Source organism: Mus caroli, unplaced genomic scaffold, assembly GCF_978045245.1.
Source record: "Mus caroli unplaced genomic scaffold, Mus_caroli_1 scaffold_13, whole genome shotgun sequence".
Taxonomy (NCBI): Eukaryota; Metazoa; Chordata; class Mammalia; order Rodentia; family Muridae; genus Mus; species Mus caroli.
Genome location: NW_028227268.1, coordinates 113,540,671 through 113,612,759, shown reverse-complemented (window position 1 = coordinate 113,612,759; position 72,089 = coordinate 113,540,671). Strand labels below are relative to the sequence as shown.

The following is a 72,089-nucleotide window of genomic DNA, read 5'->3' as shown; positions in this document are numbered from 1 at the left end:
AGCCCTGTTCCCTTTTCTACCCCTTCCCCACCCTGTTTCCTCCCTCCATCTACTCAGGTATCTATTTTATTTCTCCTTCTGATTGAGATTCAATTATATTCCCTTGGGCCCTCCTTGTTACTCAGCATCTTTGAGTATTATAGCTTGGTTATCCTATTTATCCTATACTTTATGGTTAATATCCATTTATAATTAAGTACTTATCAGTACTTGTATTTCTGAGTCTAGTTATCTCACTCAGAATGATATTTTCTAGTTCCATCCATTTGTCTGCAAATTTCATGATGTCCTTCTTTTTAATAGCTGAGTAATATATCATTTATACATGGACCACATCTTCCTTATCAATTCTTTGGTTGAGGGGCGTCTAGAATGTTTCCAATTTCTGTCTCAGTTGCAAGACAGGAGCAATGGATCAAAATTCTGCCAGAAGAGTATATACAATATATTCATTCTTAATAGAAAATATTATTTCTTTAACCAATAGGCTATCTCTTGTGTGATTGGAGATGGGTGAAGTCAAAGATCACCCAAAAATCAAAGATCAAAGGCTTTGCAGTAGACAAAGAATAAAATAGAGTTTCATATCTTCTACTTAATTTTCAAACTCATAACATGGGAGGAGTTACAGAGAAAAAGTTTGGAGCTGAGATGAAAGGATGGACCATCTAGAGACTGCTGCACCCGGGGATCCATCTCATAATCAGCCTCCAAACTCAGACACCATTGCATATGCCAGCAAGATTTTGCTGAAAGGACCCAGATATATCTGTCTCTTGTGAGGCTATGTCAGTGCCTGGCAAACACAGAAGTGGATGCTCACAGTCAGCTATTGGATGGAACACAGGGCCCCCAATGGAGGAGCTAGAGAAAGTACCCAAGGAGCTGAAGAGGTCTGCAACCCTATAGGTGGAACAACAATATGAACTAACTACTACCTCCAGAGCTCGTGTCTCTAGCTGCATATGTATCAGAAGATGGCCTAGTTGACCATCATTGGGAAGAGAGGCCCCTTGGTCTTGCAAGCTTTAGATGCTTCAGTACAGGGGAACACCAGGGCCAAGAAATGGGCAGGGGTAGGTATGGGGGACTTTTGGGATAGCATTTGAAATGTAAATGAAGAAAATACCTAATTAAAAAATGCAAAAAAGAAGAGATAGCATTGAACAACTAAATATATATTTCAAGGAATGTGAGGTTGACAGTCAAGGTTTTTCTCTGACTTTCAGAAAAACACCCTGATACGTAAGTACTAACAGATATAAGTGGACACACACACACACACACACACACACACACACACACACTAAAGGCTTTTAATTATTCAGATTTGGGGAAAGTGAATTTCTCATGATTCCTTAAAATAATATGTATAAAATGCTTTTCCCAAGGGCCCAGTGTTGGTTCATACTATGAGACAACATGATGCCTTTGGCAACCAACACAGGTACCATGAGCACAGCCCAGCTCACACCAGCCTCATCTCCAATTATTGTTCCATCTTATTCTTCAAACCTTCAGTTAGCCATCACTTCTTCCTTCTATGCTATCCTGATCCATCTGTTTGCCATTCCATTTCTTCACCCACTTAACATCCTGCCATTTTCCAATGTTACCACCCTTCTATTTTTCTGTCTGCCTTAAGATCTAAAAAAAGTTTTTGAAGCAGGTTTACTGCTTACTGCCTGTGTTTTAAAATACTTTTGAGCCAGCAGTAGTTAATATTCATTATCAGCTTGACTGGGTTAAGAAATACCTAGACCTTTAGATTAGTAAAAGATCCTTGGTATGTCTGTGACTAAACAAAGAGATTGGTATCATAAGTTCACAATTTGAGGATCTTATTGGGAAGTGATGAAATGTAAGGAGATAGCCCTAGTTGGAGAAAGAGCATGTCCTTAGGGTTATATCTTTCACTGGCCCTTTCCTGTTTCCCCACTCAAATCTAAAGAAGCTCCTCCAAGAAATATTCTTGCCACCAGTGATTTTTCTGCTGAATCACATGAGGCTACATGACTGTGGATTGACCCAATGATGTCATGAGTCAACATAAATCTATCCTCTCTTTAGTGTTTCATAGTGACACGAAAGTAAAGGTACCAGCTAGCAGATGGCTTCTTCTCCATCAATTAGAAAATAAAAATACTGGAAAATGGTTTACCACAAAGTGAAAGTTTGTTGCCAAGTATTACAGACTTCTTGGTAATAGAAAGGCCCACCCCACTGAGATGGTGAGACTCTAATAGGGTTTAGACTTTGATCTGGATTTGCTACCCAGTAATCCCCTCCCCTCTCTTTACCCATTGGTCTCAGGATATCTATGCCTATCTTTTATACCAAATCATTGTCTCTGTTCACAAGCATGGATGTGACTACATTATTGATTGTCTAGGATAAGAATGAGTAACCCGGCTTCTGCTGCTCTCTGTGATGATACAAAGGGATCCACCATATGTGAGAGAAAATGAGCTACATTTTGAGAGAGACTTACCACAGAAAAAATGGAAAGTTGCTACATTAATATGCCCCAGTACAGGGGAATACCAAGACCAGGAAGCAGGAGTGGGTGGGTTGGGGAGCAGGTCTGGGGGAGGGTATAGGGGACTTTCGGAATAGCATTTGACATGTAAATGAAGAAAATATCTAATAATAAAAAAGAACATCTAAATAAATTAAAAAATCAACCTTGGATTATTGCATTTCCCCTTGCCCATACTGTCTGTCCACAGCCTCAGGAACAATGTAGAAGTAGAACAAGAAATCAACAATAACAGACAAAACAATCATCTTTATCCACAGGCTCATTTATCTTAGGCATATAAGAGGCCTAATTTAAAGCACAGGTTTATCCTACATGTTATTTCCAATTAATATTTTTATTTAATACAGATTTTAATCGCTTTTTGTTACCCTCCATAATATGATTGTTTCCAATTCTTTCCAAAGTGTGTTCAATAAAAGGATGCACTTGACTCTTCAGAAGACCTTGTAGAGTCCTCCCAGGCAGAAAAAGAAACAGTTGGAGGGACTATTTTCATTCTGTATCCAGCATGGGAAACAGGCTAGACTAGAACTGAGGTGCTTGGAAAGGTTTAGAATTATCTATTATACAGAGGATACAGAGTTGACCAAGAAAAAGATATATTAAGGGCACCCACTTAATGCCAAACTAGAAATATTTTCATAGCATCTGATATCTGCTCCCAGGCTTATGAACTATTCTGTATGTTTCTGAGCAACAACTCACTGTGATAGTTGGGATTATATATTAACTCGATGGGACCTGAGCACTCACAGATATTCTGGGTGTGCTTGTGAAGATGTTTTCAATGAGATTAGCATTGGAGTCTGTAGATAAAGGAAAACTCATTTGCCTTCTTCAATGTGAGTGAATCTCATTCAATTCACTGGACACTGGAATAGAACAGAGGATTGATAAATTGGCTTTCTGTATGCCTCTCTTTCTAGGCTGAAATATCAGTCTCCTGTTACATTTAGACTTGCCCCTGGGCTGGAACATAGATCATGTGCTGTCTTCTTTTAGGTCTTTGGTCATTGACTGGAAGCAGACATCAGTTCTCCCAGTCTGATCTATCATTGGAAGCAGATCTCTTCCCTATCCTTTCCCATCTATCTCCTCCTGTTTTGTTTCCTCTCCTCTTCCTCTATCTTTCTCCTATTTATTGGAGACACAGACTAATATCCCAATCATGTTACTATGCTTTTTACTAGAATCTTCTGTCTTCCAAATCTTCTCTAGCCCCAGAAAATACATCATGACTGTAAACAGTTAAAGTTAGTCATACTTTAATAATTCTATCATGTTTTTGAAGTGCATTTTCACACATAGTCCTTTTGAGAATGTCTTATAATGAAGAATTTCCTAGTGTCTTAATTTACTGATGGAAAAAACATATTCAAATTCTATAATGTAAGGATTCCCAAGACACATCTGGGGATATGTAGAGGCTGAGTGTGGTTGATGGCTGTAGTAGCTATTTCTGGTTGTCCACTTGACTCTATCTGGAATAAACTACAATCCAGAATTGGAAGGCTCACCAGTGACCCTAATCTGGAGGCTGGGAGATAGAAGCTTCTGCCCTGGATCTTGGTATGGAGATCTTGAGGCATAGTGGCTACTGATTCCAGAAGATTAAGACAGGGAGATCTCTGAGTTCAAGGTCATATGGGATTAAAAGGGTGGTGGCACAAACCTTTCATCTGGGCTACACCTTCTGCTGGAGACTATATAAGGACATTGGAAGAAGGAAGGCTCTCTCTCTCTCTCTCTCTCTCTCTCTCTCTCTCTCTCTCTCTCTCCCTCTCCTTTACCTGCTTGCCGTGTGGGACTGAACAACTGTTATATCCTTGGACTTCCACTCACAGCTGCTACTGACCATTTTTGGAAGTTGGACTGAAGACTGTAAGTCATCAATAAATTCCTTTACTATATAGAGACTACCCATAAGTTCTGTGACTCTAGAGAACCCTGACTAATACAATGGCTATGCTCCTAATTCTAGACTGGGCTCTCCAGAACAGAGCTCTCCGCATTAGGTACTGACAAGGAATATTTATTTATTTATTTATTTTTGGATTTTTATACATTTTAAATGAAAATCTAGTAACACAAACCCTTGTCCTCTTTCAAGCACCTCCCAAGTTTCCTCCCTCCAATTCCTTTAACAACACCCCATCATTCTCAAATGGACCAGAAATATTTGAGATATAAAGCTCCAGTCCTTGTGTCTCCTCTCACTTGCCATCTATAACATTTACCATTTCAAAAGACCATTCCAAATTTACTTAATTAGAAATTTGCTATTGAAGGAAGAACCATCTTTTAAGATTCATGGCATTAGAGTACAGTGTGTTTAAAAGTGTGCTTTAAAAAAATCTGATTTCTTCATGTGGCTCACAATTCATTTATGATACATTGGTATAGTGCTAGTTTGACAATTTCTATTTTCAGACATAGGGTGGAAATTGCCTTTAGAAGATTAAACATTTTACTAACCCACACAGGCAGCCACTGTTTGAGGAATGAGGGGAATCAAAGGGTCTACTTGTTATTTCACTTATTCTCCTGTTTCAGACTTTAAAATGATTCTGATATGAAATCACAAAGTACACTTTTGATCATGTATTCTTTTTGCCTTTTTGTTTGTGTGCTCAAATTTTTGGTGTACACACACACACTCACATCCTTAATTTATGTGTACTATGTAAATGTACTATGATGAGATGAAGAACTGGCAGAACTTTCCTTACTTCTACAGCTTTCTGCTTGCTCTTCCGTTCTCCCCCACAGAGAGAAAAACTATCATACATTTTATCTTAATTATTCCTATTTTTTTTTTTGTTCACCTTCCCCTACCAGCAACACATGCATCTTCAAGCAATCTTTTGTTTGCTTTTAGAAAGTTTGGGGCTTTTTGAAAGGAATCATACTGTGCATTATTCTGTAGCTTGGGTTTTTATTCAACTTGTTTTATAGATTCTTTTCTATATGTGTCATATACACAAATTGCCCTAGAAACGAACAATTTAAAAATTGATTAGTAGTGGAATCATCTACTTCTAACTAAATGCACAATCCATATTTCCAGGAAAATTACCTGGAGCAACAAAAGCTGCAATTGTAGTGTGCTGAATAAAAGACTTGGCCAGAGTACTGAAAGCTCAGGAGCTCAGCTTCTGGAAGCTTCATTCCTGTAAGTTGAAGCTCTTTATGGAAAGATTGCCCACATCCCTCATCTATGTTGTATACAGGCATCATAGCTCCTCATATCATCTGAGTGGAAACTAGAAACTTCTGTTGCCTTCATGGTATAGAGGTGCACATCCACATGTCACAGAGGATTCTAGAGAAATGTAATGATTAGGACATGTGTAAATATGTTAAAGGAGTTTTCTTGATTAAATCTACTCTTTGATATTTTTCACACAAGTGTACACTCTGATGACTTTTATTCCCACTATCTCTAGTCTCCTTCCTAGCCTACATTCATGTATTATTATGTTTTGTGATCCACTCGGTTTTAACCAAGACCATCTTTAGGACCCTGGGGTTGGAACTCACCATTGGAGCCTGGTGGGCACACAACAGCACAGCAGCATTGTTGCATACAACCAAAGACAATAATTGTTCCTTAAATTCAACAGTAGTCATTAGTTGAGTGGGGTAGGGGTAGAAACCCTTGAGACTACACACCTCTTAGTTAGCATTTCAATTTGTGTGATGAAATACTAGCAAAAACAAACAAACAACCAAACAAACAAACAGGGCATGTCAGTTACAGTCAATCCTTGAGGGAAATCAGGGAAGCAGTTCAAGCAGGGAAGGGATTTGGAGGCAAGAGCTGATGCAGAGGCCATTGAGGGGTGCAATTTTCCAGGTCAACTTGCTTTTTATCACTTGCTCTGTTCACTTTCTTATGGAACCCAGTACCACTAGCCCAGGGCTTACCACTATTCACACTGGTCTGGACCCTCCAATATGACTCACTAAATGCCCTACAGACTTGCTTATAACCCAATCTTACAGTGATATTTTCTCAGTTGAGGACCCTTTCTCTCTAATTTCTGAAAAGCTGGCACAAAGCTAGCCAGGATATCATTCTATGGTTGACCATTGACAGATCCAGTCTTATGAAAGCCCAGTGAAGGCAAAGAAATTCATTATAAGGAATTGTATCATGTGATTATAGAAGCTGACAAAACCAATTTTTCAGTGAAGGCTTAACAGCGTGGAGACCCAGTAGAGCACATAGTACAGTTAAAGTTCCATAGTTGTCCACTGGGACTGTCTTATTAATCTGGGAGTTTCGTTCTATGTAGACATTCAACAGAGATTAGATCAGGCTGACCCATATTATAGAAGATAATGTATGCTGATGTTTATTGTTAATTGCAAATTTGATGGCATGTAACATCACCTAGGAGATAGGCTTCTGGGGATGTCTCTGTGAAATTATCTTGATTATGTTAATATGTGTAGGAACACCCAATGTGACCAGTGTCTTCAAGCTCATCTTGCCTTAACTTTAAACCTTTAGTTAAAATAAATCCTTTTTGCTTAAATTGCTTGATCACAGCAACAAAACAGTCACCCAGATATCTCAGTGTCTGAGTTATGGCTCTGGGAGAATACTTTAATTTTCATATTATCTCCCCTACAATGAACACTGCAAACTGACACAAAAATCACTAATGTAAGACATTTGTGGAGTTGTCCTCCAGGGAGAGCTCTGACATTGAGACTCAGGTGAAATCACAATCTTGTATCCCTGGTCTCTGAGAGACCAGTCTGTGCAGGAAAGCAGGCTGGCCATAGAAGCATCAGAGCTTCTTGGAAAGGGTTCCTTCAGGCCTTCATCTTCAGCCAGAAGGCAGAGCTGAGATGCAGACCTACCAGAGCAGAGCTTGCTTGCAGAGAGTACTCTGACCACTGGGACTCATGAGAGAGTTTGACTCCCAAGAGTGCTGACAGAGGCTAATAGAATCACAGGAGAATCAAGCTCCAGTCAGACAGCTAGAACATTTAACAACAGAGATTACCAGATGGCAAAAGGCAAATTAAGAATTTTACTAACAGAAACCAAGACGACTTGGCATCATCAGAATCCAGGACTCCCAACACAGCGAGTCCTGAATACCCCAATACACCCAAAAAGCAAGATACAGATTTAAAATCATATCTCATGATGCTGGTAGAAGATGTTAAGAAGGACATTAATAACTCACTTAAAGAAATACAGGAGAATACTGCTAAACAGGCAAAAGTCCTTAAAGATGAAGCACAAAAAAACCCTTAAAGAATTACAGGAAAACACTGCTAAACAGGTAGAAGTCCTTAAAAAGGAAAAACAAAACTCCCTTAAATAATTACAGGACAACACACTAAATAGGTGATGGAATTGAACAAAACCATCCAAGATCTAAAAAGTGGACATAGAAACAATAAAGAAAAAAACAAACGGAAACAAACTCTGGAGATAAAGAAACGAAATTCCTAGAAAATTCCTAGAAAAGAAATTCCTAGAAATTCCTAGAAAATTCCTAGAAAAATCCCTAGAAAAGAAATCAGGAAACATAGATGTGAGCATCAGCAACAGAATAGAAGAGATGGAAGAAAGAATCTCAGGTGCAGAATATTCCATAGAAAACAATGACACAATAATCAAAGAAAATGCAAAATGCAAAAATATCTTAACTCAAAACATCCAGGAAATCCAGGATACAATGAGAAGATAAAACCTAAGGATAATAGGAATAGATGAGAATGAAGATTTTCAATTTAAAGGACAAGTAATATCTTCAACAAAATTATAGAACTTCCCTAACCTAAAGAAAGAGATGTCCATGAAAATAAGCAAAGCCTACAGAACTCCAAATGAACTGGATCAGAAAAGAAATTCCTCCTGACCCATAATAATTAGAACAACAAATGCACTAAATAAAGATATTAAAAGCAGTAAGGGAAGAAGGTCAAGTAACATATGAAAGGAAACGTATTAGAATTACACCAGACTTGTCACCAGAGACTATGAAAACCAGGAGATTCTGGACAGATGTTATACAGACCCTAAGAGAACACAAATGCCAGCCCAGGCTACTATACCCAACAAAACTCTCAATTACCATAGATGGAGAATCCAAAGTATTCCATGACAAAGCCAAATTCACACAATATCTTTCAATGAATCCAGTCTTTCAAAGGATAATGAAAGGAAAACTACAACACAAGGAGGGAAATTATGCCCTAGAAAAATCAAGAAATTAATCCTTCAACAAACCTAAAAGAAGATAGCCACAATAACAGAATCCCAACTCTAACAATAGAAATAACAAGAAGCAACTATTACTTTGCTTTAATATCTCTTAATATCAATCGATTTGTTTTACCAATAAAAAGATATAGACAAACAGACAGGCTACATCAACAAGACCCAACATTTTGCTACATACAGGAAACCCACCTCAGTGACAAAGACAAACACTACTTCAGAGTGAAAGGCTGGAAAAGAAATTTCCAAGAAAATAGTCCAAAGAAACAACCTGGAGTACCCATTCAAATAACGAATAAAATTGACTTCCAACCCAAAGGTACCAAAAAAGACAAGGAGAGGCACTTCATATGCATCAAAGGAAAAATCTTCCAAGATGAACTCTCAATTCTGAATATCTATGATCCAAATGCAAGGGCATCCACATTCATTTCAAAAACTATAGTAAAGTTCAAAGCACACATTGCACCTCACACAATAATAGTGGGAGACTTGAACTCCCCACACTCATCAATGGACAGAACCTGGAAACAGGAACTAAACAGAGACACATTGAAACAGAGACACACAGAAGTTATGGAACAGATGGATTTAACAGATATCTACAAAACATTTTATCCTAGAACAAAAGGATTTACCTTCTTCACAGCACCTTATGGTACCTTCTCCAAAACTGATTATATAATTGGTCACAAAACAGGCCTCAACAGATAAAAATATGGAAATTATCCCATGTATCCTATCAGATCACTATGGACTAAGACTGATCTTCATTAACAACATAAATAATAGAAATCTAACATTCATGGGAACGCTGAACAACACTACTCAATGATAACTTGCTCATGGACTAAATAAAGAAAGAAATTAAAGACTTTTTAGAGTTGAAAATGAAGCCACAACATTCCCAAACTTATGGGACACAATGAAAGCACTCCTAAGAGGAAAATTCATAGCTCTGAGTGCTGCCAAAAAGAAACTAGAGAGAGCATACACTAGCAGCCTGACAGCAAACCTAGAAGCTCTAGAACAAAAGGAATCAAATTCATCCAAGAGGAATAGATGGCAGGAAATAATCAAACTCAGGGCTGAATCAACCACGTGGAAACAAAAAGAAATATACAAAGAATCAACCAAACCAGGAGCTGATTCTTTGAGAAAATCAACAAGATAGATAAACCCTTAGCCAGACTCACTAGAGGGCACAGGGATAGTGTTCTAATTAACAAAATCAGAAATGAAAAGGGAGACATAACAACAGAACCTGAGGAAATCCAAAACATCATCAGATCCTACTACAAAAGGCTATACTAAACAAAACTGGAAAACCTGAACGAAATGGACAATGTTCTACACAGATACCCAGTACCAAAGTTAAATCAGGATTAGATTAACAATCTAAGCAGGCCCATATTCCCTAAAGAAATAGAAGCAGTCATTAATAGTCTGCCAACGAAACCAAAACAAACCAAAACCAAAACCAAAACCAAAACAAAAACAAAAAACCCAGGACCGGATGGCTTTATTTAAGAGTTCTATTAAACCTTCAAAGAAGACTTAATTTTAATTATCTTCAAACTATTTCAGAAAATAGAAACAGAAGTTACTCTACCCAATTTATTCTATGAAGCTACAATTATTCTGATACCTAAGCTACACAAAGATCCAACAAAGAAAGACAACTTCATACCAATTTCCCTTATGAATATCAATGCAAAAATATGCAATAAAATTCTCACAAACTGAATCCAAGAACACCTTAAAAAGATCATCCACCATGATCAAGTAGGCTTCATCCCAGGGATGCAGGGATAGTTTAATTTATGGAAATCCATCAATGTAATCCACTATCTAAACAAACTCAAAGACAAAAAACATATGATCGTCTTGTTAGATACTGAGAAAGCATTTGATAAAATCCAACACCCATTCATGATAAAATTCTTGGAAAGATCATGAATTAAAGGCCCATACCTAAACAAAATAAAAGCAATATACAGCAAACCAGTAGTCAAAATCAAGCTAAATGGAGAGAAACTGCAAGCAATTCCACTAAAACCAGGGGCTAGACAAGGCTGCCAACTTTCTCCCTACCTATTCAATATAGAACTTGAAGTCCTAGACAAAGAAAATAAAAAAACAAAAAAAAAACCAAAAGGATATCAATGGGATACAAATTCGAAAGGAAGAATTAAAAATATCACCATTTGCAGATGATATGATTGTATATATACATGCCCTTAAAAACTCTACCAGAGAACTCTTAAACCTGATAAACCACTTCAGTGCAGTAGCTGGATATAAAATTAACTCAAACAAATCAGTGGCCTTTCTCTACACCAAGGATATACAGGATGAGAAAGAAATTAGGGAAACAACACCCTTCACAATAGTAACAAATAATATAAAATACCTTGGTGTGACTCTATCTAAGCAAGTGATAGGTCTGTATGATAAGAACTTCAAGTCTCTGAAGAAAGAAATTGAAGAAGGTCTCAGAAGAAGGAAAGATCTCCCATGCTCATGGATTGGCAGGATTAATATAGTAAAAATGGCTATCTTGCCTAAAGCAATCTACAGATTCAATGTAATCTCCATCAAAATTCCAACTCAATTCTTCACTAAGTTAGAAAGGGAAATTTGCAAATTCGTCTGAAATAACAAAAAACCTAGGATAGCAAAAACTATTCTCAACAATAAAAGAACCCCTGGTTGAATCACCATGCCTGACCTCAAGATGTACTACAGAGAAATTGTGATAAAAAATGCATGGTTCTGGTACAGCAACAGACAGGTAGATCAGTGGAATAGTTTTGAAGACCCAGAAATGAACCCTCACACCTATGGTCACTTGATCTTGGACATAGGTTGTAAAACCATCCAGTGGAAAAAAGACAACTTTTTCAACAAATGGTGCTGGCTCATTTGGTGGTTATCATGTAGAAGAATACGATTTGACCTATTTTTATGTCCTTGAACAAAGCTCAAGTCTAAGTGGATCAAGGAACTCCATATAAAATCAGAGACACTGAAACTTATAGAAGAGAAAGTGGGGAAAAGCATCAAAGATATGGGCACTGGGGAAAAATTCCTGAACAGAACTGCAATAGCTTCTACTGTAAGATTGAGAATCAACATATGGGACCTCATAAAATTGTGAAGCTTCTGTAAGGCAAATGAAACTTTCAGTAAGACAAAAAGGCCACCAACATATTGGAAAAGTATCTTTACCAATCCTAAAATTAATAGGCGACTAATATTAAATATATACAAAGAACTCAAGAAGCTGTACCCCAGAAAATCAAATAACCCTATTAAAAAATAGATCAGAGCAAAAAAAAAAAAAAAAAAAAAAAAAAAAAAAAAAAAAAGAATTCTCAACTGAGGAATACTGAATGGCTGAGAAGCATCTGAAAAAATATTCAACATCCTTAATCATCAGTGAAATGTAAGTGAAAACAACCCTGAGATTCCACCTCATATCAGTCAGACTGGCTAAGATCAAAAACTCGGGTGACAGCAGATGCTGGTATGAATGTGGAGAATGAGGTTCACTCCTCCATTGCTGGTGGGATTGCAAGCTGGTACAACCACTCTGGAAATCAGTCTGGCGGTTCCTCAGAAAATTAAACATAGTACAACCGGAAGATCCAGCAATACCTCTCCTGCGCATATACCCAGAAGATGTTCCAACTGGTAATAAGGATACATGCTCCACTATGTTCATAGCAGCCTTAATTATAGTAGCCAGAAGCTGGAAAGAACCCAGATGCCCCTCAACCTAAGAATTGATATAGAAATTGTGGTACATTTACACAATGGAGTACTACTCAGCTATTAAAAACAATGAATTTATGAAATTCTTGGGCAAATGGTTGTATCTGGAGGATATCACCCTGATTGAGGTAACCCAATCACAAATGAACACACATGATATCCACTCACTGATAAGTGGATATTAGCCAGGAAACTTAGAATACCCAAGATAGAATTTGCAAAACATATGAAACTCGAGAAGAAGGAAGACCAAATCGTGGATACTTAGTTCCTTCTTAGAATGGAGAACAAAATACTCATGGGAGGAGTTACAGAGACAAAGTTTGGAGCTGAGATGGAAGGAAAGACTGTCCCACCTGCAGATCCATCCCGTAAACAACCACTAAACCCAGACACTATTGCATATGCCAGCAAGATTTTGCTGACAGGACCCTGATATAGCTATCTCTTGTAAGGCTATGCCAGTGCCTGGCAAACACACAAGTGGATGCTCACAGTCATGTATTTGATGGACCACAGGGTCCCCAATGAAGGAGCTAGAGAAAGTACCCAAAGACCTAAAGGGGGCCTCAACCCTACAGGATCTACAATATGAACTAACCAGTATCCTCCGGACCTTTTTGTCTCTAGTTGCACATGTAGCAGAGGATGGCGTAGTTGGCCATCAATGGGAGGAGAGGCCCTTGGTCTTGAGAAGATTGTATGCCCCAGTACAGGGGAATATCAGGTCCAGGAAGTGGGAGTGGGTGGGTTGGGGAGCAGGAGGGGGGAGTATATAAGGGACTTTTGGAGAGGAAACTGGAAAAGGGGATAGTATCTGAGACGTAAATGAAGAAAATATCTAATAAAAAAAAGACATTTGGACTTTTGAAATTATTTGGCCTCCTTGAAATTATCTTTCCTGACAAGGTAAGGCTCTACCAGCAATACCTTTTCTGAATCTTGCTATCTTTGTGTTTTCTGCAGATATGTGGAGATACTCTCAACTCCTGCCTAGTGTGACATATTACTTTGTCTTCATCTTCAGCAAAACTAAACAATTTCCAGTCAACGAGTTTCATTCATTCATACAATCACACCATACTATGAATGGGCATGGAGTATGTGCTTCCAAAATGGAAACCAATGTCACATTCATTTTCACATAGACATTCAGAAGAACAGAATAAAAGTAAGCCTTTTTAACAGAACACAGTAAAAGGCAAGAGTCTTTCTGAGCCTTTTCCTTCTTGCTTTAAGATCTTGACTTTAAGTAAGATTCATTCATACAATCACACCATACTATGAATGGGCATGGAGTATGTGCTTCCAAAATGGAAACCAATATGATGATTCACCCTGTGACTGAATAACAAGGCCAGCCTAGAGGATTCTTCAAAGTGCACCTTTACACAAAGGGCAAAAGGATTTTCACACATGGATGAAGTCAAATCTTAGACAGCAGTCTGTACTCTTTGTCTGCCAGGAAGCTTAGGCATAGCTCCAGGCCCCCTCATGTGCTTCATAATGCTTTTCTCAGCCCAGCCAGCCCAATAATCATTGTGGCAAAAATGTGGGATTTATTCTCATATGACTCTTTGCCAGATTGTGCCCATCCACCCTTAACTAGGAACTAAATCATGACTCTGGGAGCCTACTTCAGTTTAAGGATGCTTGCAGCCCATTGCAGAAAGTCTCCAATATCCCTGCACATAAAAAACACCATAAATGTTCTCTTTTTCCAGAGGTATTAGCCCTCCATTACCCTTCCTGATGGCTTATACAACCCAACCACATTCCTTAAAATTCATGTTAAGAACATTAAGCTTCTTTTCTGGCCTCAGGTATAGAAGACTCTGATTCTTGTGGACCTTTCTTCCTTAGCTATGAGAACAAGAAAAAAGAAGGACTTTTGAGTATGGAAGCATACATTTGTGCCAAGGAATTCTCTCACTGTATGGATTACTCATCTACTTCATTTAAAATTTGAGGTGTACCAACCATAGAGGTGTGGATCCATTTTAGCACACCCTGAGGTTGATAAAGGGCTCTTACAAGTGTAGGGGAGGAGTTAAAGATGAGGAGCTGCATAGTTTTTGTTGGGTCATACCTAGCAAGAGCCCTATCTTTGAGGGCTGTATTGACAGAATTTAGTGGTTGGACTAACAACCAAGGACTAACAACCATGGCTCCAGATACATTTCTAGCAGAAGATGGCCTTGTCTGACATCAATGAGAGGAGGCCCTTGGTCCTGTAGAGGTCTGATGCCCCAATGTAGGGGGATGATGGAACAGTGGGGTGGGAAAGGGTGGGGGGAACACCCTCATAGAAGCAAAGGGAAGAGGATAGAGGGAAGATATGGGATGGGGGCTTGCAGAGGGGTAATCGAGAAGGGGAATATCATTTAAGATGTAAACAAATGTAATGGAATGATTAATAAAAAAGAAAAAGAAAAAGAAAAGGAAGAGTGGCTCACATTTCAGTGTTCTCATAAACTCAAGCTACAACAAAACCAGATCTGCAGACAAAGCAAGCAGACAGGTCAAGGATAAGTAGAGTTAAAACATATTTTGATGACTGTGTGGGCATGCTGAACGAGTATGAGGAAATAAAAGAGACTCTGGGATAAGGTTTTGGAAGGCATTTATGTACTGTGCAACAAAGGAAAGTTATATACATTTTGATTAAGTCACTGGCAATATGCAGAAATTGCAGGACCAGTGAGAGGTTGAAATGAAAATATTGATGAAAATTGTTAATATAAAAGAAAACTTTCCTGAATCGGTATAATTTCTAGCTTCATTCTAAGTATTTACCCTTATCTGTATAGATAAGCTTTTCACTCTCCATGAAAGAAGCTGCATTTTACAATTCACAGAGAACGTTAGAGAAAGCCATGAACTGTCAAACTACAGGGACAACTGACCCTGACTCTTGAGTTTCCATGCCCAATAGATAGATCTACAATAACCCTACACATAAGGCTTCAGAAACATGGTGTAACATGGGATGGGAAAATTGTAAGAGCCAAAGATCCAGGACATCTGCTGTGAAATAGTGTCTACTATATAGGACAGAAAAACTATGCCCATAAAATTTCAATGATGTGGTTACATAATAACAACTTGAAAATATGACAACACTAATTGATGTGTCAGCATGGATTGGTGAAATCTCACAAGGTTTCACCCATAGACAAAGAGCTAAAGGCAATTTATGATTCCTAATTGAGGGAGAATCTGCCTTATCTAGAGCTGAGTATCCTGAACTCAATCCCATGTAGATGGTTTTAAACTCATATGCATACAAGCAATGCAAAAAGCAGTCAAAAGTTGTTATTTATAAATATATATGTATACATGTATGCATATATATACAATAATAATAACTAAAGAATAGGGATTATGAAGTTGGGAAGAAGTGGGGGCAGCAGCACAGGTGAGTGACAAACACACAGGTTTTCATGTGAGCAGGGTGCCTATTTTCCCTCCCTTTTGGACAGATAGTCAAGGGTCCTGGATTCATACTGTGAGGGAAGATGAACTTTCTGTATGTCTACAGGACAGATTCTGTTGATGGGTCCTACAGTTTTCCATTCCCACCAGCACTGGGACTGGGGCTATTTGTGCTACATCAATGTGGGTATCTCTTACTGTAGGAGGCATATTGTATGTTATCTGGTGTGACAGAGATGTGCTTTGGGTCAGCATTTCTCCAGCAGCGATATTATGTTATATGCTTTGTTTCTTTTTTTCTTGCAAAATCATGCTTCAGTCTATATAGTTTATCTCCTCTTTCTTTTCCTTCCTTTCAAACTTTTCCATTTCTCAGTGCCTCATATGCTTTAACACTGAGCTACAACAGGCTCTGCTCACTTGTCTGTAGCTTTGAACTGTTGATCTTTGTGCTTGTACTCTTGAGGCGTTGGGCTTATAGGCCTCTACAAACACACTCAGCATTCTATTTTTTTTAAATCGGGTTCTTTATTTTAGTAATGTGAAAAGTTCTTTTAATATTGTAGATACCAATTTTCTATCTGATATGAACTTGATCAATACTCTCTCCCAAAAAAGGTCTTGGATATTTTACTCTTTGAATAATGTCTTTCAAAGAGCAAAACATTTTCATTTTGATGCGATATCATTTTTATGTATATTACTTTTATCCTGCCTAAAACTACTTCATCAAACCTTGTGGTTTCTGCTAAAATAAATTTCCATTTCATATGCTCATCTGTGTCTCATTTTAAGCTAATTTTTATGTAAGATGCCAATTTTAGGTTAAGGTTTGACATTTTCCTTGCAATTAATTTTCAGGAAATTGATTATGGTATGGGGAGAAGAGCATCTTTATTCTCTTTTATTTTTCATTTTTATTTCCTTTAATTTTTGTCAAGTACAAAGGGATTTAAACCTTACATCTTTCTGTGTTTTGTTTTGTTTTGTTTTTTAGCCACAGTATTCACTCTTCTTTCTTTCCATGAGTGAGGGCACACATAGCAAACAGCCTGTGGTATTATCTTCTAAACCTAGAAGACTCTGTTAGTTTACTTTTTCGCTTACTTTTCTTTTACATTAATATTGCGCAGTGTCTATAGATCACCTTCATTTACTCTCTCCTCTAGTGAGTCAGTTGGAGAGATCTTTGATTTCATTATATTTTGGGTCTAACATTTTTTTCTTGCCTCCTACTTATATCTCCTTCCTCTGACTTTTCATTCTCCTTTGTTCTTTCAACTACCTCTATATCCTGCCCCACCCCACCCCACCACCCCACCCCACTCCACACCCTGCCATACCTACAACACCACACCATGTAATGTCTTTCTTTCTTTCTTTCTTTCTTTCTTTCTTTCTTTCTTTCTTTCTTTCTTTCTTTCTTTCTTTCTTTTTTTCTTTCTTTCTTTCTTCCTTCCTTCCTTCCTTCCTTCCTTCCTTCCTTCCTTCCTTCCTTCCTTCCTTCCTTTCTTTCTTTCTTTCTTTCTTTCTTTCTTTCTTTCTTTCTTTCTTTCTTTCTTGAGACAGGGTTTCTCTGTATAGCCCTGATTGTCCTGGAACTCACTTTGTAGACCAGGATGGCCTCGAACTCAGAAATCCACCTGCCTCTGCCTCCCGAGTGCTGGGATTAAAGGCATGCACCACCACATCTGGCTTGTAGTGTCTTTAAAAACATTATTTGCATGTAGCTGTCTTGTCATGATAAGGCCTTCTTTTTCATGTATAGCCATCCAGTGGCCATGGACAAACTAGGTTTACCTGAAAGGGGGACTGGAAATGAAAAAGACCGGGGTGGGGAGGGGTGAGAAGGATGCAGTCAAGACAAGGTTCTGATGAAGGCTCCAAATTTTAATATTCAGCACGCATTTATATTGGGAAAGCCCATAGACCCATCCTTTGTTTCAGCTGGATTGTGTTGCAAAGCAAGATCAGTCTATTCTAAATTCCTGTAGGAAGTTGCAGGTGCAACTAAAGTGGATGACTCCACCTAGGTCATTAAGGCCCAATGCAGCAAACGTTCAGGGTCTATTCAGCCTGCTTAAGGCTGGAAAAAAAGCCTGCCCAAGGCCGGAAAGGGAACAGGGATGCTCCTGAAGACCTTCCTAATGCTATCATTGGGAGCTGTCACTCTTGTTGGTGAGGACATCATAGAGTTCTTTTTCTTTAATCACAGACTTGTTTATAAGGAGATATTGTGTTATGTTTTCATACATTTAAATGAACTTACTGAGGTCCACAAAAGCTTGTGGTATACTGCGAACTGTGAGTTGTCTTGGGTGGAGGGAGGCAAACATTTTGAATTTTCTTCTTCACAGCTACCGTATCTCTTAAATCTCCCTGAGCTAAGCATCTTTGTTTTGATTCTGTGTTTGTGTCTATAGATCACCTGCACTCCTCCCTCTAGTGAGTCAATTGATAAAACCACCTGGAGTAAGTGGAACCGCACTCCTTCAAGCAGTCTGTCAGTGACAAAGAGACCTCTATGGAGAGCATGACTATGTACACAGGACTAATAAGAATGATAACAAGGAAACAGTAAAAATATAAACCAAAATATCTTCAAGAGAACATGCATGTTATGTTTTACCTTGAAATTTTTATGTTTCTTCCTTTTCTTTTTCTTTTGCGTTCTTCCTTCTAACTACCTTAAATGTTCTCTCCAAGGTGTTTAATATAATAGACACTGTGATTGTTGGGGTTCAGGAATCACCTCACAAACCACACAAACACTGATCTCAGTTAGATATGGATTGTTTATTGAATGCTCACCTCCAAAACTGACTGATTAGGAATACAGCTCAGACTTGGGAACCAGGAGATATGATGGTGAATTGCTCTTTGGGCATTTTTTTTTTTTTAATAGGAAAACCAAGTGCAGACTACAGGGCAAAGCAGTATTACATTTTGGCTAACTAGACAAAGTACTGTCTGCTAACCTTTAAGCTGATTGGTCTAACGTGAGGTAAGTGAGGTTGTAATTAGGGGTTTCCTAGAATATGGGGATAACAGAGCATAAGTAATACAGCCATTGTATTATGACCCTCTAGGAGAATTTTTCAGTGTCCACTATAAATAATTACTTTTTAGAAGTAAAGTCTGAGAGCCTGAAATTAATTTCACCTCATGAGCAAAATGGAGAGCAAATACAAAATGGCTTTATACTAAAAGGAACAGGCCTTAACACTGATAGACATTGTGCTCATTAAAACTTGGAAAAATCTGAAATAGGCACTGTTCAAAAACAGTAATAATCATATCTAAGCTGGGCTTTTTTTATCTGTAACAAATACATTATTGAGATTTACAAATATCTACAGTCAATCTAATTTATATACTTTACCAGGGGGGGTAAATTCATTTCCCTAATCAGACAAATAGATCAGCTGGGGAGTATGTGTCTTTGTTCATCTATAAAATACATGTTTTTCTAAATATATCACATCTTTCTGTTTCTTTATTGTAAGTGAGAGATTGAGGAATTAATCTTTTGATTTTATAATATGAAGGAATAGTTATCCTTCAAAGCTCTACAATTTTTGTTTACATTCCTGAGGTAAAATGCTAGCTCTTCATGCTACTGTCATCCTTCAGCTCCCAGGACTGTTGGGTCTGTAGAGTGTTGGAGAGTAGCTGACCTTCACAATCAACTTATATACTTCTACATTATAGTTCATTCAGCAAACATACTGTCCTATACCACAGCAACATTCCATTTGCCAGATAGTTATAGCAGAGAATTATAAGAGGCCAGGTTTAGAATATATAGAATACTTTTGGTCTCACAGGAAACTGCTAAAGACCTACAATCCGGCAATGGATTTCTTACTTATAATTAAACATATTTCTATTTTGGATCTTAAGACTTCTGTTTCTGTACTAAAAATGTCATGTGGATATTTTATCATTACCTAGAGAAGAGAATACTTGGAAGATCAAGGGCCCAGAGTCAAAATGATATGAATTCAAGTTAGGTTTACTAATTAAATTGTTATATCTATGACATGTTAATTTACTGTACTTTTCTGAGCTCAAGTATATATAATCCATTAAATAAGCATCAAGCATAAAATTACTATGAGAGTTAAATAAAATAAATTTATAAAAACAACAGCATGAGCTATCAAATAACTTTTGATTTGAAATTGGATTGAGCATCTGTAAATCCAGAGAAAGCCCTCAGGTATTTGATTTTCTTAGCATGATATATGAACATTTAGGTCGCAGTAAATATGGCACACTCATCCTTTAATTGTACCATGTGCTTTTTGGATGCAGGCATGGACTTTGTATCCACATATGTTAAAAGTTCCTGATTATATAGTAAGCCTATTATTTATTCCCTTGAGAGTCTTTCCAAATCCACATATCAGGAAGGACACCAACTGCTGACTAAAGTGATCCAAATAAGTATTGAATGAAGTCAAGGGGAAAGTGGTTCCTCGGGTATCTTTTGACTAATTCTATAACTACAGATAAAATACTGCTCTTAATATTTTTTATTCTCATCTATTCAAATCCAGCTTAATTCTAAGAAGTATATAATCTCTATAGAAAAAATAAGTCTCCTTTTCAATGACAGTTAAGTTCAATGACAGTTAAGTGTTGGTACAGCAAATTTCTTTTTTTTTTAATTAGGTAATTTCCTCAATTACATTTCCAATGCTATCCAAAAAGTCCCCAATACACTCCCCCCCCAGTCCCCCACCCACCCACCCCTACCCCTTGGACCTGGCATTCCCCTGTACTGGGGCATATAAAGTTGGCAAGTCCAATGGGCCTCTCTTTCCAGTGATGGCCTACTAGGCCATCTTTTGATACAAATGCAGCTAGAGACAAGAGCTCTGGGGTACTGGTTAGTTCATAATAATGATCCACCTATGGGGTTGCAGTTCCCTTTAGCTCCTTGGGTACTTTCTCTAGCTCCTCCATTGGGGGCCCTGTGATCCATCCAATAGCTGACTGTGAGTATCCACTTCTGTGTTTGCTAGGCCCCAGCATTGTCTCACAAGAGACAGCTATATCTGGGTCCTTTCAGCAAAATCTTGCTAGTGTATGCAATGGTGTCAGCGTTTGGAAGCTGATTATGGGATGAATCCCTGGATATGGCAGTCTTTAGATGGTCCATCCTTTCTTCACAGCTCCAAACTTTATCTCTGTAACTCTTTCCATGGGTGTTTTGTTCCCAATTCCAAGAAGGGGCACAGTGTCCACACTTTGGTCTTCGTTCTTCTTGAGTTTCATGCGTTTAACAAATTGTATCTTATATCTTGGGTATCCTAAGTTTTTGGGCTAATATCCACTTATCAGTGAGTACATATTGTGTGAGTTCCTTTGTGAATATGTTACCTCACTCAGAATGATGCGCTCCAGATCCATCCATTTGCCTAGGAATTTCATAAATTCATTCCTTTTAATAGCTGAGTAGTACTCCATTGTGTAAAAGTACCACATTTTCTGTATCCATTCCTCTGTTGAGGGGCATCTAGGTTCTTTCCAGCTTCTGGCTATTATAAATAAGGCTGCTATGAACATAGTGGAGCATGTGTCCTTCTTACCGGTTGGAACATCTTCAGGATATATGCCCAGGAGAGGTATTGCTGGATCCTCTGGTAGTATTATGTCCAATTTTCTGAGGAACCGCCAAACTGATTTCCAGAGTGGTTGTACCAGCTTGCAATCCCACCAACAATGAAGGAGTGTTCCTCTTTCTCCACATCCTCACCAGCATCTGCTGTCACCTGAATTTTTGATCTTAGCCATTCTGACTGGTGTGAGGTGGAATCTCAGGGTTGTTTTGAGTTGCATTTCCCTGATGATTAAGGATGTTGAACATTTTTTCAGGTGCTTCTCTGCCATTCGGTATTCCTCAGGTGAGAATTCTTTGTTCAGTTCTGAGCCCCATTTTTAACGGGGTTATTTGATTTTCTGGAGTCCACCTTCTTGAGTTCCTTATATATATTGGATATCTGTCCCCTATCTGATTTAGGATAGGTAAAGATCCTTTCCCAATCTGTTGGTGGTCTTTTTGTCTTATTGACGGTGTCTTTTGCCTTGCAGAAGCTTTGCAACTTTATGAGGTCCCATTTATCGATTCTCGATCTTACAGCACAAGCCTTTGCTGTTCTATTCAGGAATTTTTCCCCTGTACCCATATCTTCGAGGCTTTTCCCTACTTTCTCCTCTATAAGTTTCAGTGTCTCTGGTTTTATGTGGAGTTCCTTAATCCACTTAGATTTGACCTTGGTACAAGGAGATAGGAATGGATCAATTCGCATTCTTCTACATGATAACCGACAGTTGTGCCAACACCATTTGTTGAAAATGCTGTCTTTTTTCCACTGGATGGTTTTTGCTCCCTTGTCAAAGATCAAATGACCATAGGTATGTGGGTTGATCTCAGGGTCTTCAATTCTGTTCCATTGGTCTACTTGTCTGTCGTTATACCAGTACCATGCAGTTTTTATCACAATTGCTCTGTAGTACAGCTTTAGGTCAGGCATGGTGATTCCTCCAAAGGTTCTTTTATCCTTGAGAAGAGTTTTTGCTATCCTAGGTTTTTTGTTGTTCCAGATGAATTTGCAGATTGCCCTTTCCAATTCGTTGAAGAATTGAGTTGGAATTTTGATGGGGATTGCATTGAATCTGTAGATTGCTTTTGGCAAGATAGCCATTTTTACAATGTTGATCCTGCCAATCCATGAGCATGGGAGGTTTTTCCATCTTCTGAGATCTTCTTTAATTTCTTTCTTCAGGGACTTGAAGTTCTTGTCATACAGATCTTTCACTTCCTTAGTTAGAGACATGCCAAGGTATTTTATATTGTTTGTGACTATTGAGAAGGGTGTTGTTTCCCTAATTTCCTTCTCTGCTTGTTTATCCTTTGTGTACAGAAAGGCCATTGACTTGCTTGAGTTAATTTTATATCCAGCTACTTCACCGAAGGTATTTGTCAGGCTTAGGAGTTCTCTGGTGGAATATTTAGGGTCACTTATATATACTATCATATCATCTGCAAAAAGCGATATTTTGACTTCTTCTTTTCCGATTTGTATCCCCTTGATCTCCTTTTGTTGTCTAATTGCTCTGGCTAGGACTTCAAGTACAATGTTGAATAGGTAGGGAGAGAGTGGGCAGCCTTATCTAGTCCCTGATTTTAGTGGGATTGCTTCCAGCTTCTCACCATTTACTTTGATGTTGGCTACTGGTTTGCTGTATATTGCTTTTATCCTGGTTAGGTATGGGCCTTGAATTCCTGATCTTTCCAAGACTTTTATCATGAATGGGTGTTGGATTTTGTCAAATGCTTTTTCAGCATCTAACGAGATGATCATGTGGTTTTTGTCTTTGAGTTTGTTTATATAATGGATTACATTGATGGATTTTCGTATATTGAACCATCCTTGCATCCCTGGGATGAATCCTACTTGGTCAGGATGGATGATTGTTTTGATGTGTTCTTGAATTCAGTTAGCGAGAACTTTATTGAGGATTTTTGCATCAATATTCATAAGAGAAATTGGTCTGAAGTTCTCTATTTTTGTTGGGTCTTTATGTGGTTTAGGTATCAGAGTAATTGTGGCTTCATAGAATGAGTTGGGTAGAGTACCTTCTGATTCTATTTTGTGGAATAGTTTGTGAAGAACTGGGATTAGTTCTTCTTTGAAGGTTTGATAGAACTCTGCACTAAACCCATCTGGTCCTGGGCTTTTCTTGGTTGGGAGACTATTAATGACTGCTTCTATTTCTTTAGGGGATATGGGACTGTTTAGATCATTAACCTGATCTTGATTTAACTTTGGTACCTGGTATCTGTCTAGAAACTTGTCCATTTCATCCAGGATCTCCAGTTTTGTTGAGTATAGCCTTTTGTAGAAGGATCTGATGGTGTTTTGGATTTCTTCAGGGTCTGTTGTTATGTCTCCCTTTTCATTTCTGATTTTGTTAATTAGAGTACTTTCCCTATGCCCTCTAGTGAGTCTGGCTAAGGGTTTATCTATCTTGTTGGTTTTCTCAAAGAACCAGCTCCTCGATTGGTTGATTCTTTGAATTGTTCTTCTTGTTTCCACTTGGTTGATTTCACCCCTGAGTTTGATTATTTCTTGCTGTCTACTCCCCTTGGGTGAATTTGCTTCCTTTCGTTCTAGAGCTTTTAGGTGTGTTGTCAAGCTGCTAATGTGTGCTCTCTCTAGTTTCTTTTTGGAGGCACTCAGAGCTATGAGTTTTCCTCTTAGAAATGCTTTCAGTGTGTCCCATAAGTTTGGGTATGTTGTGGCTTCATTTTCATTAAACTCCAGAAAGTCCTTAATTTCTTTCTTTATTTCTTCCTTGACCAAGGTATCATTGAGAAGAGTGTTGTTTAGTTTCCACGTGTGTGTTGGCTTTCTATTATTTATTTTGTTATTGAAGTTCAGTCTTAGTCCATGGTGATGTGATAGGGTGCATGGGACAATTTCAATATTTTTGTATATATTGAGGCTTGTTTTGTGACCAATTATGTGGTCAATTTTGGAGAAGGTACTGTGAGGTGCTGAGAAGAAGGTATATCCTTTCGTTTTAGGATAAAATGTTCTGTAGATATCTGTCAGATCCATTTGTTTCATAACCTCTGTTAGTTTCACTGTGTCCCTGTTTAGTTTCTGTTTCCATGATCTGTCCATTGGTGAAAGTGGTGTGTTGAAGTCTCCCACTATTATTGTGTGAGGTGCAATGTGTGCTTTGAGCTTTACTAAAGTATCTTTAATGAATGAGGCTGCCCTTGTATTTGGCGCATAGATATTCAGAATTGATAGCTCCTCTTGGAGGATTTTACCTTTGTTGAGAATGAAGTGCCCTTCCTTGTCTTTTTTGATGACTTTGGGTTGGAAGTCAATCTTATCAGATATTAGAATGGTTACTCCAGCTTGTTTCTTCCTACCATTTGCTTGGAAAATTGTTTTCCAGCCTTTCATTCTGAGGTAGTGTCTATCTTTTTCTCTGAGATGAGTTTCCTGTAAGCAGCAAAATGTTGGGTCCTGTTTCTGTAGTCAGCCTGTTAGTCTATGTCTTTTTATTGGGGAGTTGAGTCCATTGATATTAAGAGATATTAGGGAGAAGTAATTGTTGCTTCCTTTTATTTTTGTTGTTAGAGTTGGTGTTCTGTTTTTGTGGCTGTCTTCTTTTAGGTTTGTTGAGGGATTACCTTCTTGCTTTTTCTATGACGTGGTTTCCGTCCTTGTATTGTTTTTTTTTTTCTGTTATTATCCTTTGAAGTGCTGGATTTGTGGAAATATAATGTGTGAATTTGGTTTTATCGTGGAATACTTTGGTTTCTCCATCTATGGTAATTGAGAGTTTGGCTGGGTATAGTAGCCTGGGCTGGAAATTGTGTTCTCTTAGTTTCTGTATAACATCTGTCCAGGCCTGGTATAGCAAATTTCATCCCAGGTTTTGGTTCCTGTACCAAAAAAAAAAAAAAAAAAAAAAGAAAATGGGTCTTCAAAATATGTCCATATTCTTTTCTATGGAGTCAGTAAAATTAGTTCCTGAGACAGCAGAGATGGAATTAAGATTTCCTGGGCATTTCAGTGACAAAGAGCGAGAAAGAGAGAGAGAGAGAGAGAGAGAGAGAGAGAGAGAGAGAGAGAGAGAGAGAGAGAGAGAGAGAAATGGATGAGAAGGCATATAGGCCACCGAAGAGGCTTTATGGATGTTTTTAAAGATAGAGCATGTGAAATATGGAGGCAAGGTAGCCTCTGGAACATGATTATGAATCCTCTCTGGATTTTCTTCATACTTCGACATCTGATATCTAGAATTTTAAGGTAACAAATCTGTTTTATTTAAAGCCTTGAGATCTAGTGTAACATGTTACAGTAACAACAAGAACAACAAACAGATTCCTGTGTTGGAAAAGGTTCTTTCTACCATTTTACCACAACATGAAGAACTGTATCAAAGGGTCACAAAGTTAGGATGGTTGAGATCCACTCTCCTAGAGGCTTGTGCCTTGAAGGCATTGGTAGTATAAATAAGCAGAATTTGAAGAAGTTGCCACATTAGTGAAAGAAAAAAAAAGAAAATGAAAAAGAAAAAGATAGGATCATTCACCTCATGCTATTTTCAAAAGTCAAATCTGTAATTGTGTTTGTCATTAGTGTGCCAATATAACAGCCCAATAAATTTGCAAAGCAACATTATGACATTTAATTGAGAAAAGTAGTAGAAATGTTAATTGTATATGCCTTAGATGCTTCTTTCACAGTTATTATAATGTAAGGTGTCACTAGCATAACTTAAATCCCATATTTTCACAGGATTTCTAAGAGCCTGAATTCACAAATGGTACATAGCCATGATAAAAGTAGTAATATTTGTGAATCCTAATTATCTACCCTGGAACATAAGTTCTTTGGAATTAATGAAATACTGGAATGCCCAATTAAGGAGAATATTAAGTTCATCTAAGGAGCATCATTTATGCATCCAATGGTCCCCAGGTGAACACAGGTGATCTCATAGTATAATTACAGATGTCAGACCAACTTGTGAAGCTGCCTCAGAGAAATCTTTGCAAGAGCCTGTTTGAGAAAGTTCAGCTAGCTACAGTTACTGTGTCAGCCTCAACCTGCAGAGTCACATGGCCACACGTATGTGATAAGCAGCAGTTTTCAGACTGTTAATTCTGCATTGCAGCAGAATTTGGATCTCTTTTCCTACAGGCTTTGATACCAGTTTGCTAAAGATGTTAACCAGCTGGCACTGTTCTCCAACTGGCAGGTTTTCCTTAATATTCCTAGCTTATTTAGAAACAAATACTGTAGGCAAGCTATAGATAAGGACACAGATAGCCAATTGCTCAACACTCAGACTGACTTCTATGAGAGAGTTTTGTTACCGAAATGAACAATATCAAATGATGGGACATAGACACCAGAGATGCAGCTAAATTTGTTGTAGAATAAGTAATTTTTCTAATGAAACAGGCTTAGCATAATTGGGTCAGAAATTAGTAGGTATAATAGAAAAACATTGGATTTGAAATGATACATGCTTAAAATTGTCTATTTGAAACTGGATAAAGGTACTCATGAGGATGAACTGATCTAAAATGTATGTTGATTATAGAATCAGACAAATTATATTGAAATTATGAATGTACATTAGTACCTGTGGGTGATTGCATATCTTCATCTGAGAAATGGAGAATGTGCCATGTGTCAATGGGGTCTATGGATTAGTGCGTGGGGATCCATTTGGAAATCATAATGGACCTTTACTCCAAGTATATGTTCAAACTGGAGACAAAATTGACAGCAGTTGCTTTTGGTTAGTTAAGAAGGAAGAAGGTGCCCCACATTAGTCTAGATTTATCAGTGTCTATCTTTACACTGTAGGATATCTGTTCCTTTCACATGTGATTAGTAGAGTAGATTCAAGTGAGATGCTCTCACTTGAATTGGAAGGGTACATGACATATACACACAGAGTGAATTCTTGATGTGTCTCTTACTGTTGATTCTGTGTCATCATCATTCTTATTTATTGTTTGATGCAGTGTTTTTTTTTTTTTTTTTCTGTTCTAACATAGTAATGATCTAAGTATCCTTTGCTCCTAAGCAAAATGAAGGAGCCATAGTAAATGGACAAAGAATAGGTATTAATAAAAGCATATGGTAATTTCTAGGTTTGATAATGAAGACAGGGATGTTAAAGTAGTAGGAACAGCACAGACCAACCAAGCATATAAGTTTGGCGTTTAAAGGGCGAGATTCACATGCGTTCTCATTTTTTCCCATAGGTTCCAAAGAAAACATGGAATCTGCCATCCCTGTGAATATTGGAGGAAGCTCAGCAGGTCATATATCTTACAGTTGGGAGGTATACATTGAGGGATGGGAAATGTTCAGTACCATGAGTTGGAGTTCAAGCATACTCAGCTACAGGTGTCCTGGTGGAGAAGTCAAGAGATGCTTGCACATACAAAGGTATTTTGAAGTTCATTTCCTAGCTATTATATAATTTGTTCCTCCTAATTATGCTAAGAGATACTCTTTTTATCTGTAAAAGAAAAACTGATTGATTGGAAATCTGCATGCCTTGCCCAACATAACACAATTGTCCAAGGCTCAAGCCTTCAAGGAAAAGTCATGCCCTATTAAAAGCACAAAAAAAAAAAAAAACCAACAACAACAACAAAAAAAAAACAAAACTGGGGACAGAGTTTACAATTGTACAATGATAAACTTTAAGCACTAGAAAAATGCTAGAGGGAATTGTGAATACCCAAGATATAATTTGCAAAACACATGAGACTTAAGAAGGAAGAAAGACCAAAGTGTGGATACTTCATTCCTCCTTAGAATAGGGAACAAAATACCCATGGAAGGAGTTACAGAGACAAAGTTTGGAGCTGAGATGAAAGGATGGACCATCCAGAGACTGCTTCACCCAGGGATCCATCCCATAATCAGCCACCAAATGCAGACACTATTGCATATGCCAGCAAGATTTTGCTGACAGGTCCCTGATATAGCTGTCTCTTGTGAGGCTATGCCAGTGCCTGGAAAATACAGAAGTGGATGCTCACAGTTATCTATTGGATGGAACAGAGGGCCCCCAATGGAGGAGCAGAGAAAATACCCAAGTTGCTGAAGGGATATGCAACCCTATAGGTGGAATGTTGCAGGCCGACCAGCAGCTCGCGAGGAACGGTACAACTGAGATGGCAGCCCCGGCTGAAAGAGAGGAACTAGATGAATGGAAGAAAGAACAGAGCCAAGTCAAAATGGACTCTGATCAAAGCTCAATTTTACTATTTCAACACGCAGTTATGAAGGAGGGGAAGGGGGACCAATTCCCGCCAAATAATCCTGGGGTCCAGTAGCAGGGTGACCACGTGTATGGCTCTGAACAGCAAAGCGGCAGGTTCCAGCAGTGGGCATGGCAGAACGATTGAGCAGCAAGCTCCATCCCGGTGTAAACAGTGGAACCATTAATGCTGGGGGTGGGGAGGCTACAGTGGAACAACAAAATGAACTAACCAGTACCCCCAGAGCTTGTGTCTCTAGCTGCATATGTAGCAGAAGATGGCCTGGTCAGCCATCATTGGGAAAAGAGGCCCCTTGGTCATGTAAACGTACAGGAGAACAGCAGGGCCAAGAAAAGAGAGTGGGTGGATTGGGGAGCAGGGTAAGTGGAGGGTATAGGGGTCTTTTGGAATAGGATTTGAAATGTAAATGAAGAAAATATCTAATAAAAAATTTTTTAAAAAGCACTAGAAAGATGCTAGAGGGGATTGTGGAACATTGTTCAATGAGTAAACTTCACAGCATAGAGAGCAAGTGGTTTACTAGAACTCTGATGAGTCACTGACTCAGTAAACAATAAATAATAACAATTATTTTAGGCACTGATAAACACATGGATCAAAATGTAAACACTCATGAACAGAAGATATGAGATGGCACTGAGATGGCACTGAACATGATACCTAGAATTTGAATTCAACACTAGCTGTTGTTTTCCCTTTGAATTTTCACTATTCCTTGATTTTGCTACATAGGGTGGAAAATGTCAGGAAAAGGCAATTGTATCTTAAATTGAAAAGATAACAATGGAAGAATGAAAGACATGATGTTAACCATTGTGTTCTTTCTCTACATGCCACCAGCTAGCCATACCATCATACACTCTTCATAGCTCTCATGTGAGTGGATATTGTTCTGCCGTTTGATTGAATACCTAGTCAAGAACCAGGAGCATTAAGAAACTGACACACATTCGCATTCACTGGAAGTAAATGGAATATAAGTCTTAGGTTCATTTTGCATCGTGATTGGACTGGCTATTCCTATAGAATGGCATTAATTCAGGAAGGAAAAAATCTGAAAGTGGTAGTGGACATCTTAAATAAAATAAGAAATCATTCTAAACAAGAAGTCAAAATTTTAGTAACTCTCCACAAAGAAGTGCATGCTAGTTATGCCTTTGTCAGAAGGAGATCGTGGTGAAGGAAGAAACCGGACCAATTGGAGAAGATGGGGTAGGGGGTTGGGATGGTGAGACCAGGTATTACAAAGCTATTTAGATAGAAAGTTGCCTGGAATATGCTTACTTCAGGGACACTGTTATCTGTCCCTCTGTCTATACAGTTTTCTAAGTGATGTTTTTGTGGCCAGGATTCAGAAATGTCAAGCAATTTGACAAAATGAGAGCCTTAAAGTCTCTGGAATCAGAGTATATTTTCTAAAAGTTTACATTAGAAAGAGTAGTATGTGGTTATAGCAAATACCACAGCAGGCTTGCCAATTTTCACCAAAGTTGCTGACAACTGTAACTTGCCAGCATATAGCTACTTAGGAGAAGATGGGGGGACGAGCGTGCTTCTCTCCATACAATCTTTCCTAATCTAAGACTAGACCTTTCTCCATCTTCAACTTCACACACACAAAGTTGAGACTTTGGGGTTAGCTTTCTGCAGTTACCTTCCTTTCACAAACTGTATTGTAATTTTATTGTACTGATGATCAAGGGACCACAACTCAAAAACAATCAAGTCATTTCTTGGTTGTTATTATAATGAACTCTGACCCCTAGTGTCTAGAGTTCTATAGACTTCCCTGGCTTACTTGTCCTTTCCTACATGGAACTCTTACAGGCATTAAGCTCACATTATTAGATCTGCAAGTAAGGTCTTCTAATCACCATGTTTCAATATCTTATTCACTAGAATATTTGGTTTCCAGGAACTACCTTCTCTTAAATCATCCATCTTCTTTCTTTCTCAGAGAAATGAAGTTTTTCTTTTTCTTTTAAAATACATGAGGCCTCAACCTTCTCCCAAATCATGGATGTGGATGGCCATTATCAGAATTCCCTCCATGAATTCTAACCATAGGTTTTAATCCCTGGACTTGTATGGTGATAGAGATTTTTTGAACGCAGAAACACTGTAAATCGTTCATGTTCTTCACTTAAGTTTACTTAACGAGATCCAATATTCTTTTCACTAAAAAAACCATTTTCCTAATTCATCAGGAATACTACCCATTTATATTTAGCAGACTACTTCTAGAGCACATTACTGTAGCTTTAGGAAAAAAAAAAAAGTTTCTCCTGAAGCAGTTTTCTGGGTTACAGCTAAAGGACTAAGTTTAAATTGTGGGTTTGGAACTTTTCCTCCACTGTCTTTTGTCATAGTTAAATTCTGCTCTAGACTTAACACAAATCTAAAGTAACTTGGGTAGAGGTAACCTCAACTAAGAAATGGTCCCAATCAAATTGGCCATTTTTGTGCATCTCTGTGGAGCATTTTCATGGGTATTGACTGATATGGAAGATCGCAGCCCATTGTGGGTGGTGCCATTCTCCCACATTTTGATCCAACCTTGAGCAAATGGGAAAAGATTCCATAAGAAAGCTCAGTAAGATTTTCCCACTGCCTCTTCCCACACCTACACCAGGCCTGAGCCTCCTGAACCATACAGGTTAGCTCCCCTTCCCCAACCTACCTTTCCTGCTAGCTGAGCCCTCTGGGCCAAGCCAAGCTTCCCTGAGCAGCATGCTATCCCAGAGGACCTCCATTCTCCTACCATCTCTCCTCCACCTCTATCAGACTCTTAAACCACACAAGTAAGCTTGCCTTCTCCCATCCATCTTCCCTGCTCTCTGAGCCATCTGGGCCGAGGACAGCTGCCATGAGCAGCCTGCTAGCCTAGGGAACTTTTGGTTTTCCTGCCTACTCTCTACCCACTTTCTTTGGACCTGATACTCATAAATCATATAGAACTGCAGGTCTAGAAATATACAGCTCAAGGATACCCATCAGAGGCCTGACATACAAGGAGCATCAAGGTTCTCTCCCTTTCCAAATACTTACTACAGCAAGAACATCCAGAGACAAAAAATCATCCAGATAGCCAAAGGCTCTCAAAAGAACACAATCAAAAAAAGCCAGGGCAATATAATATTTCCAAAGCACTACAATAAGCCCTCAATAGCTTAACACATCCAAAACACTGGAAAATGACCATAAATTCAATCTTATAAAGATGATAGAGGCCTTCAAAGAGGAAATGAATAAATCCCTTAAAGAAATACAGGAACATATTGTCAAACAGATAGAGGTCTTTAAAGAGGAAAAAAAATCCCTTAAAGAAACATGGGAAAATATAATTAAATAGGTGAAGAAAATTAATAAAACTGTGCAAAACCTGAAAGTGGAAATAAAAGCAAGAAAGAAAACACAGAGGAAATCCTGGAGACAAAAAATCCAGGGAAGAGAACAGGAACAACAAATCAAACATCACCAACAGAAAACAGAAGAGATATCTCAGAGGCATACAATAAAGAAATTGATATATCAGTCAAAGAAAATGTTTCTGATGCAAAATATCCAGAAAATCTGGGATACCGTGAAAACACCTAACTTAAGAATAATAGGAATATTCTTTAGGTGCTTCTCAGCCATTTGGTATTCCTCAGTTGAGAATTCTTTGTTTAGTTCTGTACCCCATTTTTAATAGGGTTATTTGGTTCTCTGGAATCTGTCTTCTTGAGTTCTTTGTATACTTTTAATATTAGCCTTCTATTGGATGTAGGTTTTCCAAATCCCTTGGTTGCTGTTTTCTCCTATTGACAGGGTCCTTTGCCTTATAGAAGCTTTGCAATTTTATGTTGCCCTATTTCTCAATTCTTGATCTTAGAGCATAAGCTATCCGTGTTCTGTTTAGGAAATTTTCCCCTATGTCCATGTGATCCAGGCTCTTTGCCACTTTCTTTTCTATTAGTTTCAGTGTATCTGGTTTTATGTGGAGGTCCTTGATCCATTTCAATTTGAGCTGTGTAGGAGATAAGAATGGATTGATTTGCATTCTTCTACATGCTAACTGCCAGTTGAACCAGCACCGTTTATTGGAAATGCTGTCTTTTTTCCACTGGATGGTTTTAGTTCCTTTGTTAAAGATCAAGTGACCATAGGTGTATGGGTTCATTTCTGGGTCTTCAATTCTATTCCATTGATCTACCTGTCTGTTGCTTTACCAGTACCATGCAGTTTTTATAACAATTGCTCTGTAGTGCAGCTTGAGGTCAGGCATGGTGATTCCCCCAGAAGTTCTTTTAATGTTGAGAATAGTTTTTGATATCCTGGTTTTATTTTTTCCTTGCTATTCCAAATGAATTTGCAAATTGTTCTTTCTAACTTTATAAAGAATTGAGTTGGAATTTTGATGGGGATTGCATTGAATCTCTAGATTGCATTTGGCAAGATGGCCATTTTTACTATATCAATCCTGCCAATCCATGAGCATGGGAGATCTTTCCATCTTCTGAGACCTTCTATGAATTCTTTCTTCAGAGACTTGAATTTCTTATCATACTGACCTTTCACTTGCTTAGTTTGAGTTACACCATGTTATTTTATATTATTTGTAACTATTGTGAAAGGTGTTATTTCCCTAATTTGTTTCTCAGCGTGTTTATCCTTTGTGTAGAAAAAGGCAACTGATTTGTTTGAGTTAATTTTATATGCTACATCACTGAAGTTTTGTTTGTTTGTTTGTTTGTTTGTTTTTAATCAGGTTTAGGAGTTCTTTGGTGGAATTTTTGTGGCCATTTATGTATACTATCATATCATCTGCAAATAGTGATATTTTGACTTCTTTCTTTCCAATTTGGATTCCTTTGATCTCCTTTTGTTGTCTAATTGCTCTGACTAGGCCTTCAAGTTCTATTTTGAATAGGTAAGGGGAGAGTGGGTAGACATGTCTAGTCCCTGATTTAAGAGGGATTGCTTCAAGTTTCTCTCCATTTAATTTGATGTAGGCTTCTGCTTTGCTTTATATTGCTTTTATTTTCATTAGATATGGGACTTGAATTCCTGATTTTTCCAAAGTTTTTATCATGAAGAGGTGTTAGATTTTGTCAAATGCTTTCTCAGCATCTAATGAGAGGATCATTTTTTTCCCCTTTGAGTTTGTTTATATAGTGGATTATGTTGATGGATTTCTGTATGTTGAACCATCCCTGCATCCCTGGGATGAAGTCTACTTGATCAAGATGGATGATCATTTTGATGTGTTCTTGGATTCGATTTGTGAGAAATTTATTGAGTATTTTTGCATTGATATTCATAAGGGAAATTGGTCTGAAGTTCTCTTTCTTTTTTGGGTCTTTGTGTGGTTTAGGTATCAGAGTAATTTGACTTCATAGACAAAATTGGGTAGAGCACCTTCTGTTTCTATTTTGTGGAAAAGTTTGGGAAGTATTGGTATTAGGTCTTCTTTGAAGGTCTAATAGAACTCTGCACTAAACCCATCTGGTTCTGGACTTTTTTTGGTTGGGAGACTATTAATGACTATTTCTATTTCTTTAGGGGATATGGGACTGTTTAGATCATTAATCTGATCCTGATTTAACTTTGGTATCTGGTATCTGTCTAGAAATTTGTCCATTTCATCCAGGCTTTCCAGTTATGTTGAGTATAGTCTTTTGTAGTAGGATCTGATGGCTTGTGGGAATTTCTCAGATTCTGTAGTTATGTCTACGTTTTCATTTCTGATTTTGTTAATTAGGATACTGTCCCTGTGCCCTCTAATTAGTCTAGCTATGGGTTTATCTATCTTGTTGATTTTCTCAAAGAACTAGCTCCTGGTTTGGTTGATTCTTTGTATAGTTCTTTTTGCTTCCCTTTTGTTGAGTCCAACCAGCAGCTCTCATGTCTGGGATCGAGCCTGGAAAGCATCTTGGAATCTAGAAGAAAAGAGGGAACTAGGCGGTGTAAGAAAGAATGGAACCAAGACATTAGTCTGATCAAGGTTTAATTTTACTATTCCGAGACAGGGGGTTATGAAGAAGTGGGAGGGGCCCATTCCTGCCAAATCATCCTTGGAGTCCAGTTTCAGGTGACCAGGTGTTGGCTCCGGAACAGCTAGGTGGCACGCAGTAGCAGTGGGAGTGGCAGAATGATAGGGTGGCAGGCCCTACCCCTGATGCTCTTTTGGTGCTAACAGTAAAACCTGATCAGCCAGATTTCAGGCTGAGAGGGGGAGGTTACACCCCTTGGTTGATTTCAGACCTGATTTAGATTATTTCCTGCTGTCTACTCCTATTGGGTGTATTTGCTTCCCTTTGTTCTAGAGCTTTCAGGTGTGCTGTCAAGCTGCTAGTGTATGCCCTCTCTAGTTTCTTTTTGTAGGCACTCAGAGCTATGAGTTTTCCTCTTAAGATTGCTTTCATTGTGTCCCATAAGTTTGGGTATGTTGTGACTTCATTTTCATTAAACTCTAAAAAGTCTTCAATTTCTTTCTTTATTTCTTCCTTGACAAAGTTATCATTGAGTAGAGTGTTGTTCGGCTTCCACATGTATGTGGGCTTTCTATTATTTATGTTGTCATTGAAGAATAGCCTTAGTCCCTGGTGATCTGATAGGATTCATGGGATTGTTTCAATCTTCTTATATCCTTATTGAGGCCTATTTTATGACCAATTATGTGGTCAATTTTGGAGAATGAGCCATGAGGTGCTGAGAAGAAGGTATATCTTTTTGTTTTATGATAAAATGTTCTATAGATATTTGTTAAATCCATTTGTTCATAACTTCTGTTAGTTTCACTGTCTCTCTGTTTAATTTCTGTCTCCATGATCTGTCCATTGACAAGAGTGGAGTGCTGAAGTCTCCCACTATTATTCTGTGTGGTAAAATGTGTTCTTTGAGCTTTAGTGAGGTTTCTTTTATGAATGTGGATGCCCTTGCATTTGGATCACTGATGTTCAGAATTGAGAGTTAATCCTGATGGATTCTACCTTTGATGTGTATGAAGTGTCCTTCCGTATCTTTTTTAATAACTTTAAGTTGAAAGTCAATTTTATTTGATATTAGAATGGCTACTCCAGCTTGTTTCTGGGGACCATTTGGTTGGAAAATTGTTTTCCAGCCTTTTACTCTGAGTTAGTGTCTGTCTTTATCACTGAGGTGGGTTTCCTGTATGCAGAAAAATGTTGTGTCCTGTTTAGGTAACCAGTCTGTTAGCCTATGTCTTTTTATTGGGGAATTGAGTCCACTGATATTATGAGATATTAAGGAAATGTCATGTTTGCTTCTTGTCATTTTTGTTTTTAGAGTTGGAATTCTGTTCTTGAGGCTATCATCTTTTATGTTTGTTGTAAGATTACTTTTTTGCTTCTTCTATGGCATAGTTTCCTTCCTTGTGTTAGAGTATTCCATTTATTACCCTTTGAAAGGCAGGATTTGTGGAAAGGTAATGTGTGAATTTGGTTTTGTCATGGAATACCTTGGTTTCTCCATCTATTGTAATTGAGAGTTTTGTTGGGTATAGTAGCCCTGTGCTGGCAGCATTTGTGTTCTCTTAGGTTCTTATGACATCTGCCCAAGATCTTCTGGCTTTCATTTCCTCTGGCAAGAAATCTGGTATAATTTTGATAGTTCTGCCTTTATATGTTAGGTGACCTTTTTCCCTTACTGCTTTTAATATTCTTTCTTTGTTTTGTGCATTTGGTGTTTTGATTATTATGTGACAGGACAAATTTCTTTTCTGGTCCAAACTATTAGATGTTCTGTAGGCGTCTTGTATGTTCATGGGCTCCTCTTTCTTTGGGTTGGTTAAGTTTTCTTCTATAACTTTGTTGAAGATATTTACTAGCTCTTTAATTAGGTAATCTTCACTCTCTTCTATACCTATTATCTTTAGGTTTGATCTTTTCATTATGTCCTGGGTTTCCTGGATATTTTGGTTTGGGATCTTTTTGCCTTTTGCATTTTTTTGATTGTTGTATCAATGTTTTCTATGGTATCTTATGTATTCTCTTGGGGATGCTTGTATCTATGGCTCCTGATTTCTTTCCTAGATTTTCTATCTCCAGCATTTTCTCCCTTTGTGATTTCTTTATTGCTTCTACTTCCATTTTTAGATCCTAGATGGTTTTATTCAATTCTTTCACCTGTTTGGTTGTGTTTTCCTATAATTTTTTAAGGGATTTTTTTATTTCCTCTTTAAAGGTTTCTACCTGTGTACACCTGTGTCCTCCTGTATTTTTTAAAGGGAGTTATTTACGTCCTTCTTTCATCCCTCCATCATCATTATGAGAAGTGACTTTAGTCCCACATCTTGCTTTTCTTGTGTGATGGTGTATTCTTGACATGCTATAGTGAGATGGTTGGGTTCTGATGATGCCAGGTAACCTTGGTTTCTATTGCTTCTGTTCCTATGCTTGCCTCTCATCATCTGATTATCTCAAGTGCTACCTTCCCTCACTATATCTGATTGGAGCCTGTCCTTCCTGTAATCCCAGTTAAGTCAGAACTCCTCCGATTCCAGTTTTCTCTTGGATCCTGTGATTTCAGGATCCTGTGATCCTCAGATTCTGGGTGTGTCAGAGTTCCTGGGAGTCAAGCTTCCTTTGAGACTCTAAGATCTTGGTGAGACCAAGCTCTTGGGATTCTGGTAGCCTGGTATCCTGATATCCTAAGATTCTGGACATGTTAGAATGCCTTGGAGTGGCCCCTCCTTTGGGGGCTGTGGGGCTTTCTGCTGAGTTTATGACCAAAGTAGACCAGTGCCAAATGGAAGGAACCTGAGCCACTGGTTGGGTGGGGTTCCTGTGTCCCTGGATTATGCTGGTCCCAGTCACTCACAGAGTTGTTGTAACAGATGTTGTGTTTTACTCCCTGGTAATCCTAAGATCCTGGCCATGCTAGAGTGCCTGGGGGGTGGAGAGTCCTTTGAGGACCTTGGGACTATATGCTGAGTTTGGGTTCAAATTAGATTAACACTGGCCTAAGTAGATGTTTTCTATGAATTTCTTTCTCTTCTCACTTTTCCCTTTGTCCATGTATATTCTATAATGTCTCAGTGACACCATGGGTAGTGTCTATATCTCTATGAATATAACTCTGAAATACAGAAACATCTACTGTATCCAATTTGCCATTTAATCTTCCCACTACTGGCACACAATGAGTTATTTAAAGAACTTTAAAAGTTCATAGGCAATAAATTGTACATTACCACTTGGTGTGGATAACACTAAGTGTCAATAAATCATTGTAGTTGCTTCACAATCTCATTCATCCTCAATTTGCCCCATCTATCCTCAATTCTTTTGGAATCAGTCAGCAGTTTCTTTCTTGGATTCACCTTTTTCTTAACATCTGTTCCATCTGTTAAATCTTGTTAACCTACCATTTGTAAAACACTGACACAGAAAGTCTAAATCAGCCTACCTACCATCTGCCTTTACATCTCCTTCATAATGTTACTCTCATTATGTTTTGTTATAGCTTTCATCATCTTTTTCTCTATGTGATAACTAGGAAACCCTCCCCAGGCTGTAAAAAGAAATCTATACTCCAACATCCTATTCTTTTGTTTAAATTGAACTTTCAAGATTTTAATTTTAAAATGTTCTCTGTCATCACCCCAGAACTGTGGTCACAAAATGCCAGGCTCCTTGCCCAGAGTACTTCCTGATTTTCCTCCAAGCACATTCCCTAATATAAGGTTTCCCTTAAACACCCTGTCTTCTGCTCCTTACACTTCTCTCCTCAGAATTATACCACCTCTCAATTAAACCTATGTTTTCTAGCAGATTTTGCAGAAAGAAATAAACATGTTTTCTTCTCTACCTTATGAATGGCTGATTTAATCATGTTGTCATGGCTACTTCCTCTGAGTAACAGAGTGTATGAATCTGCTTTTCCTGTCTAAAAGTCTAGGATCACATCTCTTTTGAAATTTCATTCCTGTTTTGTATTATAATTATGTTAAGATTTCATTTAAGGTTTATTTTCTTGAATTGCTATTGAGAAAACTTAAATCCTAAAATGTCACATGAGGATGAGAATATAGAAAAGTCATTAATTTAAGAAATGATAATTGAAACTAATTATATGAGCAGAGATATATGTGGTGGGTAGTCTCTCAATGCTTAGAGAAGTGACTCAAATTTTTGACATGCATAATATTTCCAGGATTTTTCAGCAATTTCAGAATTTCTTATTTAATAAATATGGGATGAACTTCAAGAATTTCCTATTCTACAAGCTGAGCAAGCAGTATAGATGCTGCTGGGTCATGATCCACAAGCTAATTCCTGTAGTTCTAGAACAGTAACCCAGAACTGACTGCATTACTTGGACTTCATGCAGAGTCAATTTCTTTTGAGAATCTCATTCTCACACTATGAATACATTCACCAAGGAACAATATGCTCTACATTGGTGTTTTATATAGAGCTATGAATAGTATACTTTGCTAAATAAGTAAGTTCTGGAAATATTGGTAACTGAGAGCATTTATGTCATTGCTGGTATGAGGGTATGAACAGCAGAAGCATCTTCAAGTCTTGAGTTGCAGGTTGATTCTCTAAGAAACCTGGATTTGTCACAATGGTAAAACAGGATGGTTTGTGATCAAATGTCGGTGTTTTACTAATAAGGTATGATTTTCCAATTAATTTGAATAGAGTTTATTTGCACTTCAAGAACAGTCTAGATGTAGACTCTAAAAGTAACAAATATTTGACAGATTGTGATGTCTGGACCATAATTTTAGTAGCATGAGCTCAGAAAACAGTTCTCAGAAGTATTTCAGGTGAAGCTGGAAATAGATAGATTTAAAAATAATTTATCATCCTGGCTTTGGGGATATTATAATCTGGGCAGGAAGAGGGTATAGTCTTAACTTTGGAATAGTTATTAAATTTTAGAAATTCAGATCTTCTGATAAGTGTTATCCTCAATATTTGAGGTTTTTGTATAAGGTGAGAGCAAAGCAAGAAGGAATCACTGCACAGACCTGACCTCACTCATGACCCATGTGTTTCCAATTCCAATGTTTTTTTCTTTCCTAAAAGATGATGGAACATATCAGGGCATTCCAGCTTTGAAGTTTTATTAAAGACATTATACAAGGGACTGGAGAGATGGTCCAATGGTTAAGAGTACTGGCTGTTTTTCCTCACAGCCTGGATTCAATTCCCAGCACCCACATGGAGGCTCACAATGATCTGTAACTCCACACCTAGAGTATCTGATGACTTCCTCTCACCTTCATGATCATTCCATACATATTAGGCAATACATACATGTAGAGAAACATCTATGCACAGAAAATTAACAAAATCTCAAAACATTTTAAAGGTAAGATTTAAGACAATTAAATGCTGATGTGGTAGCCTTGGTTTCATGATGATCCATGTTTTCCTGTCACACCTAGGAGGTACAAGAACAAGAAAAGTATTATGTTTTATTTTAAATACAAAAGGGGGAAAATAGGAACATTCTAGGTCAGCAGTGATATAGTTGGAATTTCCTTTTTCTAAAATGTTTTATGAATTCAACTTAACCATCAAGTTTTAAGAAAAGAGTTATTTATTCATTTATTTTAGGTATATGAATGCTCTGTCTGGATGTATATCATATCTCATTAAAGATGGTTGTAAACCGCTATGTGGTTGCTGGTAATTGAACCTCAGCTCTCTCAAAGAACAGCTAGTGCCCTAAACTGCTGAGGATCTTCCAGTTAACAATTGTATTTATGATATTCATCCCCAATCAGGAGTGAAGGAAGTTAGAATAGTAACTCAAACCTGGCAAGAACCTATAGCCAAGAAGTCCATGAAGGGTCATTGCTATAAGAGATTGAGTTCAGAGAAAAGTGAACAAGGAGAAGAGAAAAGAACCAAAGAGATTTAAGGGACAGAGGAAAAGTGATTATCTTGACCTGAAATTTTTATATAAACTGTGACCTAAGAAAAATAGAATAGGAAAAACTCAGGCCATGCTTATGGAGAGAATAATGGAATTATTAAGATTGCATTAAAAAAACCGATTTAGTAAAAGGTAGAAATTTTTTACAAACTGAAAAGACACCTAATTATATTTAGCATTTGTATTCACTTCACCTTTTTCATTTCTTTTTTGTTTATTCATCAATTTAATCCATTCAGAAATCCTGCAAAATACAATGAAGACCTGTCTGTCAGATATACTCATGCAGTAGTTGCACAAATGTTATGGTAATAGTAACCAACAACTTTGTGATTGGATTTAAAGCACACTCAACTGAGATGAAATCTATACATGATATTGTTAAAGTGACTAACAGTCTGAGATTAGATAGATCATGAACCTAGAGAAAAACCTTTACTACATAGTCTGTTAAAAGCACATAGCAATAAAATGAGTCCTAGTGAGATATCGCTATACCTATAGATTAGAGCATAGCTCGATCCTCACCAGAGATACTTCTTCCTTTAATACACAGTAATTAACAAAGACATCCAGAAATGGATATTGTGCAGGCAGTGAGGGAAATTGGAACACTCAGTCCAAATATAGGATGTCTTCTTCAAACTCCTTTCCTTAAGGCTTGGGTATTTACGTAGAAAAGGGGGCAGAAAGATTATAGGAGCCACAAGAGGTAGATTCCAAGGGGATATTGTTTTCTGACACAACAGGATCGCTATACATATGAATTTAGAGTGACTTTGACAGATTGTACAAAACCTTCACAGGTTCAATCCAGAAAAAAAAAATCTCAGCACTAATAATAGGAAGTGGACATAAAGTCTAATCCCTAACCAAGAAGCTGTTTGCAATTGATACCTACTTCAAGTGTGAAGATTAATTTAATCCAATGTAGTTTCACTGTGTATATTAACTTCACTCCAGGCAGACCCCCTGCCTAAAAATAATTGGCCAGCATAAAATGGACTCCATATTTTTTTTGGTAGGGTTTTTATATTGCCTTGGACTTTTTATTTGTTTTGTTTGGTTTTTGTTTTTGTTTTTGTTTTGTTTTCTGTTTTCCCTCATTTTTTTGAAAGATCAAGCAAGGGAAGGAATATGAAATTGGATGGGTAGAGGTGGGGAAGATCTGGAAGTATCTGAGGGGAGGAAAAAGAATGTGATCAAAATATATGAAAAAAATTGAAATAAATAAAAGCTTATTTATATACCAAAAACTTTAACATTGAAGAATGGATTCATAATGTAAGCAGAGATAACTTTTTTTGTTGGATATTTTATTTATTTACATTTTAAATGTTATCCCTTTCCCGGTTTCCCTTCCAGAAAACCCCTATCCCATCCCTCCACCCCTGCTTCTGTGAGGGTGTTCCCCCACCCACCCACTCCCACCTCCCCACCTTGGCATTCCCCTACACTGGGGCATCAAGTCTTCATAGGACCAAAGGTCTCTCCTCCCACTGATGCCCCACAAGGTCATCCTCTGTTACATATGCAGCTGGAGCCATGGATTGCTCTATGTGTACTCTTTGTTTGGTGGTTTAGTCCCTGGAAGCTCTAGGGGATCTGGTTGGTTGATATTGTTGTTCTTCCTATGGGGTTGCAAATCCCTTTAGCTCCTTCAATCTTTTCTCTAACTCCTCCATTGGGGATCATGTGCTTAGTCCAGTGGTTGGCTGCGAGCATCCACATCTGTATTGGTCAGGCTCTGGAAAAAAGCCTCTCAGGAGAGAGCTATATCAGGCTCCTGTCAGCAAGTACTTCTTGGCATCCACAATAGTGTCCGGGTTTGGTGTCTGTATATGGGATGAATCCCCAGGTAGGGCAGTCTCTGGGTGGCCTTTCTTTCAGTCTAAGCAGAAAGATTTAAAAAGTCCTAAGAAATAAACAGTATTGCTGGAATTTAATATGATAAGAGCAAAATAAAGAGAGAAACAAAAGGAAGAAAGGAAGAGAGAGAGAGAGGGAGAGAGAGAGAGAGATAGAGATAGAGAGAAAGGAAGGAAGGAAGGAAGGAAGGAAGGAAGGAAGGAAGGAAGGAAGGAAGGAAGGAAGGAAGGAAGGAAGGAAAGAAGGAAGGAAGACTGAAGACTTTCTGAGTCTGAGCTTGAGCATATAACAATCGAAACTTGTAAAATTTGGAAAATTACTTAAAGTAATAAACTTAAAAGATCTGAAGGTTCAAGAACTGTGTAAAAGTTGTAAATGATAAAAGACAAAAGCTGCATAATCATAGCATCTATAGATAATGAGAGAGAGAAGACACACAGCTTCAGCAACAGGGATGATAATTTTCCCCCAAATCAAAGATAGCCACTGAGCTAGGAAGATCACAAACCCATCAGTCTCTGAGAATAGCTAAGATCCATTTGGTGTATTATATTTTATCTTCAGAAAATCAATGTGACTCCAGTTCAGACAATTGGGGGTTTTTGCCCCCGCACCTTCGTTTCATTTTAGTTTTTCTGTAGTGTTTTGTTGGAAAGCAAATGTGCTATGCTGTGCTGGAGAAAAAGAATCCAGAAGTCAGGACTCTCTGTCTAGTGATAAGGGGTTGGGAAAAAGAAGGTAGAGCAGGTTTGACTGCTTTTCTGGCCTTTGCCCTCTGTTTTTGAACGTGCTCAGCTTTCATTGCTTTATTGGAATCCACCCTACATGGGGTAGGATGGACAGAGATCTAGAGTAGGTTATTGCCTTCCTCTGGGTCAGATGGGTGTCTGTGAAACTTCAGGTGCTCACTTCTGACCTGGCTCTCCTGAAACTGACCTCACAAAGAAGAGCAGGACTCCCTGAGTACTTCGCCAAGGCTTCCCAAGCTTTCCTTGCTAGTAGCACACAGTGAGTTTTCTGCAGTATTTAGTGTGAGAAACAGCTAGGTCTTGAGGGGTAAAATTCATAAACATGTAGGGCTTTTTTTTTTTTCAACTGAATGATACATAAGTAATTTCTCAAAATTCTCCACAAAGGATCCAGCAGTCATTTAGCAATTACAGTCTGGGTCTTCTTACATACTAGCCAAAGATAATTTTGCTCACAAATTTCTGCTTAGGAAGTTGTGGTTCTATGCATCTGCCTCACTCTTCCTCTCTCCCACACTGGCCTCCTATTTGGAAAAGATGAAGTGTTTTTGTTTGTTTGTTTGGTTGGTTGGTTTGGTTTGGTTTGTTTTTTTGTAATTTGGCTTCCCTGCTGAATATAAGCGCAGCTATCAACCACTCAGTTTGTTAAAACTTTCAAACCCCTTGAGAGCCCTGGTGCCACCAAAGCTCTTCCATGTTAGGCCCATTAGATGCTCTCTTGTACTGAATGCCATCCCAAAAATTGTATTGTTATGACTTTTAAGCAATGTTTATAAAATAACAACTTTTAGGCTAGAATGATGCTGCATTTTTTTTCCCTTAGGGGGGTTGCTTTTCTTTTTTGAGTACTTGGACAAAAATTGCAAGCTCTTGTCCCTGCAGGCCATTTCAATGAATGAGCTTATTAGAAGTTGCCTTTCTAGAGAGGCTCTGTTCTTGTGGTCCCAAAATTGCAGATGGAAGAATCATAAGACTGACTGGGGATCCTGAATGGTTTCAAGATTTTCTATTTAATATTCAAGGTTGTGATCTTATGATTTAGTTTTTGTTGGTTTTTTTTTTTTTACCCAGAAATCCCTGTGGCTCATGGAACAACAAATCCAGATGCTGGTTTTAGAGTCTTGCAAAAAATTTTCTTGAATCTTTTTAGTACTTTTTACTACTTCAACATATATATTTTTTTAATTCTGAGGAACAGCCCCAAGGTCTCCCACTTGAAAGGCAAGCACTACATCATTGAGTTGGTTTTCTAGCCTCATAAAATTTCTAGGCATTTTTTGTTGTTGTTGTTGTTGCAGGCTATCAGTTGATACAAATCATCTGGTCTACCATCACCTAAAGTGCCAGTTTAAATTATTTGTGTACTTGCCCACCTGACTCCCCAACTTCAAGTTGTGTTAAATAGTCACCAAATTTTATCCATATACATTTGCAGTGTCTACTGAAATTTCTAGAATTTTATGGCATATCACAAATATGTGCAGTGAGTACAAGGGACAAAATAGACAAAAGGAGACAAACATCATCTTTCCTTTTTCCCATGAGGCTCAGAGACATTAGTTTTCATGCTGATCCAAAGTGTGATTCTTTGCTTTGGATAATTCAGGTCATGTTTGTTTATATGTCTCTAAAAAAGTGACTCCTGTTTTATATATGTCTTTCACCCCAGCCTATATATCCATCATAAGGGATCTCTCTGGTCTTCACAACATACTTTCTTGTTAATTGGATGCATGAACATTGATATTTATTTCAGATCTATAATTACTCATTTAAAAGAAAACCAAAAGCCTAAAACTTGAAACCATCTTTCATTTTCACATAATTATACTGTGGGAAGATGTTAATAATATTTTCACAAGACTGCAAGAATAAAATGAAGCATGTCAAAGCTGTTCTCAACACAATCTTACTTTGTGGTATGGGTGTGAAAATTAAGCAGATGTCTCTTAAATAGATTGCTATTCACAGGTGAAAGGAAAAGCTATCCATGATTTTCATTAAGAGTTCATAATTGCCCTGTTATTTTCGTTTAATAGTTGTTACACTTCTATGCTATAATAAAACCTTTTGATTCACCTCTTTGATTTTATGATGTCATTCCCCCATTTCCAAGCCCAGTAATATTTGTCATCCCCAGTGGCAAGGAAAAGTTTTCTGGATAAGTGGCAGAAGTTAAAAGACTGTAGTTTAGGCTGATACAAATAAGGTCTACAGTCATCTTTTAATCAATATGGAGGCTACAGGTTACACGGTTATGTTTGCAACATTTCTGACTTAATAAGGGAGTTAAAATGGCTCTGCTCTTTTAAAACCGTAATTCAAAGAAATACCCCAAGGTCTTTAAAGATTCTAAGATAGAACGCTCATAAACTTTTCATTTTCTGGAATCAAGAGGAGCCTCCAGCATACATTGACTGATAGATTTCCACGTTTCAAGTACCCATTCAGTACCTAACTTACTCCTGGCCATCAGACTCCCCTTCCATAACACTGTCAGGTATATATGAAAAACTACTGCTTTAGGAAAATTGCAAACAGAGAGTGTGCAAAGTTAACTGTTTCCTACCATGCCAAGTATAGTAATAACAACAAAGATATGGGAGCATGTGTATGATCCATCCATCTAACAAGGGCTCATTGAACTTCTATGACATGCTCCTAAAAATGTGCTTACAAATTTGCCCTTGCAGAGTACTTCCAACTCAAGCACTCAGAAATGAAACTGGCAGAAAAGTCAGCACCCAAAGAGAGTATTAAGCATTACAGTTGAGTTTAGGTATAACAGGTTCAACTCCTGATAACCATGGAAAGAAACAAATAGAGGCAGACACACAGATTGGGACCCAGTAGTAGTGGAAGGAAACAGGATAATGAGGCATCTATTTGTGATGTAGTGACAAAGGGATGGAAGATAAGACTTGATGAATCCTTACTGGATGGCTTTGTAGACTTAGGAAGATATATCAGGTTTGACTCTAATACCAATGTCTCCATTTTTAGTATGAAGCTAAGGAAGGTTCTAAATTCCTATCCAGTTGAGGGTTCTATGTTCAGGGAGTTTGACAGAAGAATACAGATGATGATATTCTGAATTAGGGCTAGAATGGGTTGATGCATAAATTGTATGTACATAGTTGGCTGAATACCTACTTATGAATTTAAAAAGTCAGTATAGATATTTTTGCAAAATTATTTTTTTTAATGGGGTTGACCTTTAAACCCTGAGTCAAGCTGATGATCTTTTATAAATGGAGCACCTAGTCCAACGAGTACTCTTGCGCACGCCCGACTCACCAGCAAGAACAACACTGCAACAGGATCCTTCTGCACACATTTATTGGGAGAGCTTGATTGCAGAGGCGAAGAGACCCCAAGCCCAGAACTGGTGCTGCTTATACAGGTCTAGGAGAGGCATGTCTCACACCCGGATTGGTTGTGCTTGGGTTATACTTATGACCTCATTTCCATGCCTACATCTGATTGGTTAACTTCTCTCTCATCTGATTGGTTAACTTGTCTCTCATCTGATTGGTTAACTTCTCTCATCTGATTGGTTAACTTGTCTCTCATCTGATTGGTTAATTTTGGTTAATTCTCAAAACCTCATCTTGGCAAAAGAACTTTACTGCCTATGTATGCATGGTGGCCAACAGTAGCCAACTGCCACTCTGCAACGGCACATGTGGCTTCCCACAGGGTTGACCTTTAAACCCTGAGTCAAGCTGATGATCTTTTATAAATGGAACACCTAGTCCAAGGAGTACAAGGTATTAGCATAAAAAGACTGAAAATCCAGTGGGGAGGGGAGAAATCCTTCTAATAAGCTGTCAAAATGCCTGTCTTGTAGGGTTTATATCCCATAGTTCATAGTGCAAATTTTGTGTATATAAACACTAGAATTCTGTGAGTGAAGTCCTTGGTCAAATGCTCTATCCTCTCCTCCTCCTCCACCCTTTCTTTCTCTCCCTAACATATAACCATGTGTTCTTGGTTATCTTTAGAGAATCCTAAGAAATATAAATAGTTACAGAGAGATGTGTATGCATGCAAAAGACATGTAGATGAAAGATTAAGGGGTTAAACTTTTTGCCATATTGTTTGAGAGTGTGTATGTGAGAGAGGAGGGGGATGAGAGAGAGAGAGAGAGAGAGAGAGAGAGCACTACATCCATGGTGATAACATATTTTTAAAATATTGCAAGCAAATTATGTTTTAGTGTAAAAAACTTTGAAAAGCTATATAAAGTCCAAATGTGTGAGCATATGAATGTTTCATTTGTTGATGAATAGAGCAAAAACAATGTTACTGCAAGTTCTTGTTTCCTCCATTCAGATATGAAACCTGAAACATGGAGTCTTTTATATGCTCAAATTCAAATATATAACAGAAAGAGAAGCCCCCAATTATGGAGGCAATGGGTATTTAATGTCACTTGGATTACTTTCAGGGAAGAAAGTCTTCAAGGGCATTCATTGCTGTTAGGGAAGCTGTTGATAGACGATGGATATGGACTATGACTCTAAGAGCTTTGGGGCCAGGACTCTCAGAGTCCATCATTAGAAGACTGGCCTGAAGGCAACAGAGCCTTCCAGTGTCCCTATAGTTAAGAGCATGGGAGATGCTGGCTGTAACACTGGTAGTTGGAAAACACCTCTAAATTTGTTCTTTATTTCTCCTTTTAATATATATAGATAAACATTTTATAAAAAATGAATACATTTAAGCTATAAGTCACATACTTTTTAAAAAAATCACAAAAATTCAGATTTTATATACAAATATAACTATTTGAAATTATATAGAACACAAATAAAATTACTAAAATACCTAATAAAAAATTATCTTTGTCTTTACATTTGTTTCAGATGCAACCACAGCAAGTGATTCATAGACTCTGGGTCATTTCTATTTTATCACCATTGGTTAGAGAATTCTCAAAACTATTTAAGTGAAAACACTGCAAAAAAGCAGAATTTTGGGTTAACTTGGCCCCTAAGGATTTGTAGTTGATGCCATAGTGGGATGAGGACCTTGTACTTTTGCCAATGGACATGGGTCTTCTCATGTGCTTTAGTGAGAGCAGCACTGCACATGGCTTTGTTTCTTAGCTTTAGCACCGCCTGCTTTATCTCCATGTTCCCTTCTGTGTAAAAGTTCTTTATAAAGAGCCCCACCCTTTTTTATCAAAGTACGTTTGAAGGGCAGGGATTATTTATTCTCACAAAAACATTTCAAAGTGAATGCATTTCCTGCGAATATGGTGTATGTGTGTGTGTGCTTGATTAATCATAGTCATAGTCATAAAAGGTAATATTGCAATTCATGTATCATTGAGGTACATGTTGCTGTTTGTTTATTATAAAAATATTTTTAACAAAGAATAAGTTAAAATAGCTCTATCTAAAATAGCTAAACCTAAATTTGCTATTCTGTTGTACTCAATTTAATTATTGTACATAATATTTTACTTACATCCATTGTAAAAAATATTTCCATTATGACTTTTTCATAAATTTGATCATGTACTTGGCAGAATTTCAAATATTTTTGCTCTACAATGCCTCATTACTGTGTTTTCATGTTTTTCTTAAAAGCATTTGGATAGATGACTACATCATCTTTTATTTAAATTTCTAGACATGTTACCATGGTTTCCACTTCCTACTTTCATTAGAACATATTGCTATGCAGTCATCAACTGTGGGTCAGCTGTGGCTCTCTTACATCCTCTCCAACCGTGGACAATATTATTCAAACAGCATTGATGAGGGAAGAAATAAGGTCTGAGGAGGTAGGTCAAAGATAAAGTGTTTCTCTAGCATGAGTCAGGATTATGTTAGATACCTAGAATTACACAGATGAAATTAAACACAAAAATAAAAGGCTGAAACAACTCAGAGAAGCTTTGCAGTGAAGTGACTGTCATAAGTGCCTCTGTCTGTCACCCTACCAAGCATGGCACCTCATATGACTGAAAAAGAGATCACTGTGGCTGAAGGCAAGACATGCTCTTGCCCACACAGCAAAAGAACTCAGTTTTGTAATGCAGCTGCCACCAGATCCCACTATTGCTTCTGTGAGACAAACCAGGAATAAAAACTGGTACATTTTAATGAAGAACTTAAAGCCTTAGTGTGTGTGTGTGTGTGTGTGTGTGTGTGTGTGTGTGTGTGTGTGCGCGCGCGCGTGCGCGCGCATGCATGTGTTCTATCTTTGTTACTTCTCAAACTCTTTAGCTAAAGGAGTGTTGACAAAGAATACCTTCATTCAATGTTCAATAATAATATTAAATACTCTCAGTGAGTTGTGTAGATGAGGGAATTTATTTAATAATCTATGAACTACACTAGGTCTAGACACAAAGTAAAGAAAAATGGCTTTGTGATAACTGCATTAGAGAGCTATTCATTTTATAGCTAGGTAGATATAAATACACATAAAACTATATCCAAAACATAGTGAAGTTGATATTAAAGAAGCCTGACTACAACTGTTTGTCATTCTTTTATATGGTATGTGAAGGTTTCTATGTGGGCATAGCTTTACTATACTCCAGCAGGAACACCCTCCAGTACTTACAGACTTGCCCTGCAGATCCAGTTATTGCTAAGTTCATCGTTTAGACATGTGGAACAAACAAAGGCCAGGAAACTATGTAATTTGTTGACAATGAACTAGCATTATTTGAAATGCATATGCAATTGTTCAAAACTCTTGTTGGCTGAACACTGGGGCTGAACTTCCCAATAAGTACATTGCTGGAAACTGCCATTTATTTTCTAACTCTTGGTAGAGTGTTTTCTTTTCAAACAACTACTCTCTATGACACCCAAGGCTAGCTCAGTGTTCCTGCCATGCCTTTCTTTTCTCAAGCTATATTACTTGACTTAAATAAGCTGTAGCAGTTATTTTGAGAAAAATATATAGACAAAAGATTTAATAAATCACATAATTTAATGTTTTATTTTTGATATTATAATTGCATAATAAAGTAATAGTATTCTAGACAGTAAAATGAAGACTACAGACTTCCTAATCTTAATATATTGCTACTGTTTATAGATTATATTTCAGATTCACACTCAAATCCTCCCACTATTGCTACTTTTCCACAGCCACATTCATTCCTTTTCCTATATTCATATGAGAGATTTATTTATAGTCATTATGTGGCTAGCTTTTTTATTTTCATTTGGTTATTTGTATTAATATAAGTATTTTCTTCCTGATATTGTTACATGCTCTTACTACCATTCATGGCTACATAAAATTTAACAGGTCAATTAAAACATAACTTGCTGTGAATAAATAGAATATTATCTTACTGTTAAAACTTTGCCTATTTCCATTAACAGAATAGTATACATAATAAATAATAGTTACTCTAGCTCATATGATTTTTTTTTTCATTTCTCATTTCTATTCTTGCTTGCAGAGTACTCTAGAGGTAAATCCCCAAGAGTCAGAGGACAGCATTTGTCACTTTTATAGACTTTTATATCAGTGGCAAGTTGCTTATTTAGGTGATGTGTATCAATTTTTAGCCACAAGCTATGAGTTAGAATGTATATTATTAAGCTATTATCTACCTTAAATTTTAAACATTGATTATATAGTATGCAATGTTAATAGTGCTAGATTTTATAGATGTTTTTAGAATCTAGTGGGTTGGCTCAGTGGATAAGGGCACTTAGCAGCAAACCTAATGACCTGAATTTTCTCTTAGAATCTATATGCTTGAAGGAGACAACTGATTACCACAAGCTGTCTTCTGACTTCTGAAGACACCCTCTGGCCACTACATGCATGAGAGCATTGCATGCTCATACATAAATAACAAACATAATGCAAATAAAATGTTTGTTCTAAGTAATGAGCCTTTTATTATTGTTGTTAATAATGAGAGCAACATGGTCGGTCTACTATCTGCACCCTCAAGCTGAGGCTGTTCCACAACCCACTGTGCACAGTTACCCCCTGGAGAGACCTGTTCTCCCAAGGAGTGCTTTCCCTACCAGGCTCAGAGGTAAGATAGCCACTTTCCTTCCAATAACCATCAGGAGCTGGGCTATGAGGAGTACAATGGACACAAGAAGAGTGGAATAGCTGGGACAGGATCCTTCTGGTCACCATCTGTGTCTAGAGCTTAGGATGTTCCAGAGCACTGTGTATACAAGTTCCTCCAGGAGAGATCTGGTCTCCCAGGAGTGTAAGCACAGCCTTACAGACCCACAGGAGGAACAAGCTCCAGCCAGAGACAGCAAGAACATCTAACACCAGAGATAACCAGGTGGCAAAATGCAAGTTCAAGAAGCTTACCAAGAGAAACCAAGGCTACTATGCATCATCAGAACCAAGTTCTTCCACCACAGCAAGTCCTGGATACCCCAATACACTGGAAAAACAAGATGTGGATTTAAAATCATATCTCATGATGCTAACAGAGGATGTTAAGGACATAAATAACTCCCTAAAAGAAATACAAGAGAGCACAGGAAAACAGGTAGAAACCCTTAAAGAGGAAATAAAAAAATCCCTTAAAGAACTACAGGAAAACACATCCAAGCTGGTGAAGGAATTGAACAAAATGATCCAGGATCTAAAATGGAAGTAGAAACAATAAAGAAATCACAAAGCGAGACAACTCTGGAGATAGCATACCTAGAAAAGAGAGATCATGAAACTTAGATGCAAGCATCACCAACAGAATACAAGAGATAGGAGGGAGAATCTCAGGAGCAGAAGATACCATAGAAAACATAAACACAACAATCAAAGAAAATGCAAAATGCAAAAAGATCCTAACCCAAAACATCTAGGACGTCCACAGCAAAAGGAGGAACCAAACATAAGGATAATAGGTATAGATGAGAAGGAAGATTTCCAACTTAAAGGGCCAGTAAATATCTTCAACAAAATTATAGAAGAAAACTTCATCTATCCAAAGAAAGAGAGGCCCATGAACATACATGAAGCCTACAGAACTCCAAATGGTTTTGGACCAGAAAAGAAATTCCTCCTGTCACATAATAATCAAAACACCAAATGCACAAAACGAAGAAAGAATATTAAAAGCAGGAAGGGAAAAAGGTCACATAATATATAAAGGCAGAACTATCAGAATTACACCAGATTTCTTGCCAGAGACTATGAAAGCCAGAAGATCTTGGGAAGATGTCATAAAGAACCTAAGAGAACAAATGTCAGGGTAGGGCTACTATACACAGCAAAACTCTCAATTACCATAGATGGAGAAACCAAGGTTTTCCATGACAAAACCAAATTTACAAAATATCTTTCCACAAATACACCCCTTAAATGATAATAAAGGAAAAACTCCAAAACAAGGAGGGAAGCTACAAACTAGAAAGAACAAGAATATAATCTTTTAATGATCTTAAAAGAAGATAGCCACAAGAACAGAATTCCAACTCTAACAACAAAAATAACAGGAAACAACAATGACTTTTCCTTAATATCTCTTAATATCAATTGACTCAATTCCCCAATAAAAAGACATAGACTAGCAGACTGGCTACACAAACAGGACCCAACATTCTGCTGCTTACAGGATACCCATCTCAGGGAAAAAGACAGACACTACCTCAGAGTCATAGGCCTGCAAACAATTTTCCAAGCAACTGATTCCAAGAAACAAGGTGGATCAGCCATTCCAATATTGAATAAAATTGACTTTCAACCTAAAGTTATCAAAAAAAGATAAGAAGGGACACTTCATACACATCAAAGGTAAAATTTACCAATATGAACTCTCAATTCTGAACATCTATGCTCCAAATGCAAGGGCGTCTACACTCACTAAAGAAACTCAAAAGCTCAAAGCACACATTGTACCACACATAATAATAGTGGGGGACAGTCAACATTCCACCCTCTTCAATAGACAGATCCTGGGAACAGAAACTAAACAGAGACACAGTGAAACTAAGAGAAGTTACAAAGCAAATATATTTAACAGATATCTATAGAACATTTTTTTCCAAAAACAAAAGGATATACCTTCTTCTCTGCACTTCATGGTACCTTCTCTAAAACTGACCATATTATCAGACACAAAAGAGGCCTGAACAGATACAAGAAGATAGAAATAATCCCATGCATCCTTTCTGATCACCAGGAACTAAGGCATATCTTCACTGACAACATAAATAATAGAAAGCCCACATACATGTGGAAGCTGAACAACACTCTACTCAATGATAACTTGGTCAAGGAAGAAATAAAGAAAGAAATTGAAGACTTTTTTGAGTTCAATGAAAATGAAGCCATAACATACCCAAACTTATGGGATACAATGAAAGCAGTCCTATTAGGAAAACTTATAGCTCTGAGTGCCTCCAAAAAGAAACAGGAGAGAGTATACACTAGTAGCTTGAGAGCTAGTGTACCTAGCACACCTGAAAGCTCTAGAACAAAAAGAAGCAAATTCACCCAAGAGGAGTAGACAGCAGGAAATAATCAAACTCAGGGTTGATATAAACCTATTGAAAACAAAAGAATTACACAAAGAATCAACCAAACCAGGAGGTGGTTCTTTGAGAAAATCAACAAAATAGATAAACCCTTAGCCAGACTAACTACAGAGCACAGGGACAGCATCCTAAGTAACAAAATCAGAAATGAAAAGGGAGACATAACAAGAGAATCTGAGGAATCAAAAAAAAAAAAAAAAAAACCAACCAAACAAACAAACAAACAAACAAACAAACAAAAACAAAAACAAAAAACAACAAAAAAACCCTAAAACATCAGATCCTACTACAAAAGCCTATACTCAACAAAACTGGATAACCTGGATGAAATGGACATTTTTCTAGACAGATACCTGTACCAAGGTTAAATCAGGAGCAGATTAATGACCTAAAGAGTCCCATATTCCCCAAAGAAATAGAAACAGTCATTAGTAGTCTCCCAACCTAAACCAAAACCAAAACCAAAACCAAAACCAAAACTAAACCCAAAACCAAAACCAAAACCAAAACCAAAACCAAAACCAAAACCAAAACCAAAACCAAAACCAAACCAAAACCAAAACCAAAACCAAAACCAAAACCAAAACCAAAACCAAAACCAAACCAAACCAAAACAAAACAAAACCTCAGGACCAGATGGGTTTAGTGCAGAGTTCTATCAGACATTCAAAGAAGACCTAATTCCAGTACTGCCACGCACTCTGGTCAAGTCTGCTTGACAGGCTGTAAAGTCTGTAAGCACTCATGAGGAAAAGAGTTTCATGGAAACTCACCTCCTGGAGATTTGGCATTCTCATTTACCCATATACTCATACCCTATTCCCGCGTTAGTCTGGTGTATGGAACTATGAGCTCTCTTTTAGTATTTTATTATAAATGCCTTTTAAGGTTAAATTCTGAAATAGTTAAGTCTCCCCAGTGTTCCAAGGTCCCAGAAGCTGAGGAGCTTGGAATCCAGCAGGAATGCAGTAAGGAAGTTACCTATTCAGTAACTAATTAAGAATTACAAAAGGCGGAGCCAGTAGCTCAGAGCTGGTCTGCAAAATATTTACTAAGGACAGTAGCAAATCTCACCCAAACTAGGGAATACCATAATAGAGTCAGGGAATCCCACTGAAATACAAATCTTCAGTATAGGCTGCATTGCATATTAGAAGCAAGTTGGTGAATTCTCCTGACAAATGGAGATTCTCCAGATACTTAAAAGTTACACTCATATAAGAATTTAGCAAGGCCTAGGAAATAGAGGGGTTGTGATATTGCATTATTCATGAGGTCTGCTAAGAGCAGAACCCCCTGGTGCTAGCCTTCACAAGGCTCAAAGGTATATCACTAGAGTGTGAAATCCTTACCTGTCATTAAGCTGACCCTAGGCAGGACTGCTTTATCTTTACTGTAAACATCTACCTAGTTCCTGTAAGTCCTTTTGAAGTCATTGCTTTGTTTTGTATCAGGTAACTTCAATGTACTTTGCCTGTTACCCTTTGTATTTTCTGTACTATATAAGTTTGGTGTTCACTTTGTGACAACACATTCAGATTTTACACAATCTCGCGTGTTGGTCTGTCTGTCACCCGCCGGCGCCTTGTCCACCTGCGACTAGAGACCCTGTCCATGCAGACAAAGGGACCCAGAGGGTCTGAGGCACAGTACTCCTCAAACTAGTCCACAAAATAGAAACAAAAGGTATTCTACACAATTCATTCTATGAAGTCACAATTACTCTGGTGCATAAACCACACAAAGACCCAACCAAAGAGAGAGAGAGAGAGAGAGAGAGAGAGAGAGAGAGAGAGAGAGAGAGAGAGAGAGAGAAAACTTCAGACCAATGAATTTCCCTTACAAATATTGATGCAAAAATAGTCAATAAAATTCTCACAAACTGAATCCAAGAGCACATTAAAAGAATCATCCATCATGATCAAGTAGGCTTCATTCCAGGAATGTGGGAATGGTTTAATATATGGAAATCCATCAATGTAATCCATTATATAAAAAAAAAAAAAGAAAAAAAAAACAAACAAACACATGATCATCTCATTAGATGCTGAGAAAACATTTGACAGAATCCAACACTGTTCATGACAAAAATCTTGGAAAGATAAGGAATTCGAGGCTCATACCTAAATATAATAAAAGCAATATACAGCAAACCAGTAGCCAACATCAAACTAAATAGTGAGAAACTTGAAGCAACCCCACTAAAATCAGGGACTAGAAAAGGGTGCTCACTCTCTCCTTACCTATTCAATATACTACTTGAAGTCCTAATCAGAGCACTTAGACAACAAAAGCAGTCATATTTATAGTAGCCAGAAGCTGGAAAAAAACCCAGATGTCCCTCAACAAAAGAATGGATACAGAAAATGTGGCATATATACACAATGTAGTACTACTCAGCTATTAAAAACAATGAATTAATGAAATTCTTAGATAAATGGGTGGATCTGGAGGATATTATCCTAAGTGAGGTAACCAATCACAAAAGAGCACACATGATATATACTCTCTGATAAGTGGATATTAGCCCAGAAGCTCAGAATACCTAAGATACAATTTGCAAAACATGTGAAACTCAAGAAGAAGGAAGACCAAAGTGTGGATACTTTGATTCTTCTTAGAAGGGAGAACAAAATACCCATGGAAGGACTTATAGAGACAAAGTTTGGAGCAGAGACTGAAGGAATGACCATGCAGAGATTGTTCCACCTGGGGATCCATCCCATAAACAAACACCAAACCCAGACACTATTGCAGATGCCAACAAGTGCTTGCTGACAGGAGCCTGACATAGCTGTCTCCTGAGATGCTCTGCCAGTGCCTGGCAAATACAGAAGTGGGTGTTCACAGTCATCTTTTGAATGGTACACAGGGTCCCCAATGAAGGAGCTAGAGAAAGGACCCAAGGAGCTGAAGGGGTTTGCAGTCCCATAGGAGGAACTACAATATGAATTTCCAGTATCCCCAGAGCTCACAGGGACTAAACCACCAACCAAAGAGTACACATGTGTACCAAAGAATACACATGGTGGAACTTATGGCTCCAGTTACATATGTAGCAGAGGATGGCCTAGTCGCTGGGAGGAGAGGCCCTTGGTACTGTGAAGGTTCTATGCCCCAGTGTAGGGGAATTCCAGGGCCACTAAGTGGGTATGGGTCATTTGGTGAGAAGGGGTTTGTGGAAGGTGATAGGGTGGTTTCAGAGGGGAAACTATGAAAGGGGATAACATTTGAAATGTAAATCAAGAAAATATCTAATAAAAAAAACAGAAAAAGAATGAGAGCAACATTTTGAGGTGTTAAGATTGTGTTTCATATGCACCAATTTACCCCTTGTTGGTCTATGATCAAGTCTGCTTTGAATTCTACAGAGGTTTAATTATTGAATATACTTAAGTTCATCACTTCATTGATTATCAATCAGAAGGAAGAAATTCTTTGGAGTCTCATGAATACATAGAATTTAATATTCAGACACATTTGGTATAGATATATTTACTATTAAATGTAAAAAGAATGAAACCCTGAGTTGGCAGGAAGGGAGCAATTACAAAAGCTATTCTCTTTCTTCAAGCTAACCAAAAATACTCAGCAAACAGAGGTGTGTAGCACAGAAAAATCAGCTCTATGGGATGGAAGAGTAGCTGAGCTGGAGCTGCAGCTTCAGAGGCCAGAAGAGACTACCTGGGTTTATTGCCTTGGCCTTTGTGGAACCAATGGTCAAAGGAGTAAAGATGACTCACCACAGTGATTCAATGAAAATGACAAGGAAATAAAAAATCTCCCTACACCCTCTATTCCCCATTAGTTCCCTTTTCCAGAAAGAACATAGCATAACAAGTTGGACTGCAGAAATGTGCCTTTCCATGCAATATCCCTCACATCACCAAATAGGGCATAAATGAATACGGTAGAGAGGCAAACAACCAATTATTATGTAACACACATAGTAATTTTTCCATATGTATGGGCTCCACATCTGAGTATTCACATAATTATGCAAAAGAAAGAAAGAAAGAAAGAAAGAAAGAAAGAAAGAAAGAAAGAAAGAAAGAAAGAAAGGAAGAAAGAAAGAAAGGAAGAAAGACTGTGCCTATAACAAACATGAACCTCTTTGTTGTCAATATTCCATAGTCACACAGCATACCAATTATTTGTATAACATACATAATATATTATAAGTGACCTAGAGATAAAATGTTCAAGGAAAATATTTGTAGGGATTGTACAAATACTGAAATTTTGCAGATAAGATTTGAAGAACATGATCAAGTATCAGGGGAGTGGGAGTATAGACAGGAAAGATGTCTTGAGGGACAGCAGAATGAATGGAAATATGAAACCTCAGTGGGTGGAAGGTGGGGGGACACTCTAGAAAGTACCAGAGACTTGAGAGGTGAGAGACTCTCTGGACTCAAAGAGAGGGACCTTAGATGAAATGGCCAGCAGTAGGGTGAGGGAACTTGAGAGTCTACATCTAGTAGAAAGATAGGGCATCAAGTGGAGTGATGGGGTTGTGATCCTATAATCAAAAATTCTGACCCAGAATTGTTCCTGTCTAAAAGATCTTCCAGGTAAGGAGGTCCAGTGATCTGTTCCACTTAAGATCCATCTCAAGGGGAGGCTTCAAGGCCTGACAGTATTACTGATGCTATGGTGGACTTAGAGACAGGATCCTAGTATGGTGGTTCTCTGAAAGGCTGGCTGAGACAGATGCAGTTACTTATACCCAACCACTGAAGCTGGGGACCCCTGTGGTTGAATTAGGAAAAGGCTGGAAGAAGCTGAGAAGGAGGGCGACCTCATAGAAAGATGAGCAGTCTCAACATACCTGGACCCCTGAGATCTCCCAGACACTGAGCCATCAACCAGGCAGCATGCACGAGGTGGTCCAAGGCTCATGACACATATATAGCAGAGAACTTCCTGGTCTTGTCTCAGTGGGAGAAGATGCTCCTAACCCTTGAGAGAATTGAGGCCCCAGGGAGTGGAGAGGCCTGGTGGAAGAGTGGAGGGGGAACCATCCTCTTGGAGACAGGGGGAGGAGCAATGGGATGAGGATCTGTGGGAGGGCGGACCAGAAGTGGACAACAGCTGGAGTATTTTAAAAAGTAATAATAAATAATAATAATAATAATAATAATAATATATTTGAATATTTGGGGACTTCCATATCTGCAAGAGTCCTGGAGCAATCTACCCAAGAAACTGAGGGATTATTATCCTGGGAAAAGTTGGGGTTATTTCTCAAATTCCATTGAAGAAAAATTATTCTGACACTTGTTAAAATAGCACCAAAATGCCATTTGACATTCATAGTAGAGCAAAGCAAATTATGTACAACTCTAAATACAGCAAGGTGAACTGAGGATTGGGTCTTTATAACCAACAAACCAACTGAGGTGGTAGACAGACTGAATGTCACTAGGAGAAAGCATCAGACAAAGGCATTCTTGCTAAACCAGCACAACATGATCCTTGCATATCAAAACTTTATACCACAGAAAGAGAAAATGATAAATTTGAACATTAGTCAGGCCAAAGATAACCAGGGGCCAAGATTAACATGGTGAGAAGAGGGCTCAAACAACAGAAGCAAAGGTAATTTGGTCATGATGACCACTAAACACCTGAAATGTTACACATCTGCTGTATGTGCCTTCATCCCACAGGAAGAGGGTAGAATCTATGATATTAGTGTGCTTAGGATCACATTACTTTCCTTGCATTATAAAAGATTTGATGTTTCTTTCCAATATTATTGGAAGTTCATATAGCCATCAATTAAGAAATAACTAATATTTCTATAGAATTCTTTTAAACTCAGGCTGGAAAGATGTCTAATATAATAAGCCTGTGTGCCACCAAACCTGACATTCTAAGAGGGAACTTTTAGGCAAACATTAAGCAAGGACAATATAAAAAACACACAGTAGGTAGACATCAGTAAGGACCTCTGTAACCTACAGCTTCCGCAAACAATTGAAACCAACTGGGTTTTATAGGTATATAGGAGTGAAACATGTATCACCTTTCCTAGTAGCCGCTATTGGTATACCTAGTGAGAAAAAAGTGTAAGCTTGGAAAATAACAGAAAAAAAATGTCTGAATAGAAAAAGTTACCACTGTCAGATACAACATGGGATTGTTAAAAATCAAGTAGGCAAGAAATGAAACAAAAAACAAACAACAACAACAAAACAAAACAAAACAAAAACAAAAACAAAAACAAAATGGCCATGGCAAGGACTTGTGGTAAATAAGAGACAACATGGAAAAATGCATGGCTGATGGAAGCTGAGCTATAACAATGCAAAGGAAACATTAAAAAAAATCCCAAAAAGATGTTGGGAAATTAAAGAATGCTGAAATGCTTTTGATGTGTTCTTCAGTGGACTGGAGTGACTTGAAAGTAGGTGAGTTGAAGCTCCCCAAACAGATATGCAAGAAAATGAATAAACTAAAACCAAGCAAAGTATTCAGGTCTTCATGGTGGTTTTAAGAGATGTAAGATTATTACTAAAATCATAGAATAAAAAGGATAAAAGGACTGAAACAAAATTTGAAGAATACATTTTTCAAAACTGATAACTTATGAAAACATTAAGTTAAATTGTTGAATGTATGCTGAGCATGATGCCAGGATATTTAAACCAAAAGCAAGCCTTGCTTGTTTGCTTGCTTTTTTTCCTCCAGCCTTATTATAATAATTGACAACCAAGGTTTTATAAGTTTGTAGTTTTTAACTTTTTTGCATTCTATTGCTGCGATACAAACCAGGACCAAAAACAATATGGGGAGGAACAAGTTTATTTGGCTTATGAGTATAGATCACAGTTGGTCATTAAGAAAAGTTGGGGCAAGAACTCAAGTCCTGTCCCTGGAACAGAAGCAAAGGCGATGGAGGAACAGTGCTTACTAGCTTTCTCTCTGTGGCTTATGCACCGTTTTTTTTTTTTTTTTTAAACAGTACTCACAAATACTTGTTCCAGGATAGGACTACTTAGAGTAGGCTGAACCCTCCCACACTAATAATTGATCAAAAAAATTCTTTACAGGCTAATCTAATGGAGGCATTATCTCAATTGAGAATCCCTTTGCCCAGATGACTCTAGCTTGTGTAAAGCAGACAAAACAAGAAACAACAACAAAATTCCAGCACCTTGGAATACATATGTCCTGTTTCATATGTATATTGTAAACTAAGTCAAGTAAACACATATGCCGCAGCTTTGTACTCAGACAATTTGATATAACTCCTCAATTTCTTTTTTGTTTCCCTCCCCCTCTCTCTGTCTCTGTCTTTCTGTCTCTCTCTCTGTCTGTCTGTCTCTCTCTGTTGTTCTTCCCCCTGGTTTCTTTTATTTCTTCTCTTTATTGAAAGACAGATTCCATGTAGCACATGCTAGCTGGGACCTTATGATCCTCTTGTTTCAACCCCCTGAGAATGTACACATGTGACATCATACTTGACTAGCAATTTTCAAGCACATGTGTAATATCATGAACTGTTGTCATCAGGCTGAACATTGGATTCACAGAAGTTAATCATCTTAACTGTAATTTTAACTTACTGATTTTTGGCCTCCTGAGCTCTGCCTATAGGCACTGTCATTGTACTCCCTGTGAATTTAGCTTTTTAATATTTCAGGTGTAAATGACATCAGCTTATATTTCCAATCCTTTTCTGGGCTTACTTTGCTTGGCAAAGAACACTGCAGCTTTTCCTGTTTTATCCCTTGTGACAGTCTCCATTGGAAGACTCAATACTTTCTAATATATAAATGTACATATGTGTGGTATGTACATACAAATACACAGAGTCACACACATTCGGTTTTTTTTTTAATATTTCCTGCAATAGGTGGTGAACCAATGTGTTGGGCAAGAATCCACAAGAAATTCAAGATTATTAGCCTGAGAGTTAGAGTTTAATTTTATTTCTTTTATTTTTTTTAAGTGAGTAGCTGGGTAGCACTGAGACAAAAAAACATGGACTCAAGCATGGGAATTAAAACATAGAAAACAGGTTCTGAGTTTCCTTGCTGTGGGGAATACAGGCTGCTCTGAGTCAGAGAGTTGTAGAATGGAAGTTGCCTACATATTGAGGCAGATATTGATTGAACTGTGAATTTATAAAATTGGGATTATTTACTTTTAGGACAGATTTATATACAGATTTTGTCTGAATCACATGGGAAATTTCACCTGTGGTTCAGAACTAGCATAGGGAAAATTAGTCACTGACTTCAAGTAGAGGGGTCAGTGAACAGGTATTAATAAAATAAATGTCTGGGGCTCCAGGTAGAGAGCCCAACAGGTAGATGACACAACAGAATGGCTGCTCTAGGAAGAGAGCTTAACAAGTAAAAAATTACCTGCTTCCTATAGGCAAATATTAGTGAAAGTTATAATTAATTGCTTTAAAAATGGTATAAAGATATATTGCTCTAATACATATTACAGGATATTCAAATTCTGTCTAACATGAGTTCCACAGGAATTCTGGATATAAATCCTGCTGGGACTAGCTACCTGCTTATAATTAGGTATAGACAGAGGTGTAAATCAATTCTGTTAAGATAGTATAAAGATATATTGATCTAGCATGTCTCTCACGATACTCAAATTCTGTCTAATGTGGGCTCCACAGGAATTCTTGGTTATTGTCCTGCATGGCAAAATAGAAAAGGCCTAAGAAGAGGCACATACAGTATTTTAGTTTCCTTCATTTGTTTTGGGTTGTTTTAGCTTTCAAAATGGGAATGATGCTGAGTGTTGTGGTTATATTATTCCTCTGGGAGAGAGGTCAAAATAAAGGTTTTTCTGGTGACTGGTTCATGGATATGCTGATTTGGGAGAAAGGTTTTTGTCTTTGTATTTTTAGAAGAGGTGATTATTGCCTATACACCTTCCAGAATAATATGGATCAGATTCGATAGAGGGAGACCACCTGAAGAACTAGATTCCAGAGAATCAAACAAAAAGGTTATCTTGATGATACTAAAATTTTGTTTTGAAATTTGTATATTACAGAATATACAACCTTGGTGAGTCTCATCATCAGATATGCTGAACTGACCTGCTTGAACTCCTGATGTCTTGAACATTCAGCTGGATCAAGTCAGGACATAGACATCTGAGACTAAAATAATCATTGGTGTGGCCTTCTTAAGGCCAACAAACTCCCCATTTTCCCTAACCCCCCCCCCGTTCAAAATATATCAATGCCCATATTCAGCTTGAAGAAGTTATGAAGAGTCATTGCCCCAGTTCCCTGGACTTTGGGCCTGAAGGTGGTTATTATAAGTTGTCTTTCTAGGGAATAGAGAAATGGACATATTTGGAACAGGGAGGAAATAGCTAGAATTGATTGCACGGACAATCTCATTTGGTAGAAATCTTTATAATTGTTACTATGTTGAAGTCATAGTTCTTATTTTGGTACAGAATTTATTTTGATGGAAAATCAAGGTTTTCATTGGTTTAAATTTCTTCTATTGATACTAAAAATTTTAAAGTACTGGGCTTAGACCCAGTCCTTCTCTTGCTGTTATTATAAACTGATCTGAGATTATTAAGCCTGTGAGTTAAGGGCCAAATAGCAAATTCATGGCTCTGAGTTTATTGTTATGGTGTTTTCAGATATTTTAATTACAAATAGCTGAGAATAGTTAATGCAGAACAGTCCAGATTACTTCACATAGATAGTTGGTTTTCAAAAACATCAGAAATCCACAGAATGTGACGTTCTGTTATTTATTCACTTGTTGAGACAAATCTTCTAACAGCTTCCAGTTCGTGGATTTAAAGAAGCAACTGAGCATCTCACCTCCAGGTGAGGCTGTGCATGTGTGTCTAGGTCACCACTGGACAGAAAATTGCCAGTCTCTACTGCAGACCTATACTGTTCTTGAAAGGACACAATGTACAGATTATGACAGCTTAGTTCTGCAGAGACTGAATAGGCTAGACCTTAATATCCGTTTATCTATAAGGTCTGTAAGATAATCCTGGGACAGAAGGCTGAAGACCTGCTCCATCTTCCTCACTTACTGGGGCTGTTTAGATGGGCAGCTGTCTCTACAATCTGTCTCAATTCTGGAAATTGTGTTAGTTTTCCTATACATTTTTTAGTTAATGTGGGTCATTCTTGGATTTCTGATGGGGTTGAAAAACTACTTATAGTCAACCCAGGCTGTTTACATTGAGAGAACAGATTTGAGAGGATGGTTTTCAAATGACATACAATCTAAAGCCAGACATAATTCAGGTGTAGAATTATAAGTCTTTTAATTTAGGATAGATGACAATGTTCTATTTTAATGACAAAATTGATGAACTGGGTGTTAGGTCTATATGTACCTTATAAATTACAAAATGGTAATAGCTGTTCTCTTTACTGAGAGAAACGTTTTCTTTTTTTATTAGAACAGAAAGGGGTAAGTGTTGTGGATGGCTTTGTGCTGCTTGTATTTTTATGTTAATTCTGCTCTTCTGGGAGGGGTTGTCTGGAATGAGGAATGAGTCACTTACTGGCTTCTTTTGAACCAATCCTCTTGAATAAAGGAGCCAATCACTGGGTGACTAGGTGGGACTTCCAGGTTGGACAGAGGAAGAGAGGAAGCAGGAAAGAGGCCTTTTTGGAATGGGATAGTGTAAGGGCTAGTATTTCCTGGTATCATGGTGGATCCACAAGGATTTGCCACAGGAGGAATCGGATTTTATGAAGGCTAACCAGATTAGGTTTTACTTGTGCCCAGAGATTGCATTATCATTGATTCTGAACTAAGTTTGTGTGGTGCTTTTCTTCTTGCAGCTACTCGTCTTGGTTCTCAGGAGAAAGATATGGCAGCAAAGCGTGAGTTTGCCTGATGGTTACCACAAAGGCCATGGGGGTATTGAAGCACGGGGTTGGTGTGGTAGCTGCCTGCCAGTGGGAACCTAGTGAGCTGGGTGGAGAGATTGTGGAGTTCTGAACCAGAGTTTCCACAAGATAAAAACAGGTTGGCCATTGCCTGCCGGTGTATGGCTGGCCAGGCAGCCAGTGCAGGAGTTGCCTGGACAGGGGCGAGAACTTACCCGTTCCATTATTATTATTATTATTATTATTATTATTATTATTATTATTATTATTATCTGTTCGATCATTATTATTATTGTTGTTGTTTATTTATTAATTATTACTATTTTTATTAGGTATTTTCTTCATTTACATTTCCAATGCTATCCCAAAAGTCCCCCATACCCTCCCCCTCCACTCCCCTACCCACCCACTCCCACTTCTTGGCCCAGGCGTTCCCCTGTACTGAGGCATACAAAGTTTGCAAGACCATTGGGCCTCTCTTTCCACTGATGGCCGACTAGGCCATCTTCTGATACATGTGCGGCTAGAGACATGAACTCCGAGTATTTATTAATTATTATTTTCCACAACAAACAGACGGATGGATAGATGGATAGACAGACAGGCAGAGAGAGAGAGAGAGAGAGAGAGAGAGAGAGAGAGAGAGAGAGAGAAAGTAAGAAAAGAGAAAGATTTTTCATTCACCTTAGGGTTATCAGAGAGATTGAATATTTTCAAGTATGTTTTGTTGTTGCCTTGGAAGAAGACCAGCTGGCAGTAAATACATTCATCTGTCTCTAGACTATTACACTAGTCTATGTGTCTATCTTATTGCCACTAACAAGCTATTTTTATTCTACAGGTTTGCTGCATTTTGAAATGAAGTGCCAAGATGTTTCCATCTTTGGTTTGGTTTTGCACCGTGCTGCTTTTTCTCTTGGGTATCTTGCATTATATATGCAATTTTTCTAATTTAAATGAAAAAATTCCATTAAAATTTCAATAAGATACTATATGGAATGGGCAGCTCAGATTGGATAATATTGATGTTTGACACTAATTTTCACAATATAATAAAAAAATAATCTTACCCTTTGTTAGTGTCTCTTTATTGTCTTTCATCAATGATATGTAGTGCTCAATAAAAAGATTTTTGTTAAATTGATTTTTAATTACAACTATTCTCTTCATTTGGATGCACACACTAATACCTGCAGAGGGTAACTAAAGACATAGAGTACCAAATCTTACATATATTGGTTAATTTATACATACACATCATGGATTTTAATCTATAAGTTATTCAAGTAAAGCATGAAGAAAATAATAGCAAAATAGACAGATTATAAAGGTATACCACAATAAAAAAATTTAAATGTCTCCAGGAGGTGGTAGTGAATGTCTTAAATCATGGCACTTAGGAGGAAGAGTGAGGTGAATTCTGAGTTTGAGGGCAGTCTGTACTATAGCACTAGTTCCAGGATAGCCAGGGATACACAAAGAAACCCTGTCTCAAAAAACAAAACCAAACAAATAAAAGGTCCTACTTGTTTCTCTGGCAAAATGTCATTTTTTTCTTGAATGGAGGTGTTAGGTACAAGAATACGTCACTGTAGTGTAGCTCCTCCTCACACTGTAAACAAGATGGGTATATGTCTTTGAGATGAAATGGAGTGAGATGAATGACAGGCACTTATCATAAACTGTGGCTACAGCTGAGACTTGAAATGAGGCAGTAAAACTAACTCATATTCCATTTGCTTCAATTTTTCATGAATAGAAGACTGATTCTAACCATACATCTTAGCAACTTAAACATTCATGGTTCTTACTGTATTAAATTGAAGTTTTGCACATTTTTACTTAAAGGAACCACATTACAGCTGCTCTTGGTATAGCTGTGTTTTCAATATAACTAAGCTTGTGTTTTCAGGCCATTAGTGAGTAAAATAAGACTCATTGGAATGTAGGTACTGTGGTCCTGTAACACGTCATCTGGTTACTGAGATGCTCTTTGTTTGGATAACTAAATAATGGCATGCACAGTGAGGACATGATGGCCAAAACCATAATTTACTTTATTGCTTGGACAAAGTGGGATGATGTTACGAATTAGTATACCACAGAATTCAAAATTTAAGAATTATTTATTTCTGAAATGTTCCATTTGATATTGTTGGGCTTTAGTTGACCATGAGCAGCTGAAACTGAAGATTAAGTCTCTGGATAAGGATTGAGAACTTATTTTAGTATCTTTTTGTAAACAAAATTGATTTCTTGATTGATTTTTTAAAAAAAAATACATATTTTATGGTTAGTATACCTAAACACTACTGATATTTGTATCTTGCAAATTTTCCATAAATTTACCCACTTTTATTCATAGTCTGTTTGCATGTGTTATTATGTAATATAATACTGAATATAAACAAAAAGGCTCAAATTAGTAGGACAATGTATAGAAATCATAAAACATTTTAACATCTCATTAAAAAGCCATGAAAAATTCAACAATGCCTGCATTTTATTTTCTTGTTTAAATAATTTTATGCAAGTATATTATGTATATTCAGTGTAGTTTTTTATACCCATTACTTCCCTTTCTGACCTTCCTATCTCTGTCTTGTCCTTTCTTTCCTCAGGAAGTTTGCTTTATTTTTGTGTAATATGCAAGTAAATGCTTTTATAAAGAGTTATAAAATCTAGGAACCCTAAAGGAGAGAAGACATTTGCTTTACTGATACTGGTTTAATTTACTTAATATAAATACATCTAGTTACATTAAATTATTTACTTTGTTAAGTATTTACTATTTTATTTGTAATGGTGATTATGATGATGATAAATATTAACTTTGTTAAACTTAATGGCTGAACACATTCTACTATGAACATATAACCCATATTCTTCTTCTGTTCCTCTGCTCTAGCCCACCTAGGTTGGCCACATAAAGTAGCTATTTCACAGGGTGCAACAGTGAACATTGGCGTGTGATATCTCTGTGATGTGTTGATGTAAAGATGGGCTTTTTGTGTAAATATGCAGGAGGGGTTTGGTGAGTCGCATGGCATATCTCTTTTTAGATAGTTAAGGAAACTCCATTCTGACTTTGACATTGGATGGACTAGTTTATAGTCCTGTCAGCAGTATGTGTATATTCATTTTTGTCCATACTCTTACAAAGACTTTTTGTGATTTCTTTTTATAATTGCCACCATTCTGGCTAGAATTAGATAGAATCTGTATTTAAATTTATATTTAAATTTGCATTTTTTTGGTGACTACTGATGCTAAACAGCTTATTTGCTATGTATATAATTCTTTAAGTATTCATGTCATTAGCTCATTGATAGGGTTCTTTTTTTCTTGCCTATAATTTTGGTTCTTTGTACAATCTAGATAATCTCCTGTCATATGTACAGCTAGCAAAGATTTTATTTCATTCTAAAGTGTGTATATGTATATATATATATATATATATATATATATATATATAAAGCCCAACAAGAATACAAATAGGCCAAATTTATCAATTACTGGGAAAACACAAAACTGAACAACAAGCTACATTTCAAACCCACGAATATGACAGATTAAAGAAAGTCAAGTGAAAAAAGTGGTGTGAATGTAAGAAAATCTTTTGTTTTAGTAATGGGAATCTAGAGTGGTATAGATTTTGGAATAGTATCCTGCTGGCCCTCAAATAATTCAATACAAAGTTACTAGCAGAAGTATGTGTCATTCATAAATCTCAGCAGAAATATTTAATAACATTATTTCTAATAGCCTAAATCCAGAAACAAGCTAATGGCTACCAACTAATAATTGGATAAAGAAACTGTGGTATACTGATATAGTGTTTATTTACTCAGTTCTAGAAAGAAATAAAGTGCTAATGCATACTATAATTTATAGAAATAATTATGAATATTGTGCTAAGTAAATAATTGAATTACCCAAACTACATATTTGTACTGGTTCTGCCAGTACAGGGTGAAACAGTCCTCTGAGTTGGGAGAGAGGATGATTATAGGAAAGACAGAAAAGAAGACGCAGACAAAAAGGTTAAAAATTGGGAGGGCTGTCCAGTTAGTGCTGTGGCAGCCTCGAGTTTTATTCTCTTAGACTTTATATACTTCACAGAATCATGGAAAAACAAAGTCACAAGCTGACGTACATTCTATATTTATTTCCATCTGGAGGCCTCCCTCTTCCTTCCTCCAAAATTAAAAGAACATTCAGCCCCTCCCCTTGAGGTTCAATTGTATCCCTTCTTATTGTTTCATGCATCACCAAGCCAGAAAGTGTGCCAGCAGACCCTGGCCTGACTTGACTCTGCCTGAGAGGCAGGCTTTCACAGAAGCAGGCAAAATGGCTCCTTAGAAATATTGAACCATTTATATAAATTGATAAAAATATCTGAATTTAAAAAGTACCCTTTAGGACTTAAGATAATGGGTGCATATGGTGTTGAAACTGGGAAGTCCGGAATATTTTGTTTTGTTTCATTTTGGGTTTATTTTTGAGGTGGTAAAATATTTTAAAATATTATTGGTGGATATATATATATATATATATATATATATATATATATTTATGTGTGTGTGTGTGAATAACCATTGAATTGTTCTTTAAAATTGTTGAAATATACATCTGTGTAAAGCTATTTCTAAGGTGAGCAGATAAGAAGCATCTATTTATTATACTAACAAACATAAAGTATAGTTAGAAAGTGACGCACAGTGATATCCTTTTAATCCCATCACTCACAAGACACAATCAAGCAAATCTTTGTGAGTTGCAGGCAAGCCTGGTCTACATAGGAGGTTCCTGGACAGCCAGGATTACATAGAGAGACTCTGGCTTACATAATAGCTGGAGAAGCTGTGTAGATGTCAGAACAAATTTCTGAACTAATAAATTATCACATAATAAATTTGAGAACTTGACATTTGTGCAATCCAGTCAGCATTTACTAGCATGATATACTTTCTGCTAAGGAGTTCACATAGCATATTTGTCAGAGGGACTGTGTACTATGACACCTTAATCAACTAGAAATAGAAATAATGTACAATTTATCAGGCAATGATGAAGCCAAAATACTAATTCAAAACAGAAAAATTGAAAATATCCTGGAATAGATGAGTATTAAACAACATAGCTAAACATTTTGGACTAAATGAAAATGAAAATATAAGTCATTAAAACTGCAGTGCATTGCTAAGCTGTCATGGCATAAACCTTTAATCTTAGCACTCTGGAGGCTGAGGCAGGTGGGTCTCTATGACTTTGAGGTCAGTCTCCAGAACAAGTTCTAGCCAAGGCTACAGAGAGAAACCCTGTCTTCAAAAACCAAATAACAAAAGCCAAAAAAGACAAAAACCAAAATCCAAACCAACCAAAAAAAACCTGCCACACAGCAAAAAACATTGTAGATGGACTTTTTTGCATTTAATATATGAAAATAAAGCATATTTAAAATTAGTTAAGTTACCATCTTAGCACTAAAGGGAAACCATACTATAAACCTATAAAAATAAAGAAGTTAATCCAAAGTGAAAATTTTAAAAAATCAAGAGGAAAAAATATCAACAAAGTGATACAGGTCATGACCATGGATTCAGAAAAATGAATTAAAGTAGAAGATACACATAACCACTGAAAGAGATAGCAAAGTCAGCACTGCAGATCTCAGGGTCTCAAAGAAGCAGCAATGGACATTATAAGTAAGCCATTGCCCAAGTATTTTATTATTTATGAGACATTAGTGAATCCTGTGAAATCCAGAAACGATCAAATCTCATATAAGTGTGCTTAAATCATTTGAACAGGTTTCTATCCCTTAAAAAGATTGAAACAGTTATTAACAACTTTGCAAAAACAAAAAAGCAAAAATACTAGACTTAAAGGTATTTTCTCTTGAAAATGTACCACATAGGTAAGAACAAAGAATACCAAAAGCCAAAAATTAACCCTAAGAGAATGAAGTCATAAGACCATATCTTAATACATCCTATGAGGCCAGGATTACATTGATGCCAAAACCAGACAAAGGTATCACAAGAAAAGAAACTACAGACCAATAGAGCTCATGAACACTAGTAAAAATAAATGCTGAGAAAATGTTAATGAGACTCATCTATCAATATAAAAATCAAATCAGAAGCCATATAACAATTAAATTTATTCCAGCCTACAAGACTGTGTTAAGATGAAAATATTATCTCACCCCTCCACAGGCTGAGGAACTCAAATGATCATACAAATTGATCCACAAAATGAATTTGACAGAGATACTCAATCCATGATTAGAAATTCCCAGCAAATAGGAATGAAGGGGAATACTCTCAGCTTGATGAAGGACAGACATAAATGTTACTTGCAAGCCTCAGCCTTGACTGTAAATGTGGAGTATTGTTCATTCTGTTGTGGGAACCATGTAAGGATGACTTCTATTGTGTTGCATGCAGTCAGCAACACATTAGAAGGATATCTACAGTAGAAGGAAGAAGTAAAACTATTTCATCTATGTTTGATATGAGTACTTACTTTAAAAAACTAAAGTGAATCATTCAGATCAATAAATGAATGAATCAATATAAAATTCAGTAATAATCAAATAGGTCATTTGATATATACAAGGTTTGCATGTAAGCATCAAATTATTTCCTACATGTGGTGGTGAATGATTGGAATTTGAAATTTGAAAATGCAATGATAGTTATATAGTGACAAATGGGGAACAATTTAGTTTATGGCATTCTAAGTAACCATCTTGGCCTGAAGCAATACACAATCCATAGGCATCACTCCATCATCTTTTAAAATAACTGCCTAGACAAAGTAGTAAGTGGAATAATATAGGAAAATCTCCCTGTAGCCAATCATTCTAAGTTATTTAGGGAGGGGAGTATAAATTCCTTAGTTCTTAGGTGTAGAATATATGGACTCACTTCTGCCCCAGATGCTCAAAGAGAAAAGGAAGCAATGAACACAGCTTCTTTTTTTTCTCTCAGAGAAATAGGATAAACAAAATATCCTCTCTATCTGAAGATCAACATACATTGTTGAACGTCAGTATAAATACTGATTGGAACTCAACCCTGAAAATTTAAAATGTAAGATAGCTCCTTAACAAAGGTCTAGGGGAAACAAATAAGGACCATGGTGAGATTTGAATTCAACTTTTAAAAGACAATGAATCAAAATGTTCAGGCACAAAAATGTGGGCTCTATTCTGCAATCATGAAAATGCGGACTCACCTCCAGTGAAATTTTGATGATGGAACTTGGGTTAAATATTAGCAATTCTATGAGGATGTATTGATTGTGATGTAACACACAGAGTGAGTGCTAAAGATTGATCAGACTTTGATG

General features: G+C 37.4%; 1 long non-coding RNA gene across 1 annotated transcript; it reads left to right on the top strand.

Moving 5' to 3' along the window:
• Positions 1-46,990: 46,990 nt before the first annotated feature.
• Positions 46,991-51,198, top strand: LOC110304126 (uncharacterized). Its single transcript, XR_002379018.2, has 3 exons — positions 46,991-47,137; positions 49,008-49,161; positions 51,097-51,198. It is a non-coding gene; the product is annotated as an uncharacterized LOC110304126 (long non-coding RNA).
• The last annotated feature ends 20,891 nt before the right edge of the window (positions 51,199-72,089 follow it).